The sequence below is a fragment of the Mangifera indica genome, chromosome 13, assembly GCF_011075055.1.
Source record: "Mangifera indica cultivar Alphonso chromosome 13, CATAS_Mindica_2.1, whole genome shotgun sequence".
NCBI classification, from domain to species: Eukaryota; Viridiplantae; Streptophyta; class Magnoliopsida; order Sapindales; family Anacardiaceae; genus Mangifera; species Mangifera indica.
In genome coordinates this window covers 2488716-2560804 of record NC_058149.1, presented here as the reverse complement: position 1 = coordinate 2560804, position 72089 = coordinate 2488716, and the positions used below count along the sequence as shown (strand labels likewise).

The 72089-nt window shown below is 32.1% G+C and overlaps 1 protein-coding gene across 1 annotated transcript; it reads right to left on the bottom strand.

The window, feature by feature from the left end:
- Positions 1-32458: 32458 nt before the first annotated feature.
- LOC123194951 lies at positions 32459-42810 on the bottom strand. Its single transcript, XM_044608461.1, has 12 exons — positions 42728-42810; positions 42486-42606; positions 40987-41046; positions 40851-40910; positions 40196-40284; positions 40027-40129; positions 36953-36978; positions 36591-36783; positions 35942-36142; positions 33652-33888; positions 32904-33346; positions 32459-32780 (listed from the first exon to the last, which is right to left on the bottom strand). Exons 1-11 carry the CDS (start codon positions 42808-42810, stop codon positions 33053-33055), a joined length of 1467 nt encoding a protein of 488 aa, XP_044464396.1. The 3' UTR covers positions 32459-32780; positions 32904-33052.
- Positions 42811-72089: the final 29279 nt, after the last annotated feature.

The window sequence follows — 72089 nt, the reverse complement described above, 5'->3', positions numbered from 1 at the left end:
AACATATGACTAGCTAATTGCCCATGACATGATTAGTCTTGTACTTATACACCATATGAGAAATATACATTTGTATCGGATCCAACCGTGACATTTTAAGTTTAAGGATTAATAATATATTAGTATGATCTACAAAAAATCATTGATCACATATTAAATGCCCATGTGACTCATTGTAATTTGTCATGTTTGAAAAATAGTTTTCTAACTATTAATCTATACTAAACTCTAATGATATTACTTTCATATCACTCACACTAGTATCATCTTATAATATTGAATAGAAAATATTTAGTTTGTTTACTATGCAATCTCATTAATTAATTGACATCACGTATGTAAGAGACACTTCGATGATTTAATATTCTAAAGATCTATATCATTCAGACATTTCACATATGCATAATTTATTTAATAAGAAAATAAATTAACAAATGAAAATTGAAGCAACATATGAATGTGAAAAAATTAGAACTCTTTCTTTTATTATTTCATATATATTATTACAAGATTAAATACCTTGAAACCAACATGATTGGTTTCTAGGGTATATATTAACAAAACTCCTATTTGCACTAGGGCTAATCGCTATGATATCTTATACTCATCTTCTTAAGATGATGGTCTAATTGCTTATAGGTCATTGCCTTAGTAAGTGGGTCAGTTGCATTCTCTAATGAAGACATCTTCTAAATCATTATCTCTCCAACTCTAACAAACTCTTTAAGAATATGATAGTTTTGTTTAATATGTTTAGACCTTTGATGCATCCTTGGTTGTGCAATGACACCAATATTATCACAAAACATACTTATTGAATAAACCATATTTAAAACCACACCAAGTTCAGTTACAAAATTGTGTGTCCATACTATTTCTTTTGCTGTTTTTGAAATAATTTGTTTAGAGTGCAATTAGTAATAGTAGTTTGTGTAGAACTTTTTCAACTTAGTGCTCTTCTATTATATATGAAAATGAACCAGGAAATAGACAATCTATTATCTATATCTGATTAGAAATCAAAATCTATGTATTGTTGAATTTTTAACTCCAAACATCCATTACTCAACATTAAATCTTTAGTTCTTTTAAACTATTTAGGGATTGTCTTTATTACCAACTAGTGCTTTACCCTTGGATTGGACTTAATATCTACTTGAAACACTTACAACATAGGTTATATTAGACCTTATACATAGTATAAAATATATCAAACATCTCACAACTAAAATGTTAGACCCCTAGGTGTTTTGATGATGATAAAAACATAAGTTAAAAGTGCTAACATATCTAAAAAATATGTAAAACATTAAAAAATGTGTGAAACAATACAAAATAGACAAAGTGTGAAAATTATAGGATAAAACCTCGAGAATGACTAGCTTAACAAGCAGCACACCTAACTTATAAAGAAAATTAAATCGGTCATGAAGTTGTGCTTATGTCGTTCTTTAGCCATGCATGTTTCTAGCATTTGAGCTAAGTTGAACATGGTTATATCCTGTTGTTCCACTCAAGCAACTGCTTGTGCCATACCATTTACAAGTCATGCATGAATGAGGTGTCCTAGAACCAAGTAAGGCTTAGTCATTCAAAGAATGGTCAAAATGGAAAAGTCAACATAATACACGTTTAGCTGTTCTAGATTACTCATGTTGCCTATGCTTGATCCTTCATAAAAGGAACTAAGGAAGAAGACCATGTAAGCAAGTTAGAGATGGTCAAGATCAAAGGTCAAAAGACTAAAAGTCAAGAATTTATATACCAACCATGCTGAAGAATGGCTCCAAATACAAAAATAAGGTGTTGACTTATTAGTCGTACTTGCTTTTAGAATTTTCAGAATTTGAAGTCTTGAAGAGGAAGTTGATCGTTATTGAGCCATGTCGTTTGTTCCTTCTATGACATGAGTATTTAAAGCCGACCATTAGGAACTTTGATTGAGGTTAACCTTTAGTCATAAAATTAGTACTAGTCATTCAATTTGAATAAGTTATCTGTTTTGACATAGTTTCAAAAGTAAAATATCATTTTGAAAAGTCAAATGACTAGTTTTCTAATTCTAATGGTACTACTGCAATTTCAACCACACTAAACCTATAAATAAAGCAAGTTTGAAGTGGATAAGGGTTAGAAAACATATTTATACAATCCTAAGCAAAAACGTTTCTTTTCTCTTTTACTCTTTTTATTTAACTAAATTAAAATCACATATTTGAGAGAACCATTATGCTTAACTTGTATTTTCAACCTTTGTGAGGCATTCAATACTCAATATTTATATTCTTAAACATTTGTGAGCGAAATCACATTCAACTGTTATATTGGGTGCATTCCCAAACAAACCAAGTGTAAAAAAGGTTTACCAGTGATAATGGAACTCTAAAGCGATTTGCTTAGAGAAGTGTACTAAGAGACTTGTAAAAGAAAGCTTTGAACCATTCTAAACTGTGCTTTTCTAATCTATACTTTTTATATTTGTGTCTTTATTCTTTGTTGGTTGATTAATTGATAACTTGTGCATTAAAATTTTTTAAAGAACTTGTTCACCGCCTTCTAGATTCCTTTTATCCATTCAAAGGGTTTTTGATAAAGCATAGGGCATACTACATATTCATTGATGCTCTTAATTAGTTTGTGGATTCATATCTTTAGAAAGATATAGTCTATGTCTATAGGGTAAAAAACCTTTCTCCGAATAATCAATGTTGAAGTGCTTCAATATCTTCTCTTTGTACATCTATTGGGAAGGAACTATTATTCCTTTTGCTCTATCTTTATAATGCAAATTCTTAAGATATAGGCCGCTTCTCCTAAATCTTTCATAGAGAAGGTTATGGATAACCAAATCTTGACCTCAGTTATCGTGCCTATGTCATTTCCCATTGTTAATATGACATATATATACAATATGAAAAATATAATGCCATGATCTCTTTTCCATTTATAAAAAAGGGGCTCATCTAGATTCTTTATGAAACTACACTTTTTGATTTTTTCATCAAATCTAATATTCTGACTCCTAGAGCCCTGCTTCAATCCATATATGGATTAACACAACTTGCATACTTTATTTTATTTGGTGTTGGACACAAACCCAGTATGTTGTTGCATATAGATATTTTCCTTAATAAACTCACTAAGGAAAACGGTTTTGATGTCTATATGTCGAATCTCATAATCTTGATAGATTTAAGTATAATGACTAGTGAGAAGGTTTCCTTATAAGCTAACCCTTGTTTTTGAGTATATCATTTTGCCACTGGTCTAGCTTTGTAGGTCTGTACTTGTCTATCTTTGTTGATCTTTCTCTTGAAAATCAATTTGCATCCTATTGGAACTATTCCTTCTAAAGGGTCAACAAGTGTTCATACTTTATTAACATGTATGAAGTCAATCTTGATTTTCATTGCTTCTAGCCATTTTCTAGAATCAACATCTAATATTGTTTTTTCATAACTTTTAGGATCATTGCCATTATCAACTTCTCCAACCATTAAGAATTCAAAATCTTGTTTGTAGAGAAATCCATATCTTTCTAGAATTTTAGATACCTTAGTAGATCTATGAACTATAATAAGTGTATCATTTAAATAGGTTTACTGAAAGGATTCTCTTCGCTCAACTTGTTCGATTTTAGGCTTTTTGAACTTTTCTTTGATCATTACTCTTCTTTTTGTACTACCTTCTTGCAAGAATTTTTTCTCTAAACTAATCGAGATTTTTTGATCTATTGGAAAGTATAAGTAATATCCTAAACAATCTTTATGATATCGTACAAATTGACATTTTTCAAATTTGGCATCCAACTTATTAGTCTTAACTATCTTGATATATGTTGACCATCCCTAAACTTTTAGATAATTAAGACTGGGAGGCTTGCCATACCACATCTCATAGAGTGTCTTCTAGACAAACTTAAATGATGCTTTATTCAAAATATGTGTAGTAGAAAATAAGACATATTCCTATAATGACGTCGATAAATTAGTAAAACTTGCCATAGACCGTATCATATCCAATAGAGTACAATTCCTTGTTTCTAATACATCGTTGTCTTATGGTGTATATGAAAGAGTTATCTAGAATATTATTCCATTCTCCTTCAAATAATCTTCAAATTTTGTACTTAAATATTTGTCCCCACAATCGAATTGTAAGACCTTAATATTCTTTATAGATTGTTTCTCTATTTCATTCTTGAATTCTCTGAATTTTTCAAATGATTTAGATTTATATTTCATTAAATACACATACCCATTCCTTGAATAATCATTGATAAAGGTGAAGTATTGGAAAACTCCTATTGCCATTTCATTAAATGGTTTGCATATATCTAAATGTATGAATTCCAATTATTCTTTGGATCTTTCGCCTTTATTTTTAACTTGTAGAACCAACAAAATAGTTTTGTAATGTCTAAAAATGAAGTTATTTTGAAGGTGACCAAAGAAAAACCACCTATTTGTGTTTCATTGCGAGATCTACAAAATAACTCTATAATGTCCAAAAATAAAGTTATTTTAAAGATGGTAAATGGAGCAAAGGTTGCAGTCAAGTTACTAATACTTTAAGAACAACCACCTAATGTGCATATAGAGTTTTTATGAATTTTGCCACTACTGACTTAGTGGAGAGCCTATGGGTCATACATAAAAAAGAGTTGATGAACTATGGAGGCATAGAATTATTTTAAGCCAAATTTAGTCTAGATTCTAGATAAAGGATTTAAAGTCTTAGAATGGAATTTGGGCTCGAAAGCACACTTTATGGTACTTTAAGACTTAAGTGAAATAATCATGATAGTTGAGGTTGTATGTGAGAAAACATGGGATTAGTTTTATCCAATTAGAAAAAACCCAAGGCAAGTTAGCTTGATTGCATGTGATAAGATAAAGATTTAATTTACTTTTATCTAGCCTATGATTTTGGTTGATGCCAAAAATCATAGGATATAGAATCAAGGAAGACTACTTAGTCTAGGTACCAAAGACAGAGTGGGACAAGGTTGCCTAGGCATGACTAAAATTATGGCCCAGATATGAACATGAAAGAAAAGAAGAGGTACACTTAGTCTTGGTGCATAGATTAGGTGTACAAGGAAAGTATACCTAATCTTTACACTTGGATCGAACATACATGCATAAATACACCCAGTCTTTACACATAGACTGAGAGTACATGTGAAAGATCATTCGATCTTTGTATTAAAACCAAGCGGGCTTATATGTATTTTATACATACGTGTCTTTTCTCTTGATTTCTCACGATTCATTGTAAAGACATAACCATAGCTGCACACAGAGTAGTCTTTATATTCTTCTCACCTAAACACAAATGTCCTAAAGTTCTAACAAGCCCTAAACATGATTTTGACCTCCATTCAATTTGCTGCTTCATGCAAATACCATGGAGCATACATATTCTTGATTTTGAGAGTGACTTTACAACCTCTCGCCTTTAATGAAAGATGAATGAGCTGCCTAAGTAGGTATAACTAATAAATAATCTATGTATGTATTATTAACATGTTGTGAATTAATCATCCTATGTCTGAAGTAGGATTTGTGCATGATTAAACATTTTTGTTGTTAATTTCATTGCTTAAGGCTAAAAATCCCTATAGTTGTAACCGCACAACACTCACACTCAAGTTTTGGGATATGTAAGGATGTAATAATTGTAATGACCCAATTTTTTGGTGATAACATGACTTATAAGATTTTCAAACTACAACCAAATACACGAGTGTGCACTCTCGCATGCATGGTCATGCATTTCTCTAATAACACATACATGGTATGTTAACCATTTATTTAATGTGACATCAGATGAAAGAGTGTGCATCCTTCATGTGTTGTCGTTAGGGTTAGACTCAAACCGAGCCTGTTCTTTAGCTCGGCTTGATCTAGCCCAAAATAAGCCAGCCTTATACAAGCTCGGTCGAGCTCGAGCTACTTGCCAAATTTTTCAATTAAAAATTTTGATATAAAACGACGTCATTTTGACCAATATGTATTTAAATGACGTTGTTTTAATAACGAAAAATGAGCCAAATTAAATTCAAACCGAGTTTGAGCTTAGCTTTTATGATCTCGATGAGCTCAAACTCGAACTCGAGCTCAGCTATATGTAAACCTAGCTGAGCTCTTGAGCTTGGTTCGGTTTGAATCCAACCCTAATTGTCGTTCATTAACTTAAAAGTTCAACTTTAATACTTAAAACCAACTCTTAATTTATCTCATATTCAATCATAACCATAATAATTATGTAATGACAAAAATGTCATTAAGATGTACATATTAGTGTTACAAAGCTGCTAACTAATAGTATAACATACTAACTGATAGTTATTCACTATATGGTATTGACCATATTGCAATTTAGCGAACATTATAATGCATATTACAAGCTGTAACTAATTACATATCACAAATTGCAACTACTACTAAGTTCTTCAACTATTCTGTATTTAAGATTAACTATGCATTATGAATTGTGATTGCAACTAACTTCTTTCTTTTTTTTTTTGTTTGTTCAAGATTAACTTCACATTACAAATTGCAACTACAACCTTACAAACTACAACAATGACTAACTTCTTCAACTCATCTTTGTTCAAGTGTGACAATGACTAGCTACTTTTAACTCTTTTATGATTTTTTTTTCAATAGTTTGAGATTACAACAAAAGTTAGGGGGTATCCAAGTTAGGGAGGCTATCCGATACCCGTATTTTTCATATTAATTACTTTATTTGGAAAACAGTATATGCTTTAATTAAAAACTTGAATGCTTTGTGATTCGTCAGGAGTCGGTGTATATATCCTCTATGATTAGTTATTTATTTAATACCTTCTCTATACAAGTAATTTTATTTAATATATTAAACAATGTTTTGGTAACTATCATCATTACAGTTATAGAATCAAATATTTAACTTAAAAAGGCGCAAAACTAATAAATTTTTTCTTTTTTCTGTTTATTTAAAATAATTGTAAAAATATATATGAAAGAAACTATACAAGTACTTTAAAAAGGAGAAATAAAACTACGGGAGACTATCAAGGAAAAAAGAAGGGAAAAGAAACGAAAGATATCCTACTTAACTCTGAACAAGGTATGATGCTCCTTTAATTACATATTTCATTAATTAAAACTTGTGGAAGAGATCTATGTGAAGGAAAAATGAAATGGATCTTGCTAGATTTTTCCAAACAAAAGTTTGGTGTCCCATCAAGAGATGCATGTATGCTCGTTCTCTCCTCTCTTATACTTCTCTATTTTTTTTTTTTTTGATGTTCTTCAAAAGTTGACACAATTTTAATGCAAGATCTTGCTTTGAATAAAAAATTTCTTTCCACTACCTATTGGTTTATAATCAGCTTTATTTAAATAATAACATTAGATAACAACTAGGTACAATAATAGTTTTTTTTTTTTTAAATGTGAAATCATGATCTTGATATCATTATTTCCTTAGATTATACAAAGTTTTCCATTCATCTTCCCTCTTCTCCCATATGAGAAAAGCAATTAAGTGAATAATAGATTACAGTTAGATCCCTCAAGGTCTATCTTTACTTTAATTCCCCATATGGTTTTTTAAATTCCACAAATACTCTTTGATGGTAGAAATGATAATTCGGTTCACAAAATCGGATCCCTAACCCACCCTTTCCCAAACAGGGAAGGAAATCCTCGATAGAAATGAAGATGAGGATATGGTTACGAATGGCTAAAATTCCTGCAATCGAAGATGGGGTGGGACAAAGATAGATATATTCCTGATCCATTCCCTCTCTAATTTTTCCCCTTGTATATCTAAAAATTTGAGTATTGAAATACCCTTAGAGTGCGTTTGGTTTGAGGAAATTAAAAGATTACTTTAAAGACATATTACCTTGAGGATTACTAGACATAAATTATTATTATATTTGATAAATTTTGATAAATTGGGTAGGTATAAATAATTATTATATTTAGTTAAAGGTAATAAAAAATACTAATATATTATTTTACTTAATTATTCTAAAATATTTTTTTATATTATTTGTTATATTAATTGAAAATGTGATTATTTTTGCCCAAAAAAAATTAATAAATAAGAATATATTTATAATAAAATGAAAATTATCTTAGTAATTTTTTAATATCTAAAGTGGAGATGATAATCATAGTATTCCTTATATTGCCTATCACATCATCATTGGTAATAAAATATTATTAAAATATTTTATTACTTATAAACTAAACAAAGTAATATAAGTACCAGAGTAATCTTTAATGTCTTCTAACCAATCGACCCCTAAAAGTTTTAAATAAATGAGCCCATTTTTCTATGCATTTGGGCACTAAGTTTTCAATTTTATTTTGGATACTTTAGAATTAAAATGATAAATGATTTGTGACGGAATTAGTTAACATGTTCTTATTTTTCCTCTCATTCTGCAGGAAGAACTTAGATTCAAAAAGAAGAAAAGAAGGATTTAGTTGATTAAATATCTTCCCATTCTTAAAGCTGAAACATAGGTAAGTCATCTCCTTTGCTTTATATTTCTTTTAATTTCAATAAGAAGGTCTGTGTACTTGAAAACTTAACCGATAATGAATTTGTTTAGGATCAACAACTGCATGTTCTATACAATTAGCTATGTATTTAATACTTGTGTCTGCCAAATAATCTTATTTAGATTACTAAATTTACTTCACTGGAATGAAATTGTTAATGCTGACAGATTTACATATTAACTTAAGAAGACTCAAATCTCATAATTTTTTTTTTATTTTTCTGCATAGAAAGTGATTAGTTAATTATAAGTGAAATAAAATGTCTATTTATCTTTTCAATAAAACTATATATATTCAGTTTTAAATACTCAATTGAATATCTATATGATATGTTATTGTATGATTAGATGATTTTGAATTAAGAATAAAGTAACACCAATTATTTGATGATATATTATCTGAGTACTAAATTAGATTTTCAAAAGTGAGCATTGCTCATGAGAAATAATACTAAAGGAAATGATTAGTTGATGAATATCATCTCAATTCTTAAGCTGCTACGGGTAATCAGGTAAGTCATATTCCCTTGCAATTTTTTTACAATTACAAGAAAATTTTCCAACAGATTATTTGGGTGACACTTCAACTTACAAGCTTAATTGTTCAATTTTTTTTTTGGTAGGTTTCTAATTTTACCCCGAAAAAATCAGTCATTTATTTCTTATTTATCACAATGTGGAGAAATGACATAGCTCGCCAATATTGCTCCATGATCAACAACCAACCGAATTATCTTCTTTGCAACTTTTGCCTACACTCAATGTGGGGCATTACTCGTTTCAAAGAACACCTTGCTCAAAAGAAAGGAGATGTTATTCCATGTCCAAATTGCCCTGTTGAAGTCTCTAAAGCCATGAAGGAAGAACTCATCCACCTCTCTCTCAAAAGAGAGGAAAGAGAAAGGCGCAATAGAGAAGCCTTGCTAAGCTCAATGACTCCTCAACCACCTCCACCATCTCCATCTCCATCTCCATCTCCATCTCCAACTCCACCGTCACCACTGCCACCTCTTGAAGAATACCAACCGCTGCCTATGGCGGGTGATATAGAGGAGGAGGAGCAAGCAATGCTTGAGTTTGCTCTGCAAGAGAGTTTGAAATCTTTTGAGATGGAAAGCAAAATTAGGGCTACACAGGAGGCTGATATGGATGAGTTTGAAGCTGCTTGTCGGGATAGCAGGCGCCGTTACAAAGTGGAACTTCGGAGACGTGGAGAGGGACCATCCAATGGAATTTACTATGAATCTACTGATGATGAGACTGAGTATGATAGTGATACTAGCTCTTAGTAAAGTTGATGTGTGCTTAATTTAATTTCTTCAAATAAGGTAGTAATCTAGACTGGTTTATGTTAAATAATGTCAATAATATTCGACATGCACTGATCACATCGTCATAGTTTCACCATCTTAAGGGTACTTATCTTAGCATATATATGCACTTACTGATAATGACAGCCACAAGGTGTTGCAAATAGGATTTAATAATGACATTTGTCGTTAAGAGGATTCACTCCTAAACACCAACTCCCACACAAATAATGTTACAATTGCGGCTTATATGTGTAATGAACTAAGCAGCAAACTAATAGTATGCCAAACTAACTTATTCACTTGATTGCATTAACTGCATCACAATTTAACGAACATTATAATGCAGATTAAAAACTACGGCTAACTACGCATCTCAAATTGCAACTACGACTAACTTCTTCAACTCTTCTCTTCTCAAGATTAATTGTGCATTCTAAATTGCTATTGCAACTAACTTCTTTCACTCATTTTTGTTCGAGATTACCTTCACATTACAAATTGCAATTACAACATTACAAACTGTGCTACGACTAACTTCTTCAACTCATCTTTTTTCAAGTTTAACAACAACTAGCTACTCTAACTCTTCCAGATTTTCATCTCAACAGTTTGAGATTACAAATAGTGTTGAAGGGTATTCAATACCCATATTTTTCATATTAATTACTTTCTTTGGAAAAGGGTGTATTCTTTAATTGGAAACTTGAATGCTTAGCAATTTGTCTAGAGTCAGCGAGTAAAACCTCCATAATTAGTTATGAATTTAATTGCTACTCTAAACAAATAATTTTATTTAGATTATTATTTTTTGAGTAATTATTATCATTGTAGTGATAGAATCAAATGTTTAACTTAAAAAGGCTCAAAAATTAATAAATTTTTCCCTTTTTTAAAAATATAAAATGACTACATTAATATATGTGAAACAAATTATCCAAATGCTTTTTAAAGGAGAAATAATACTACCGGAGACAATCAGAGGAAAAAGAAATAAAACATATAAGGGATCTATGCATGCCCACGAACCTTAAGGTGTATGCTCGTCCACTCGACAAGGAATGAGTATATTACTTGAATGTGATTCAATCGTTTTTAGAGATGTCTGAATGATATTTGGGAATGTTTATGGTACGATGAATTACAAAAAGTGCCTGAAAGAGAATAAGCTTGGCACATGTAAATAGAATTCTTGTAGTAGTCATAACTTCCTGAGAGATGAAATAGTCATGACTTGTTGAAGGGAGGGCATAGATTATTTGTGGGACCCATAGATTTCATGAACGCATGTATGAGACATAAAAATCTTGAGGTAAAGATAGATTGATATCACCTATGATAGTCATAACTAACTCTTTATGCTTTATAAAAGGCAATCACAAGGGAGCACCTGTGACATAGGCAATGCATCCACACAAAGGTGTTGTACATATAAAGATAACACATCGTTCGCTGTATACACCCACAGAGAAGTGACACCAGTGAAGAGGTGTTATGTGAGAGAGATAAAGTCCGTAGATTAATGTCCACAAAGATATGTTGGGACAATATCATACATATCATTAACTACACTAAACTGAGAGAGTAGTCATGTGGCCAAAGTGCTAAATCTCTATTTCTACTTAGATAGATCAATATAAAGATGACATAAGATAAAATGGAGGATGATTGCTTTCACCATAAAGAATGAATGAAATTCATGCAAAACATTCAATATCATCCGAGGAAGGGAAGAGATAAACCCTCAATGATGAGAGAATCAATAGATGTGAGATTAGTATAAATAAGGGGACAATTGAAATTGATGTTATGTAGTATAAATGCTCCTATTTATCGAGTGTTTTATCACTCACCCATTTCTATGTATTTTGCAAGTGACTGTTGAAATGACAACGTCAAGACAATTGGTCAATCGAGTGGTTGCATGAGAGGGACCCTAGATGATGATTTAGTTTATAATTCGTTGTTTAGTTGTTTTATTTGTACACACATTTATCGATGATGTTTTATGATATGTACAATATTTGGTTTTTATATTATGACATTTGGGATTTGCTCCATATTATTATTTTAGAAGGGTATTTCAATAATTTGTCATGTATATTGAGCATTTGTTTATTTGGTATACTGCATGTTTGACCTAAGTAATATTTCCAAAATAGTAAGTAGGACCTCCGTTGTGAGGTGTTACATATTCGCTTGCATAGTATTGATTGCACTACATTTTAACAAATATTAATGCACATTACAAATTGCAAATAACCACACATCACAAATTGTGACTGCGATTAACTTCTTCAGCTCGTCTCTATTCAAGATTAATTGCACATTATAAATTGTGATTGCAACTAACTTCCTTCACTCTTTTATATTCAAGATTAACTTTACATTACAAATTTGAACTACGACATTACAAATTGCACTACAACTAACTTCTTTAACTCATCTTTGTTCAAGTTTAAAAACAATTGGCTACTTTATCTCTTTTCTAGATTTTCTTCTCAATAGTTTGAGATCACAACAAGTGTTAGGGAAGGTATTCAATACACATATTTTTCATATTAATTACTTCCTTTGGAAAATGATGCAAACTTGAATGCTCTTGTGAAGAGTCAATGGTTAAATCCTTTATAATTAGTTATGTATTTAATACTTACTCTATGCATATAATTTTATTTAAATATTATTTTTTTGGTGCCTATCATCATTATTGTGATAGAAGCAAAGGCTTAACTTAAAAAGGCATTTTTTCAATTTTGTTTTTATATTAAATGATTATATACATATATGTGAAATAGATTATCTAAGTGCTTTATAAAGGGGAAATAATACTATTAGAGACTATTAAGGGAAAAAGAAGGAAAAAGAAATGAAAGATATCCTACTTAAGTCTTTTGAACAAGGTATCATGCTCATTTAATTATTTATTTCATTAATTATAGTCTATGGAAAATATCTATGTAAAAGAAAGAAATAGGAAAAATGAAGCAAATCTTGCTAGATTTTTTTAAACAAAGGTCTACTATCTAATCAAGAATGAATTTAAGAGAGTTCTGAGTGATTAGGTATCGATAGGGATTCAAGTATTCTGATGAGATATAAGATTTGATGATACTTATGGGATATAGATGATGAGATTATAAGCTAAATAAAGAAGTACCTGTGACTTAGGCAAACCTAAAGAAAAGGTATAGTTTGTGGATTGGTATCCTTAGATAAAGAGATGACTATCAAGACCATGTGTTTGTCAATTGGCTAAGATTTACTAGGATAAAGAGAGTTTGACAATAGATTGATATGTAAGGACCATGAGTTTTTCGATTGGCAAAGAGATAGGATAACCAGGACTAGAAAACCTTCAAGATTAGTCATTAGAATAGGTACCTTGATCCCCTTTACTCAACTAAGATGCAAGCAACCTAAGATTGAAATAGAGATAACCTGGGTTAAAAAAGGAAATTAGATAGATTTGATAGATTGAGTGTCAAATAGATCATTCCTATTTATTAAGTTTTTTTTTCCACTCACCATTTCTTTTTATTTTGTAGGTAATAAAGTTAGAGGTGATGACAGTGAAATGGCTAATCAGTGATGGAGTGACATGCAGTAGATCGACTTATAGGCTAGATAGATAGCCTTTTATGATTTTAATTGGTAAACTTTGATTTACGATTATTCTAGTATGCTTTGATGTTGATTATTGATTAGATTCTTGTATAAATGCTTGGGGACTATTTGGATTTTGTTTTTATTATTATTAATAAGGTCATTGAGATTTATTCAGGCTATTAGATTATGTGCATGTTGATTTTGATTACTTGAGATTTATCAATAGTATCATACATCATGATATTGACTTAATAGCACTTTACCCTAAGAAATAAAACCTTTAAGGTGGGGTTTTAACCTTTTATAGTTGGATGTGATTTATAGCTAATATGAGTTAGGTGTGACATGATTTGTTGTACTTAAATCAATGTATCAAGAGTTGTCTTGAAGAGTAGTAGGAATGGATGTATGAGTTGCAATGCTTGGCTTATTGTTGTTATAAGTAAAATAAACTAGATTGATTATTGTGTTCTTTTATTGTTGAGAAACTTGCAATTGTAGATGTAGTATATCCATATCCTAATATTGTTGGTCACATTCATTGAAAGTTGTGTCATTAAAAAGTGACTTATATGTGGATTGTTTGAGAAGCTTGAATTTGAAGAGCAAGAGAAGACATTATCTAACCTTTGGGAGGCAGCACTTTAATATCCACTCAAAGCACAAACTTGATTAGAGGCATATTCAATCACAAGAGACTGCTAGCGCTTTATGATTGAATTCGTGTATGTTTTGGATGAAGAGTAAGCGATTAGCGTTTTTGCCAAAACAACTTTGATTATTTTTCTCACGAATACACATTTATTTATATAATTTTGACATTTGAAGCGATTGACACTTTAACATGGAATGGTCGTTCTTTTCTTACAGTAGCATACAACTGACACTTACCATGCATGACATTCTTAATCAAGAAAAAAGTCAAACTAAACTATTTAAATCTTATTGAACAAGCCTAATCCATTTGTGGTCTCATCCTTATTTCCAAACACCAAGATTATCATCAAACATTTGAGTTCGGACTAACTTCTATATGCATGTGACCCAAAAGTTTTTATTGAGCCATTAGTGTTTGGATTCGGGTTAAATTTAGGCCTAAATCAAGATTAGCCTTCAGTAAGATATCATGACCACTCAATCAATAGAGTGTCAGCAAATATTTTGTAAGCCTTTATAACATTACGGTTTCATGTAATTTAATCTTTTTGTCACCCAATATCTCTCAAGGCTAAGACATAGAAATATGTCTATCTTAATAGCTCTTTAGTATAAACTGATACATATCAATAACTAACATGAATCAAGTTGCGACCTAATCCCACTGTGACTATAGATTCAAGTGGTCATGAATATCTTATAGTATTTTCATGTGAGATATCTTCTTATGTACTTAGGAGTGATGAATTTTTTAATAATCAATTATAGCCTCCATGTATCTTACAATATAACCAATCATTACCTTTATGGTTACCCTAATTACGATGATATGTTGGATAATGTCAAACTATACTGATCCTTACACGAGATAGTTTAGTGACCTTAAGTTAAAAGATCACATTTACCTATGGTGTTTAGAAGATTTATTCCATAGATAATGGAATAACCATCCATATGAAAATTCTTTGGTTAGGTTAGTCCAATGAACATGTCTATAATGTGCATTCATGTGTTACACTAAACTATTTACAAACAACTTTGATATTCGAGAATTGTCATCACATTTCGGTAAAGTCACTCAATACTATGATAATTTTATCACCATTATAAGTGCCTTTGGTTATAGTAATGTCAGGATTATGAAAATTTTTAAAATGGTCACTTAATATATGCATAAGATTTTCACAACTAGTCGTCTGATCTCCTCGTCAAAATTCTATCATCCTAAGGGCATATTATTTGTACAATCATATAATTAAAATGTATATGAATTGAATAATAATAAATCTTTTTATTAACAAATAACATAAAATTATAATTACAAATGTCAAATATGATTGGCTCTAGGACACCTACCCTAATAGTAGTTTATGTTGAACTTAAGATAACATTGAACAGTCATATGTCTAGGCTAACCATGAACTTGACAAATCACTTTTCCTCTTCTAATACCTTTGCCTCTTCCTCTACTTATGCTAAATTGTGGTTGATAACTAACTTTTTGATTCACATGTAGAGTATTGAGAATATATGCAATCATAACTAACATTGACCATATATTCATGTAAATCAATGCATGATATTTGGCCATAATCTCTAAGTCTTTTGATTATTATTAGTACCTAATAACAAATTTATCTCTTGTAACTACTTATAGTATAGATTTCATAGCAAATTTATCTCCTGTAATTATTCATTCATTGTGTTTATTTTTGGACAATTTCATTGTACAAATACCTGTCATAGAATGAACTATTCAGAGCCATTTTTGCTTCACAATATATTATTACTTCAATATGGTATTAGAGCTTTAACTGCTCCAACGAGAAATAGTAAATCTTAAAACCCTCGCAATGGTAGAAAACTTATCCATAACCTCTCAAAATGATTTACACCATCTTTCTCAAGTCAATACTTAAATACTCACACACACACACACACACACTAATACTCAACCCCTTGTTATCCTTCAACGTTGCCTCTCAAATACCTCTTAAAGTCATAGGTAGCAGTATTTTTTCCCATTTGAAGGGTTTAAATCATAATTCAACTTCATGAGTATAATCTAATAGGATATATAAATGAATCATATCCTTGCCTAACAATCGCAATTACACAAGATGGTAATCAAGTAACAAATATTGAATATGAATTATGGACAAGGCAAGATAACCTTTTTTGAAATGAGATTATAGCCTTAGTTGAAGGCATGATAGTACCTGTTGTCACTATTGCCACTACGACCAAGCAAATGTGGGACAACTTTAACATTGCACATGCCAATAAATCTCAAACTAGGATTCATGGTTTTAGAGGAATTTTGGCCAAATTAGTAAAGGATAACAACCAATAATTGACTGTCTTAGAGAGGTTAAAGCCATTGTTAATGAACTTATGATTGTTGGAGCACCCTCAACAATGGTGAAATGGTGATTAAGATTCTCAATGGTCATGGTCATGAATATAAAGAAATTAGTGTTGCCATTCATGCTAGAGATACACCAATCTCTTATAAAGAGTTGTTTGACAAGCTTACAAATCGTGATATGTTCTTTAAGCATGATGAATCAAAGAAAGAAATGACCAACATTACTACATAGTTTGGACAACACAGTGGCATCTACAATAGATCCTTAAGAAACAACAACAACAATTATAACTAGACATGACAATGGGTTGGGTCGGGCCCTAGGTCCATATAATAATAGGCCTTCATGTTGAGTCAACCTATACATTTTTAAAGGCCTAAAGCCTGACCCTATATATATAGGGTCAAGCTGGACCTTAAATAGGCCAGGTCGGCCCATTTAAGTAATTTTTTTAAAAAAATTTAATTAAAAATTTTAAATACAAAATATTTTTCAATTATTAAAATCGAAGACAATATCTTGAACATTTTATCTATAATCTCTCACTTGTGGTAGAGGAATACTGTGGTTACATGATGCAAAATATTATAAGTTTATAATATAGTATAAATAAATTAATTTACATATTGTATAAATTACAAACATAAATAAAATATATATATTATACTATTTATCTACTCATCTTCAACATCCGAATCTTCAATAATATCATTAGCGCTAGCATGATAATATTCAAATAGATTGAACTCAATTGACATTGATTTATTTGTAATATTTTGTAATGATAAAATTGAAATAATAAACACAAAGAATTACTTTTTTCAAATTCAAATAGTGTTTAAAAGAGAGTTGATGAGAGAAAATGAGATTGAAAATATAATAAAAGAAATAAGATTGACAGATTAAGAGAAATTGAAATTGAAGAAGAGTTATTGGTTTATATAGAAAAAAATAAATAAATAAATAAATTTAAAAAAAAGGGAAATTTGAAGGCTTCTTCTTCGGTAGAAGGGTAGAGTTCTGATTTTTTTTTTAATTTTTACTTTTTAAAATAGTAATAAACGAGTCAGACCAGCTAATAGGCTTAATATTAAAGCCTATGGCCCAGCCTAAAAGGCCCATAGGCTAGACTTAATATGCTACAGTGTTAGGCCAAGGGCCTTATTAGACTTGGCTTCAAATTCTTGTTTTGGGTCTGGCCTCCATTTGACCTGACCCTATTGACATGTCTAATTATAACTGAATAAACATTGTGCTTGGTAGATCTTAGCAATTCAATGCTTAACAATGACAACATACTCAAAATAATTGTATCAACAATTTTAACTTGAATAAATCAATACCAAACTACAATAGAACCAAAGTACAATGCCAAATCTATGACAAATTTGGTCAAATTGTAAAAGTTTGCATGTAACACCAACAGGTAAGCTTAAAGGCATTTTAGCCTTTTCCTAGTTTCAAGATTTGTAATTAATAATTTTTTAGGGGTATATGCTTGTGTATGAAGGCATACACGGTTGTGTATGGTAAGTAGAAAATCAAACTTTTGGATTAGAATACGATCGCAATGAAATAGAAAGTTGCTTTAGTTATGTAACTTGATGCACAACCATGTATGACCTATACACGTCTGTGTATTACATCCTCAAATTAAAATAAAATGCAATCAACCCTAATTCTCTTTATTCTTTGCAACACTAGTTGTATAGATTGAAAGAGCTATTAGGGGAGAGTCTTGTAGGCTGATGTGTGTATGAAATACACACAAATAGGGTTATAATAGTATAGTTTTAAAGTGAATTTTGGTCCATTTTGTTAAATTCTTTAAGTTTTATTTAATCTTGATGGCTTGATCTTATTTTGTTCTTTGAATTATATTTGTAAATGATTTGGAGTCATTCAAGCCCCTTTTAGAGTGAAAATGGAAGCTTAAAGAAGCAAATGAGAAGGATTTACATCAAGAGGCAGAGAGTAATTATGGGCAGTCTTATGGTCATAATTGGTGCCTATAATTACTAGGCGTAAATAAATAAAAAAAGAAAACAGAAAATAGGGTTAAATGACAAGTATAAAAAGAAAATTACATCTTCTCCAAAGGGGAACCAAATAATCAACAGCTAAAAGGATTTTTAGAGAGAGAAAGCTTCAAGAAACAAGTAGAAGAGGGAAGATCCAAGCTTAAAAATAGAAGACCCAAGAGAATCAAGATTGGAAGACCTTAGAGTTTTTCTTATCTCTCTTATTATCTTCTTTTATTAATTCAAAATGTCTCTCTCTCTAACTTTATCTTGTAGTTTGAACTTTACAACCATGAATAGCTAATTTCCTTTGCTAGGGTTTATGATGGATCTATAAATTCTCAAAGATTATGTAATGGGTTTTGATTTTTAATTAATGATGATGAATGTTTGATTTAGCAATTGTGATTTTAACTTCTTGCTTGGTGTTAGGGCCCAATGCCATGCTTGTTTGTAGATTGGAGTGTGATATTGAAAAATACATACCTAATTAGTTCATACCTTTGCTAAACCTAGGGTTTTATTTAGAGATAAATATAAATCTTTTGTGGGCAAATTGATTGTCATAGAAATTAATGGGTTTTGATTAACAACATACCACAAAAGTAGGTAAGCTCTTAATCTTAACACTCCTAATTAACCTTGAGAGAGGAATTGGGTAAAATAGGATAATCAACCATCAACAATTCATCTTATCATTGATTTTAATTGGATTCGTTACTGATTTTTGAGTAATTGATAGTGAAATCATAAACCCTAGGCTTCTCTATAATTGGTATTTAGCTTTTAATTTGCTAGGTAATTATTTTCCTTTGTTAATTTCAATTTAGTTAGTTGCTTTATTTTATTATTTTTAATTCAGTCCCAATCCATAGCATTTCTATTTCTCTAGCTAATTTAAACTACAAAACAAGCTAGTATTCAACAACCAATCTCTATGGGACCAACATCTTTCTATATTACTTGATTGACTCGCATACTTGTGAGTCATTGGCAACATGGACATCGAAGAAACTATCGTTAATTGTCGAAAATGTCACAATTGGTTAAGTAGGAAGCAAATCACTAAAGGCCAAGTTTGTTGCATGACACCCTCTTATTTGACACGAAATCTTTAGATTCTTATTTGTAAGTGCATGGTTTAGGGTTGTCAAGACATGATAGTGCTATCAAATCTCTTATTCTTGATTATATATGAGATTGTGGTGATTTATATGCGTGTGTATTGCCTTGAAAACATAGAATTGAAAAGGCAAAGGTTTCATAGCATAATTTGTGATATGTGCATATATTTTTTATGTGGTTGAAGAATTTCAATTACTGAGTGTTAAATAGACTTGATGATTGATACACATTCATATAAGGATAGAACTAACATGTTTGTGGCATGAATTATGATTGTTTAGGATGTTTGATATAATAATGTTGTAGATGTGTTATGTACATTGGTTATCGATGCATGTTTCTCAGAAAATGAATTGTATAGGGGACTTGGAGACTCTTTGTATCGACCTTTATGTGTGTTTGAATAACCTTATACGTAACTAGAACAATGTAAAAACTTCTAAGGTGTGAATTCTAGATTATGACACACGACTGTATATGGCTCTATACATGGTCATATGTCGTTCCAAAAATTTCAAAAATTTGAGATTCTCATCCTTTTTCTAAGAGAAAACATGAATGATTGTGTGGTATAGGATACATGCTAGTATTTGGCTTTCTAAAAGTGGACAACTTGTATGGTTGAAGACACATGGTTTGTACACGTGGATCATTGTGCATGGGAGTGTGTCCAAGTTATCTCCTCGTGTGCACCTACTATATGTATGATCATGTATTGAGTGACACAAATTTGTCTATATGGGTTATGAGGCACACGAGTGTGGGTAGAGAGGCACATGATCATGTACCCCTAGACAAGACAAAACATAATTATAGCTCTAGGCTATGTGCATAGAAGAGGAGAGTTAAACAAGAAGAATAATGAGTAACAAAAGAAAAAAGAATTTAAGAAAGACTTAGTGTAGGTGTCTGACTACGCAGATGATGACATAAGCTCAAACTAAGTCAAATTTAGGTTGAAAGCCAATAACCTTAAGGCTAGTGTCACACATTTAGATAGTTACCAGTTATGTGTATAAGTGACGAGAATCGTAAAGGTAATAGGGCTGGATACTTATGAGATGCATCAGGCATTTGATGCCAAGATGCATAGTTCAATTTAGGTATGCATGGTAAAAATGTAATTTTTAGATATTTCTCACATAATCAATAGGATGCACCAGATATGTGCCTAAAGTAGAGGTCATCTTCAAATGGTTAGTCAATAGTTCCAATCAACTTATATAGTAAGGGAATGAGCTACTATAAATAATTCCTTGTGTGATCAAGGTGTCCTAATTATTTAGCCCAATAAGTCATTTGACATGCGTGCAAGGCATAATAGTAGCTTTCATTAGGGCATCAAATATGTTGATTCCATCTTAGGTTTTTACAACTTTCGTGGATGACCCATATCAGGGCACCAAGGTGTCATACTATGACCATTTCAGCTTATGAATAAAATACAAGTTTTATCATTAGTTATTTATAATAGTTTTAGGTGTCAAAAGGCCACCACTTATTGATTTTTACTCGTGCGTTTCCTTTCACATGTTTTGTATGTAAAGGTGAATAGTAAGACAGACGTGAGACTCAACGATCTAGAAAGCAGTTGTGTAAGGGAAATAGGTGCTTGTAGCATTTCAGTTCTATCAAACATACAACTGTCACTATTGTTATTATTATTTTCAGACATAATAATTACTAATAATTTATGTAGTTATTTTATATCAAAAATTTTCATATACTTACTATTTTATGAGTTTTGATTAATAAAACAGTTATTTTTATTACCGTACCTTTTTGTACGTTTTATGATTATGATCATACATTAATAATTTTAAATAGTTTAATTATGCACATATTTTGAGATTGCTTCTCCATTAGGGGTATATATCTGAAAAAGGGTGTTACATTATAAGTCTCAAGTTTTTGAACCATAAGTAAATTTATCCACCAATGCGATTTCTCCTCGCAATGGCAATTGGATCATAGACTCAAACGCCTCATACCACATCGCATCTAATCTTTGGAATTTGTCTGTACACTTTTAATATAATAGAACCAAGGACATTTATGTAGGTGATTGTAATAACATTTGCAGCTCACATAAAAGTTCTACTAAACTTAATGCTTCAAATATTTCCTTTGCATTTAACAATATATTATGTTCACCTCTCATTAAAAGGAACTTATTCTCAATCTCTTAATACTTCAATTCCAATAACATATCAATTGAATTTTTTCCTATTGTTTTCATATGATGAACTTGAGCATAGTGGCAACATAAGTTAGAGGGCCAAGTAATGAACACCTTTATGAATAACCATCATCCCTATCATCTTTCTCACTAGTTTTTGCCTTTAAGACATTGTCACTATGGCATTAATGTTTTGACTATCTCAACAAGTATACTTTTCATCCAATATTATCTAATCACAATTTGCCTTTATTTAAATTATCCACTCTACAATCATATAACTCATGTTTTTGTAATAAAAGTCACAAACTTCCTTTTAGAGTTTCCTCTCTTCAAAGATCTAAACGTTTAAAATTGATTTTTACTGATATTTGAGGCCTTCCTTCAATATTAGCTTATGATCATCATACACGATACACATGGTTGTACCCTTTAAAGAAAAAGTGTGATGTCAATATTGTATTTGAATTCTTTAAGACATTAATGGAAGAATTTTTTCAACAACCCATTATTACCCTCTTGCCAAATAGAAAATCATTAGTGTTGTTTTTCTTATTGTTTGTGTACACATCATGACTTCTATTATTGAACTAAGATCAATTCATTATTTCTAGATAGAATCAAGGGATGATTGATTGAGAATTGTAGTTTGTGTTGAACCTATGATAACTTTGAAGAGTCATATGTCTAAGCTTACCACAAACTTGACAAAATAGTTTTCCTCTTCTAATACCTTTGCCTGTTGCCGTGCTTATGTTAAATTATTGTACATAACTAACTTTTTCATTCACATGTAGAGAACCAAATCTAGATGTATTTATCATAGCCAAATCTAGATGCTCCAAAATTTAAAGTTATCATATTCTATACCTGATGAAATCAGGTTCACTCATCATGTCATTGTGATTAAAATTTATATTTAGCAAGGGATTAATATATCAATAGTATCTTAAGGTTTGACATGATTGACGATATTAGCATAACCATTCTGGAAGTCCATGTAAATTATCAAATTCAATGTTGTAATAACTTTTTCAAGTCTCATTTTATATCTTTGAAGTAAATACTAAACATCTTATAGAATTAGAAAGTCAGTTTCTGTAACACCTATAGGTATGTCTTGAAAGTAAAATAGTCTTTGTGTTTGATGAAATTGGGTTCACTCATTCTGTCATTGTTGACCTGGCTATCGTATGACAGTTTTTGGTGATGTTATCCAGCAAAAGAAGAGGTAGCAATCCTAGAGAGAATGAGACTTGCTTGTCATCTTAAAGTTGCTAGAAAATAGAGGTAAATATGACTCTTCTTGCCTTATTTTATGTTGGAGCAATAGTGGACTATGGCTTTTTGCCTTTGCCAATTAGTATATATGTATGGTGAAGTAAAGTTTGATCGTGGCAAAAAGAATAGTAGACAAGTAAAGGGTGTGAATTTCATATTAATGACTTTATGATAAGGATTTGTATTCTACTATGCATGATATTCTTGATTGTGATTTATGTTTAAGTGAATGCATATTTTAGTTTATATGTGATAGCTTCAATGAATACAATGTTTTGATTATTGACGAGAGAGTGGTGATTAAGACATGAGGTAGCATGTGTTGTTGATTTTTTATAGAATCGTGTATTGATGGTGTGTAACCTAACTTGATTATGTAGTCTAGGCCTCTAAATCATTACTACAATTTTTGTTTCATAGGGATCAAACCTCGGGTAGGAAATTAGGTCAATTCATTTTTCTTTTGGGTTCAACGCACAACTATAATGTATGGGACATACGCTTATGTGCATAAATCCTAGATTATATATATATAATTTCGACGATCTAAGCATCATTAGATGTCGTTGACCATTGAACGATAAACTAGGGTATAATGTTCACCTGTGTATGACTTTGACATGACTATATATAGGGCAAAATAACTATAATACCTTTGAAAAGTAGTGAATTCGAAGATGAATGAAAAAGAATGGAAAGTGTATTAATTACTAAAAGGGCACATGCCTATGTTAGCGAGACATACCTCCATGTACAAAAGAATATGTTACATATGAAGAGGCCATAAGGAAACAAGTCATGTATGTTTAAAAGAGGATACACCTTGTGTATCCTAACAGACACACTCATGTAAGAAGGGTAAAAGAAAGAAATAAGAAAAAAAACTAGGTAAGAGATCGGGGGGTTGTATTGAGAAATTGTATAGAGATCTTGAGTACATAATATTACCCTATATACCTAAAAGATGAAATTTCAAAAGGACACAAGATGTGTTTTAGGTGAAAACGAGAACAAGTTTGGGTTAAGTTAAGTTAAGGCTTGAGATGCATGCATGCTAAATATCATAGGATTGTTATGAGAGGTACCATGAGTACACATTCCCTACATTGCTCATAGTAGGGCACACCCATAGGATGACACTATACCATCAATAGGATACTAGCTTGTAGTAGAACCCAGTTGAGATTATGTTTTGGTGTAGTTGAGCAAAGAAAGAACTCACATGGCCAAGGTGTCAAATCTCTGTATTTGATCCAGTCTGATTAGCCTAGTATACAGTTACATATATAGTTTTCAAATAATGATGCTTTCACTGATCGATTATATGATCACATTAGTTAAGAATTCAAGGAGTGGTTCCTTAGTGATCAAGTGAGGAATAGTTAACCCTAAAACTTTTAAGGTCACACCAATTAGAAATATAGGGAATAGTTCCTTGGTGATCAAGTAGGTCATAGTTTGATTCGAGAGTTTGAACATATGGCCTAGACATTCTTGAGTTCAATATGAGTACACAAATGAGACATAAGACATACCATAATCCTAATAAGAGTTTGATATCTGGTTGTGGATGATAGAGGTAGTATAGGTTGAGACCAAAGGTATTTTAGGGACTATAAAAAAGTTAGTAATACAGTCTCTTACTTGTTGAGTGATTTATCACTCATTCCCCTACTTTCATATATGTAGGTATAAGTGATTGTGATGGTTATGGGACAAGTGGTGGTCTGTGGGTATAGAGATAAAAAGGGTATTTTCTCTATTTTTAGATGTTTTCAGTTTATGTACTAAATGTTTTATCACTCATTCTCTTACTTTCATATGTCTAGGTACAAGTCATCATGATGGCTACTAGACAAGTGACGGTCTATAGATATAGAGATGAGGAGGGCATTTTTGCCATTTTCAGATGTTTTCAGTTTATGTTCTTTTGTTTGCTTTTATGAATTTGGCTACACATGTTCATAACTTTTTTGTTTATTTTTCATATTTAGGACATCTTTTGTGTGTTTCCGATGTATGTGTTCAAAGGGTATTTTCATAATTTTCATAGATTAATAAAAGAGGTTTTGTTTAAATAATTTTATAAAATACAATAATGTGTTTTTAAAATAAATGCATGTTCAAATGACATAATTAATAACATTTTCCTTTGAAGAGTAGTACTTTTGGTAGTTATGGACTCAATTTGTGAAAGTAAGCTTACTACCACTACATACTACCACTACATCACTGTTCAATTCTAATCGATCCAATATACAATTAATATGTTCCCCATCATAAATAATTTATCCTTCAGTAATCAACATTTTAGCATAACCTTTCATCTTAAGCATGTAACTACTTTTACTATGATCAATCTTCTTAGTTTTATGAAGTAAATTTAGTATGCACTACAATTGTGACTTAGGTTCAGTTAAAAATTTAGTTTCTGAAGGTATGGTGATGGGACAGCAGTGTTGGAATTAATTAACCTTGTATGACATGTTCATAGTAAAGGATATAAGCAAGCCTTAGATTGGAATGTACATAACCTTGCAACTCATTTTCTCTTGGTGAAGTAATTTCATATGTATAACAATTTTATATGTGCAAGGTATGGTGATTGAAAATAGGGAGTGAGTGAAAACTAGCCTAGCAAAGTAGGTGCTCGTGATGGCTGTAATGTTGCGTGGTCAGTTGGCATGGCTTTCTTAAGGGCCTTATTGTCATTTCTTAGATTAATTGTGTCTGAAGACTTGTCTTATTGGATATTTGTAACACCTATAGGTACATCTTATCAAAGGTAATTTAGTCTTTTGTATGAGTTGGCATGAGAGGAAAAGTCAAAAGTTGAATTTAATACGACACACAATCGTGCATAGGGAAGGCCATGCTTGTGTGTCCCTACCACATCAACCGAACAAGTTGATTCAACATATATTAATTTATAAGTGATAGACAATGATATGTGTCTTGACACATGCTCGTGTGTCTGGTTGCAAAATTGGTTTATAAATTGGTGAATCGTGGTGATTTAGGAGACATATTTCATAACCTTAAATCACACGAAACCTTATAAAAGTGAGAGTGCAAGAGAGTTTGATATCCTGACTATCATGCAATGTCTTTGAAGAGCTCTCTCTGGTGACATGGTAATAAGGAAACTAGAGAGAATGAGGCTTGGTTATGCATAACAATCTTGTTAAAACAACATAAGTAGGCTTTGTTCTTCTCCTCCGATTGTGAATTTGTGTTATTCTTGTGAGGGGGGTCTCTTTCCACTCAAATATGTTATAGCAAAGTTGTAGGATTGATTAGGATGCATGAGTTTCATTTTTTTGATAAGTTTATGCTAAGAAAGTATATGTTTATGCATGTTAGTGTGATATAATGAAATATCGGTTATGGCGCAAACATGGATAGAAAAGAGAGATTATATATACCCATAATGCTTCCAAGAATAGGTTTAATTCATGAAAATAGCAAATACATGTATTTTGCACTGTTTGTATAGAAAATTATGATTCAAGATAGCATAAAGAACTAATTGATTGTTGAATGACCTTTTAATTACCATAGTATGATTCTTGAATGGTTAGACAAGTTTTCTTGATGATTGCATACTTTTGGATGTGAAAATATTTGTAGAACTTAATTAGGGCGCATATTTAGACTTGTTCCCAAAACTTGGAAGTCGACACACGATCATGTAGTATAGGACACACACTCGTGTGCACGACCCTCAAACTTTGGGGTAGGTTCTCATAATGTCTCGATGATCCCTAGATGTTATTGATTGGCCAACGATCATCTAGGGCAAATAGTTAAATTGTAAGTATCTTTAGCACGACTAAATAAAGAGTGAAATTACCAAATTACCCTTGCAAAGATGTATGGTCGAGTTGGGATTAGAAAGAAAGACTTAGAGTATTTTATATGAAGGAAACACAGACGTGTAGATGAGGGTACATGCTTGTGTTACCATGAATAGCGTTTATAGGTTATGGCCTCGAGGGAAGAAACAGTGAGTGTGAACATTAACTAGACACATGATCTTGTGTGGGTAGCATACACACTTGTGTATAAAGAGCAAAAAATTAATTTGACTTATAAACTAGGATAAAAAGAGAAGGGTCATCCTTAGAGATAAACTAAGTCTTAGGGTACATAGTAGTACCTCACATGCCAACCACAAAAGTATTTAGAGGCACAAACCAATAGTAGGGTGGAAGCTAAAGCATGTTATCCATTCTAGGATCACTACAAGGGGACACCATAAGAAATTATTCCCAAGGTCAAACCAACAGTAGGGTAATGCTTGTAATAGAGCCTAATTAAAGTACAGTTGAGTTGGGAAGTAATAACTTGCATGCCTAAGGTTTCGAATCCCTGTATTCGATTTAAACTGATTAGCTCAGTTATAATTAGCTTCAGATTCAGATGCTTCCACCATAATCAATAATGTCACACCAAATAGAAATCCGGGGGAATGGTTCCTTAGTGACCATGCAGGGACACAATTTGACCCGAAAATAAAGTATATAACCTAGTAACCCAACGTAAAGTATGAGCACCAGTTTAATAATCAAGACCTGTCATCATTCAGTAGGGAGTTTGATGCCATCTCCAGATGATAGAGTTTAGGGTCAAGGGCATTTGTGGGGAATTTAGAAGTTACCTAAGTTAGAGTCTCCTACTTATTGGGTGTTTAGCACTCATCCCCTTATTTTTTTGTGTACAGGTACATGTAATCGTAATAGTTGTGAGATGAGTGGCGATTAGAGGGCATAGAAAGCTGGAGGGCAATTTTGTTATTTCGCAAATTCTATTTCTTATTAAGTTTTATTCTAGTTTTATGATAGACTCCTTATTTTAGTAGTTTCGAGTTAATAAACATCTTCTATTATGCTTTTGGATATGGGTTTTTTTATAAGGATATTTTTAGTATTTCAATAAAAAGTTTATTTAGTTAATTATTATTATATTTTATGTTTTTGTTAACGTGTTATAGTGATCAATTTAGTAACACTTTCCTTTTGAGGGTAGTATTTATGGAGGGGGATGTTACCATATTATGTATTTAGGTTATAGACTATACTTGCTTTATTACATTGGGCATCTTTTGCACTTTTCTATGGTTCCTTTTAATACGGGTATTTTAGTTATTTCATATTTTTATGGTTTGTTGGTTAAATTTTGAGTTATTGTATGCTCTCATAGTCAATGTATGTGGTGTTTTCCTTCGAAGAGTAGTATTTTCAAAAGGGGGTGTTACAACAATTAAGACTAGAGAGTTTTAGATATTAGTCATTAGAGTGGATACTGAGAGTTTCCTTTATTCGGTTGAGATCCAATGAACCTTAAAATTGAATAGAGAATAAACCTGGGTTACAAAAGAGAAATGATTGATTTGATTGATTTACAGTAAGATAGATCATTCCTATTTATAGAGTATTTTCACTCATTCATTTCCTTTTGATTTTATTAGTGAGAGACATAGAAGTGGTGTTATTGTTGCAGGTGAGAGACATAAAAGTGATGTCAATGAAGCAGCTGGTTAATGATGGAGCGCCATGCGGCAAATGAACTCATTAAGATTTCTATAGTTGTGATTATGATCTATATTTATTGTGGATTTTTGTTATGAATTGTTAGTAGTGCAGACATTGAGGATAATGATTTTTTTTTTTTATTATGGTGTTTGGAATTGGATATTGGATGTGGATATATTATTATTATTATTATTATTGATGTTATTCAGAGCTGAAAGATTTGAGCATGTTATGAATGCTTGAGCAAGCATGATATTGATTTAGTAGCACTTACCTGAAGGAATATGAAGTGTTACAGGGCTACCATATTGTGTCTATATAAATTGACACAGCAGAGCTGCCTTAAACTCCTTCCACGTCGTTACAGACGATCGCGTCTCCATCCACGAAAACTAATTCAAAGCGGTCCTTTCCATACAAACCGATGCTGCTGAAATCTTCTCCCATTCTTGAATACGATTCAGTCTAAAATATCTCTCCGCTCGATACACCCACCCCACAGGATGCTCACCGTAAAAAACTGGTAATACTATCTGTCGAATTTCTGTTTAGCCGACTTTTCTAGCATTTCTAGTCAGCTCTCCGCTCATTGACAGCAACTCTGGACTCGCCATCTGCCTGTGTACCGATGTCTCTGCTGCTGGAGTTGACCCACCCCTCCGTGTCTGTCATCTTCCCGTGGTTCTCCTTTATCCAAAGGGACTTCACATCCTCTACAAAGGACCTTAACAGATCAATCGACTCCCTTATCTGTGATACATCCCTTTCCATATTCTATCATAACCTCGTTTTGACACCACTCCGATAGATTCCCCGATTGTTCCCAAAAAAATAAGTCCACACTAGAATCTGCACAAAATATTTCTAGCTTCTCAATACAAAATTTACTTCCTATTCGAGGTGACGTTACCTCCTCAATACAAAATTTACTTCTATTTAAAAAGCACACTCAATCATCACTTCTTTGCTTATTTCTTCTTCTCCTGCTACATGGTCTCCTTTTGTAACCGTTTTGCCTTTCTGCTCTTTTCCCTTCTCACGTGCTCTCTTCCTTTTTCTTGTACATGCTTTTAGCGGTCTAACACTTTCATTCCCTCAACTGAATAGTTGCTAACTTATGATTTGATTAGTGACTCTACTTTGACATAATAAAATAGTAAAATTAGTAAAACTTTCTCCATTTTTTTTCAGGGGTAAATAATTGTTAAGTTTTATAGAGGAAAAATAATTCTGGTTTTGTGGGAAGTAACTATTCTGAGTTGTAGAGATTATAACTCTTGCATCTCAAGCGTTATTTTCTGACCTCATGAGGTTTTTCATGGTAGACATTACTTTCATTTTGGTACCAGAAGCCTTAGCAGACATCACTTTGAGAATGTGTTAGGATAAAGAGACACTTATCCCAATCTTATAGGTTTGATTTTATTATAAAAAGGTAGTTAGGATTATCAAGAGATGGGAAGGAAGAAGAGTTAGGAATTTTGGATACCTTCGGACTGATTGTGGTAGGTCTCCGACATCTTCAATTGCAAGAAATAAGAGGCTCCAAACTTTTTGAATTGTCCAATTTGTTTGTTTGTATTCCCGTTATCAATAAAATTAGTGTGTTTTGAGTGAATAATGAGTTGGGATACTAATAAAATGAAACCACGTCGAGAAGATAGGAAGGCACGGCGGCATTGCAAATGGAACACAAATTAATGGCCAAGGAGGCTGGTAGATCCTTGACAAAAGGTCCAAAGTCACTAAAAAGTTGAATAGTCACAAATGGAGGTAAGATCGGTGCGGCTAGAGGTAAGATCAATGACTGAAAATGATGGTGGAAGGTTAATCAGCACCAATAAGATGAAAGGTACTTATAAAAAAAAAGTTGAAAGAGCACAATGATTGTAACAAGAAAGGTGAAGAGTTGCTGAAAAATGGCAAAGAAGTCGAAAAGTCACGGCGGAGGTTGATGGAAAGGTGAATTATCACCGGGAGAAGATAAGTTGACAAGGTATGGTGATGGGAGAGCAATAATTGACACCGCGAGAGTGGCGAAAAAATAAAAAGAATAAGAAAGGAGAAGGATAGGTCATCGTATGTAGAGACTAATGTTTTTAAAAAAAGATTAACAATCGAATCAATTATCTTATTGGTTCATAATTTGATCAATTCAATTGACTAGTTCAACTTTTAAACAAATTATAATAAATTTTTTAGAAATAATAGTAGAATAACTGAAAAATTTGTATCTTGATAGAAGAATCAGAATAAAGAGTTTCAATTGCTTAAAAATTTGCGAAAAGAAAAAATTAATCAGGATACCTAGACTTATGGTAGTTGAAACATATTATTTCCAACGAGTGACTATTATATATCTAATTTTAATGAAGCAATTAGATGAAAAAAAGTTATCATCTCATGATACCGAGCAAAAAAACATAATTCTATAAGTTATTGTCTCCAGCAATTATTTCACTTGATATGAAAAGTCATTCTATAGATTATTTAATGTCACTGTCATATGATGTTTCAAAACTTTTAAAGTTGGTCCATTATGTTATGAAAGGTTAAAACAAAAGTTCTTTCAAATTTCATGAAACAGTTATTTTATTTTATTTTTGGTTTTATATTTTTCTTATATATCTTTAAAAATTGATTTAATTTAATCTAAAATAATCAAACTTTGGTTAAACCTGGTTCTATTGATTTTAATCAATTTTAATCAAGTCAAAACCTAAACCAATTTTTAATGTGAATTAGATTACACTTGGAGCCAGTTTCTAGTTTGGCTTCCAGAACTTGGTGGTGACAGACGAAGTTGGACTGTGGAAGAAAAAGAAAAAGGAAAAAAATGTGTTGGACAACTAAACAAGTGGGGAAATAAAAAAAAAAACACAAAAAACAATATTATATTAAAAAAATCCAGCCAAAAAAAGAAACATGTGAACGCGTGACTCACTTTTTCTAGGTAAGGGGGAAGAGAATCAAAACATACCACTAAAAGACTTTACTAAAACAAAGATAGGTTATAAAAAAAGTAGAAGAGGTAGGATGGACAGTTGGTCAAATTTAGTATGGATGTACATGAACAATAGTTGAATTGAAGTCAGTAACTCTCTTAGGGTTCCCTCATCTAAAATCCGTAGGGAAGAAGATCAAGTTGGCCTTTATGAATAACTCGATGTGTTACCTTTCTTCAATCCTTTGAACGGGCAAAATGCAACAAAAGAAAAAAGAAAATCTATGGACTGACCTTACCATCTCTGTCTTATAGCAACTATGAGATCACCCCAAACACGCCTTTGTGAAAAAACCAAAATTTTCCATGTAAGAGGAGATTAGTATTAGGGTAGAGTGTCACTTGTCCCTACCTTATAAATTAAATTTTATTATAAAATGGCTGTTAGGATTTTCAAGAGAGGGGAGGGAAGCAGATTTAGGAATTTTGGTGAACCTTACGGCTGACTTAATATAAAATATGAAACAATAAAAATAAATACAAAAGATAAATTATCATATAACTAAATATTATTTTATTTTTAATTCAAATTTAAAATCAATTAATTAAATAATGATATATCATCTATATATTTAATTGCACATTTAGAAGTGTGTAAATTTTATATTACTCAAAATGAAAATTGTTAGATTCTTATCGCTGATATCTCGTGATTCCCGGTAATGGGTTAGGACAGATCGCACCCACTCATATGCAGATCAGTTTCTCATGTTTTTTCTCGATTAAAAGAGTATACCATAGCAATGACAAAGATCAGCTGATGTCATTTGCTTTGCAGGGCAAGTAGCTTTCAAACAAGGTGAAACAAATTGAGGAGGAATCTATGATAACACACTGCTGATGACATCTAGATAAGGTAAAGCTACACATCTTTTATTTTCTAATACTATTGTAAGCTTTTACCTATTTTTAAACAAGTTCTGCTTCTACAACAGCACCAATCCTTACGAACACGTACATAAGTGGCACCAAATAGATTTCCTAATGTTTATATTTGCATCAGTTGCCCTTCCCCTACACTCTTAATTGTACACAATAACACACCTACACTAGGAGATCAATCTAATGTAAGCTTTAATTACAAGATCCGGCCATCACCTGATCTCTGGGCACGCCTGATACCTGTAAAATTGAGTAGAGAAAAAACCAGTTATAATGTTTTGTTTTGCTATTGCATAAACATAAAATAATTCATCATTGTCTTGCTTCCCTAGGGCTGTAGCACATAAAGTTAGAAAGACAAACCTATATTTCTTCCTTAATTTCATCATGATTCTTTCTGGCGTTCCAACTATTGAATTCCTTCCCCTTCCCTGCCTTTGTTATCATGCTGAAGTAAGACATCTTTCAGGTCATTGGCCATAAGAGCAAAGGCTTCAACATTTGTATGTGCTTTAATAGATATTTTTGATAAGGGGATACTTGTTGATAAATCCATAGAAGTCACAATCAACCAGATCATCCTTTTTGCTTATGTTATTATCATCATCTCTGCTATGATCAGTGCTCACAAAACCAGTTATACCCTTGGAAGTGTAGGAAGAGAGTTTGCCACACACCACAAAGAGCATTTGACCGATCGGATATCCTTCTTGAAAAATGCAAGTGTGCTGAGAGTACAAAACTGGCTTTACATTATCGCATAATGCATCCAACCTTTCTTTATTTAACATTTTAAACTCTTGTACCTTGACATACATTCAAAGAATAATAATAAGATTGTAGCAAATATCCAGTGACTTAAGGAGAAATTAAAGATTGACAATTACAACTGGTAATTACCTCCAATCTGATGTGTTAAATTCTAAGAATGTAGTTCCATTATTATATCCTTAATATAGGTACTTATTTCATTTTCTTCAACTTCATCACTAAATATAGGTACTTCTTTCTCTCTTAAATTTAATAAAACAGAGAGTAATCCAATGACAAGAAGATTTGAACTCCAAGCAGGCAGATAGATGAGCGATTATATAGAGACAAAGGAACTCACTTTCTTGAGTAGCTCCAAGCATAGCTCTCGTTTGATGTTCCTTAAAAGAGTATTGGGGAGATTACTAAACAAAAATTCTACTCCATCATCTTTGTTTTTTTGCCATATGCTTTGCTGATATTTCCTAACTTGTTGTTGGAGATTCTTAGGGAGCTTTTGTAAGAGCACCAAATCCCTCATCTTTAGTGTCTCAAGTCTCATCTCCTTTGATATTCCAACGTTAGACATCAAATATAACTGTTTCAGAAGAAAGATTCAAAGAAGTTAATTTGTGCTTCAGCTTAACCATATATGTGTAACTGGGAGACTAGAAACAATTATAAAAATAGAAAAAGAAAAGAAGGCAACCTGAAAGTTTCCTATGAAAAAGACAACCAACACTAAGCTAGTGATGGTAATTAAAATAACAAATAAGTTTTCCCAGACATTGGTACTTGTATGAAGTTTCTGACCAAAAAAACTGCAATACAAATTAAATCCAACAGTAATATATCAGAAATTAATCATAGAATTGTAAGATACATATTTGTGAAACTGATAAATTGCAGGATACATAACACATTTCTGTAAATGTTAGAAAACAGATGATCAGACTCATACAGAGACTAAGAATAACTGCATTAAAAAAATGTAAGTTTCAGCCTCCCGAAATAAAAAACATGAGCCATTATAAATACATAAAGTTCTACAAGTCCGTTGCCTCAATTTGCTAATCTATCAGAGAAGCCAAAAGTTAGCAGTGTCATTCACAATGGTCACACAGTCATGAGAATACAATGATGAGTACCAACCAATTAACTAGAATATGGCATCTATTACATTTTCCCTTTCCACTTCTTTCCCTTTCTATAATTGAATGACCAATTTTTAAATTTCCGTTCTCTCATTGCAATCATTTTAAGTGTAAACAGGAAGTAGGTTGATCACCAGGGCAGTGCACTGTAATCATTAACATCAGTCTCACCTGAGCAGTGTACTGAGAATTGCCAAACAGTGTTTATATGTTATGTAACAGCTAAATGTGCTAACACAATGGACCTCGTACACTGACCATATTCTCAAATTAGTACAAAACAAGGTTTGAGTCACCTGGGCAGTGCACTGAGAATTGCCAAATGGTGTTTATATGTACTTCAACAGATAAATATGCTGATAAAATGGACCTCATACACTGAGCATATTCTCAAATTATGCTCCCACCAACAAGAAAAGTACCTAGTATTCACAAACCTGAGATTTTGCAGGCCCCATAGAAAACAATGCAAAAAACTTCTGCGGAAAATTAGTCACTTCCACTATACCGGACTGAAGAGCATCATGAAAAATTCCAAAATCATAGATTGTATTATTTAGTGTTTTCGTTGGGCAAGTTTCATCTAGAAATGTATAGTCTCTTAATTTGCCAGTGCAGAAGAAAGAGTCATCACTGCATTCAGTAAGATTTCTGCAGGCTTTCTTCCAGCATTCAGTTTCTCTTTCAATGGCCATTAAATACCATAAGGCTCCAAATACCTAAACTTGCAATTGTATTTGATCAAACAGATATGAACAGAGGATAAATATTTATGTGAGTGTATGTATATATAAGTAACAGTACTTGAATGCATGTAAACAAGCTAATATTAAGTGTAAGTATATGTGAGTAAGCATTTGAGTTTGGTTCAGTCACACTATTAACTTGTGTTGATTAAACATGCCACTGCAGTAGAATAACTCATCACTGCATTCAGTATGATTTTTTGCATGCTTTCTTCCAGCATTCAGTTTCTCATTCGATGGCCATTATATATCATAAGGCTCCACCTAAACTCACCAGCAATTCAATGTTTGATCAAACAGATATGAACAGAGGACAAATACATGTGTGAGTGTATGTATATGCCGGTAAGCAAGCTAATATAAGTGTTTGTATATGTGAGTAAGCATTTGTGTTTGATTCAATCACACTGTTAACTTAAGTTGAGCAAATATGCTTTCAGATCAAATTCAGAGAAGGTGTGGTTCCAAAGAAATTTAAGGAGAACGTTTAGTTGTAGCACAAACCACAGCTTCAAAAAAAAAAAAAAAAGTCATATATTCACACACAGCAAATTATGTACCACCAGTAAAACCTTGGTAAAGCATTTAAACACACAAAAATGACAACTTCACAAAAAATTAGTCAAATATTGATAATCAGAAACTAAGCTCTGCCCAGATTAAAAACTTAGTAAAGCAATTTAATCCAATGTAAAAACAGAAGAGTAAAAAGGAAAATATTTAACCACATAAAAACACTTGTTCAACTTACATGAGCAGCAAGCATGTAAATGTAAAGAAGAAAAATGGATATAGCCTTGTGCCATGTAGATTCTGTAAGTTCGCTCAAAATCACTGTAGCTTTTTTATAGATTCTGCTAGCCCTTGTCAGGCATCGTAGAAACACAAAAGCTTTCACCAACTTTATCAAACACCAAAATTTCAGGTCTCTCATTGAAGTCCTGACCACCAGCTGGACAGAGCACATTAAATTTGTCAGTTTATAAAGGATAATTATACATGGCAGAAGTCTTTATATGATATAAAACAAATGGATTAATAATAATTATAATAATGTTTAAATTCTCCTTGCCAGTATTTGAATAACACTAAATGGTGAAATATATGTTAACCATGAATCGCAACATCACTTCAGAATATAAAAACTTGGGGAACATATCATCAGTATTTTGTATGTGTGATTCCCCAAACATGAAATATTCTTTTAATAATGCTATGTGTATACACTTTTAAGTACATAATTAAGTACACAAATCATATGTCATTGAATTAAAGATAAAGTAACTGTCAATCATATGATGACACATCATTTGTGTATTAGTGAATGCCAATATTCTTTTTATCAATTCATTCCATCCATTTGTTTAAAAAAGATTGTTCAAAGAGTCGGTCTGGCTTACCAGTGGAAGCGGAATGGGCAGGTCAAGGTATAAAGACAACCCAATTTTTTTTATTCCCCATTTGGAGGCGTCAACTCTTCCGTGTGGATGTTGTATGAAAGTTATAATGATGGTGTAAAAGAAATACCAAAGGAGATGGAGAACAGGAGCCCAAATACCCAATTTCACGTCCAATGCCAGACACTTGTTATCACTATCAACCACAACAATATAGAGAAATAAAAAATCCAAGGGGATCGCAGCCATATCAAATATAATACAAATCCAGTTCTCCAAGGGCTTTATTGATGGGTAAACCATTTCCATCTGATTAAATTTAATTCGACTTTTAGACTGTTTAAAACCAACACCAGATTGTGTACCTTCCTCTGATTTCAACTCCTGAGACCTGGAAAAAACATGACTAATAAAATACCTAAACCTAACTTTTGTTCCAGGCATAAATTAACATAATTTCAAGAATAATTTTACAGCAAAACAGTAGCGAACTTACATCAGAAAAAACGCAGAAGAAGAACGGTGGAATTCGGTTCACCGCCTTACTCGTAAAGCGAATTTAAGATTCAGAGAAGTTTGGTAGTGGTGATTAAAATGAACTGCAGGCGTAGACTTGTGAACCAGTCTTTTGGTCAAACGAATCAGATAGCGAGGTAAATTACAAGTTTAAAAAAAGGGTAATTTTAAAAAATGGCCAAAATGCCCTCCCATTAAGCAAAAAAGTCCAAAATCACTATTTCCAAGCCAAAATACCCAAATTCACTATTTTTAAGTAAAAATACCCATGACTTTTTTTAGAATACCAAAATTACCCTTCCCCTCATATTTATATAACTCTCTTCACTCACTATGGGGGTTAAATGTAATTTTAGATAAATATAGAAGATTTTTGGATATTTTACATTGTAAAAACATTTTGATATATATTTATTTATTTCAAACTTTTTCTAAAATATCAAAATTACCCTTCCCCTCATTTATAGAACTCTCCTCACTCACTATGGGGTTAAATGTAATTTTAGATAAATATGGAGGGTTTTTAGATATTTTACATTGTAAAGGCATTTTGATATTTATTTATTTATTTCAAACTTTTTCTAAAATTTCAAAATTACCCCTCCCCTCATTTATATAAACCCTCTTCACTCACTTTATTTACACACACTTCTCATATCACTCAAACACTTACTCTCACTTTCATTTTTATTCAAGATCAATTAGTAGGGATTCATTCGGACGGAAGAAGTTCGTATTTTTGAATTCGACTTGAAAAAAAACTATTCATCAAAAAAAGGTATTTATGTCAATCTTAACCTAAAACTTAATTTTATTTATTAAGTCTAGTTTTTATGTCATAATATGGAGGTTAAATGTAATGTTTGACAAGTATGGGGGTTAAATGAATTTAGGATAAATATGGGGGGTTTTTAGATATTTTACATTGTAAAGGCATTTTGATATTTATTTATTTATTTCAAACTTTTTCTAAAATGTCAAAATTACCCTTCTCCTCATCTATATAAACTCTCCTCACTCACTTTATTTACACACACTTCTCATATCACTCAAACACTCACTCTCACTTTCATTTTTATTCAACATCAATTAGTAAGGATTCGTTCGGACGAAAGAAGTTTGTATTTCTAAATTTGACTCAAAAAAATACTATTCATCAAAAAAATGTATTTATGTCAATCTTAGCCTAAAACTTAATTTTATTTATTAAGTCTAGTTTTTATGTCATAATATGGAGGTTAAATGAATGTTTGACAAGTATTAGGGTTAAAGTAATTTAGGATAAATATGGGGGGTTTTTGGATATTTTACATTGTAAAGGCATTTTGATATTTATTTATTTATTTCATTAATTTTTCTAAAATGTCAAAATTACCCTTCCTCTCATCTATATAAACCCTCCTTACTCATTTTATTTACACACACTTCTCATATCACTCAAACACTCACTTTCATTTTCATTTTTACTCAACATCAATTAGTAGGGATTCGTTCAGATGAAAGAAGTTCGTATTTCTGAATTCAATTTGAAAAAATATTATTCATCAAAAAAAGTATTTATGTTAATCTTAACCTAAAACTTAATTTTATTTGTTAAGTCTAGTTTTTATGTCATAATATGAGGGTTAAATGCAATGTTTGACAAGAATTTGCAGTCGTTGCCATGAACCGGGGCATACACGAACCCAATGTAAATCCCCAGCACTGGTCCCGAGCTCTACCCCGCAGCGTTCATTTACAAAAGGCAAAAGAACGAGATCTTGACATGCTTATACTCAATTTTGTTTGTTATATGATTCTTCATTGTTGTACTTCAGTTTTATGTAATCGATGTATTTTTATTATTGTTTCAAACGTATAATTGTATTGTCATTTGATGTAATAAATTTAGTGTTTCGTATGAGTTATTTCAGTATTACTTTACTTCTTCTAATTGTTTCAAGTGTGTAAACGTTTGAGTAATCGTACGTTTTTATTGTTTTTTCATGACAAGATTATTTAAAAAATGAAATCAAATACGATGCATATCCATATATAACCACAAATAAAGTATATCATACACATATGCACATACAATAAATATATACATCTAAACATAGGAATAACGATAAATATACATCCGTGAGCTACTCGATACAGTGAAAATACAATTGCGTCGCTAATCGTCGACGCATAGCGGTAGACGACTCTCGGGGAAAAACGTAGCTCCGTGACAACGCCAGATACTCAAAAAATCATAACATAAACACGCCACAGTTATCGGAGCCCAATCCCTACTGAGGGACATCTGACGCTCGATGTAAAGTGAGGGGATCACGTCATGAAGTCCTCCTAAAAACTGTCCAAAAACTCGTCGCCTCTAATAACGCAGGAATAAAGGTCATGTATGGTCGCATGCGCTACTCTAGAGTCCCTATATTTCCTAAATATGAAACCTCTGAATCGTATACCGTAATCGACCACTCACAGAAATCTATAACTTCGGCGACCCAATGTGCATTCTCGAAGTTTATAGGGATGAAAACCTATAAACAGGAAGACATTTTAGTTACTTATCATTATCGTTAACCAATTAAATGTAATAGAAATATATATAAACTCTACTTGATCGACCATCCCCCATGGTTTGTACAATAATCCCGGGGTGTACGCTGCATCAACCATCCTCGTAAAGAGTCCCGAAAACTCAAACTCGTCAATCGGTGTGGTCTGCCAACTCTTTCAGGCCATCTCAATATGGCCTCCAAAGAATGTGTGGGCAGTCGTCCAACGCTATGAGATAGTCGACTGGTGATCATCCTACTGCCGACGTAATAAAGCCAAAAAGGAATCCACATGCTAAAATGGTATAAACAAGTTCACGTGTTAGTTATTAATAAATATATCTAGCTTTTTATCAAATTATATAGTATGGACAACTCACATCGTCAGTCAACCACTCGTGCAACTCTACAACAAGCCTCCAGAAGCTGTCTTTCGACTTCGATCCTATGAAGTACACATCATGTGTGTCAAAAGCCGTAACTCTGGTATACCATTTGAGGAAAGATTCCTCACAGTCTGACGTAGAGGATGGAATCGTCGTGAGTTACCGTTTTGCCCTCCCTCTGAATGGATTTATATATGGGGTGCGAACCAGTGGACCCTTTCGAACGATTCGACCACGTGCTGTACGAACCAACTGCATGTTATAAAAAACTATTAATTGATTATTTCATTCAACAAAAACATACATATTATTCGATTTATGTTACCTTCTCTATGTATGCAGGAGGAGGTTTAACTGGAGAATCCTAAATCACGGTCAAGTCAACAGCTCATGCTCCGTTGACAGACTGCATAATTATATATTAAAACATTTTAGTGACATATATTTATCAATTATATTTATTTAGTAATTATAATTGACAAACCTCAATGTGAACGGTCTCAGAAACATCCTCCTGGAAGTCCTCCTCCTGTGAACTAATATCCACAAGCTTTTCGATCAAGCTCAGGATATCAACAAGTAACCATAGTCGCTCGTCTTGAAAAAGAGACAAAACATCATTTAAAAAAATATATAATATTTTTGACAAATTGATCAATGATATTTCTTAAATCCCCATAACCTGGACTTCTGGGGAAGGTGTTCGGAGATAACCCTCGATTGATGATATATCAATGTTGAGTCCTTATATGCATCAAAAGAAAAAAATGGTTAAAGATATTTAATATAAAATATCATATGAACAATAATTTTTATACCTCTAGTGGACGATCTAAAGCGATAGGAGATCCGATCGGTTGGCCTTCATGATGAAGACCCTATACAAATATATACCATGAATTAATCGATAACAAAATAGTATTAAAAATTAAGTTATAATGATAAGTGACATACCTCAGATCGGATTGGTGAAGTCACCGAAGGGTCAACCGGTGCCCCATCCTGTCGACTACCCTAAGATAATAGTAATATTAAATCTATTCAGTGACATTTTATATATAACGATATTGTAATATAATAACAACATTGGGGCATTAAATATAAATTTGAAATTACATACGTACCTCATGTGACTGATGGGATGGTATTGCAGTATCAATGGGGGAGGTCGTCCCAATAACGTCATCCCTCTCCTGTACGAATGTAATAATAGTTATCAGAATAATAACACTATAGACATTTTATTAAGTAATAAATTAGAAGTAGTTTTACAACCTCAGCGACAGGGGTTGGATATGTACGCGTGATAATATCCTCCAAATGAGTCATACGTTTCTCTAATCGAGTCATCTGAGAAGAGATATCATCACATAATCGAGACATCTGAGAAGAGATATCATCGTGAAAACTCGATATCTCACGTAAAATCGTAGCACCCTAGTGCGCTAATGTAGCATCTGATGTAGAAATATTGGGTGATACGAATGGGGAACACTGCTCGCGGGCATGATAGGTAGTGCAGTCCTTCACTCCAGGGTGCTCCTCCATGCTAGGGTGGTCCTCCACTCCAGGATGGTCTGTCGTCTGTGGGCTCTGAACAACAGGGGAACATATAGGCTGTTCTATAACAGGAGGCTGAATAGGCTCCTCATGTGTCTCAGAAATCTCGATGGGTACATCTGAAGGTCCTGAGGATGGATAAGCCCTGTCTCTAGTCACAGTCAGAACCAAAGAAAATGAGGAGGAATCAGCATCGAGTAAACTGGTGTATTCACGAATCTCAGCGTACCACGGCAAACCCTCCTCGATCAATGATGGACGAAGAGGGAATGTGACATCTTCCTAATGATGAAGATATATAAGTTAAAATAATTGTAACATATAATGAATTAATCGACTTATTAATTAATTAGTACATACCGGATCACCAGTGAAAATACGACCTATATGAGTCCAACTAGGGACGTCTCGTGTACGCCACCTCAACATCCGTGGGGACGAATAGGGATGGACAAGGTTAATCCAATCGTGTAACGTCTCTAGAGTCTCATATATCCAGTACTGTAATATAATCATTTACGATGTAAATAAATCAATTTATATTTTTGCCAATTAATAAATATAAATAACAATATAAAACTTACCTAAAATACGAAAGGAAATCCGTAAAGGTCGTATTTACGGATTTCAGGCATTCATCTGGAACAGACTCTCTCACTCGCCTGTGACATAGAATCGTATGTCATCTGCCACACAACAACGCCCCAAGGGTAGGAATTAAACCTGTCCAAATGATCAACTAATTGTAAGTAATTCATAGACACTTTCTTTCGTCGATCATTCCCTAACAAAACCATGTGAAAAATATACAACAAGGCCATCTTGACAGCGTCAATATCGTCATCCCCTCATGGCCTCGACAAGAAGACACGCTCTATGTAGTGATACTGCACCTTCGGACAATCGTGAAAGTATGTATCCTTGATCCTATGTCCAGAGGAGCGAGGAATATATGAAGAAACATCAGTCTGTTGGCTAAACGAAAGCCCGCTAACCTTAAACCAAAACTCGTCTCTGGCAAAGGGTAGATGTAGCTATCGTAGTAGAAATGCATGAATCAATATCCCGATGAATTTAGTTTCGAGTAAATGAAGGAGAGACCCGAAACATGTCCTCTCAAATAGTCGCAGCTGACCCGGAGTCAATGTAGAGAAAATCTGAGATAATGCGGTACGCTGTCACAAGATATCGCATCTGCCTGGAAGTGTCTGGACTCATCGAGAATGCGTAGCTCACTGTCAACCCGTCTTCTTTTGCGAGAAATATCCTGTAACAATTTTAAAAATTTGTTAGACATTCATAAAAATAAATATGTAAACAAATGTATTAGTGGAAAAAACATAAAAATATGAGAAATACCAAATAATCAAAAAGGAAATGACAAAACTTAACAAATAAAAACTGAAATTTGAGTTCTATACGTTCAAATAGCCTAGAATGTTAACAATCGAAAAATTGATCGAAAATAACAAAATATGAATCAAGTTATCCTGAAATGACGAAAAATAGAAAAAACGAAACTGAAATTCGAAATTTATATGTTGAAATACCTTAAAGTGATGATACTCAAAAAATCATTCGGAAATCTTGAAAATACGAATCGATATATCCTAAAATGGTGAAATTTGAAAAAACAGAACTGAAATTCGAATTCTATATGTTGAAATACCTTAAAGTGACGATAATCAGAAAATCCCTTATAGAAATCTTGAAAATACGAATCGATATATCCTAAAATGGTGAAATTCAGAAAAACGAAACTGAAATTTGAATTCTATACTTTGAAACACCTTAAAGTGACGATAATCGAAAAATCAAATGGAAATCTTGAAAATACGAATTGATATATCTTGAAATGGTGAAATTTAGAAAAACTGAACTGAAATTTGAATTCTATATGTTGAAATACCTTAAAGTGATGATAATCGAAAAATCGAATGGAAATCTTGAAAATACGAATTGATATATCCTAAAATGGTGAAATTTAGAAAAATTGAACTGAAATTTGAATTCTATATGTTGAAATACCTTAAAGTGACGATAATCAAAAAATCATTTAGAAATCTTGAAAATACGAATCGATATATCCTAAAATGGTGAAATTCAAAAAAAGGGAACTGAAATTCGAATTCTATATGTTGAAATACCTTAAAATCATGATAATTGAAAAATTATTCAGAAATCTTGAAAATACGAATCGATATATCCTGAAATGGTGAAATTCAGAAAAACGAAATTGAAATTCGAATTCTATACGTTGAAATACCTTAAAGTCACGATAATCAAAAAATCGTTCGAAAATCTTGAAAATACGAATGGATATATCTTAAAATGGTAAAATTCGAAAAAACGAAACTGAAATTCGAATTCTATACGTTGAAATACCTTAAAGTGACGATAATTGAAAAATCGTTAGGAGATCTTGAAAATACGAATCGATATATCCTGAAATGGTGAAATTTGAAAAAACGGAATTGAAATTCGAATTTTATATATTGAAATACCTTAAAGTCATGATAATTGAAAAATCATTCAAAAATCTTGAAAATACGAATCGATATACCCTAAAATGGTGAAATTCGAAAAAACGAAACTGAAATTCGAATTCTATACGTTGAAATACTTTAAAGTCACGATAATTGAAAAATCGTTCGAAAATCTTAAAAATACGAATCGATATATCCTAAAATGGTGAAATTCGGAAAAACGGAACGGAAATTCGAATTCTATACGTTGAAATACCTTAAAGTGACAATAATCGAAAAATCAATCAGAACTCTTGAAAATACGAATCAATATATCCTGAAATTGTGAAATTCAAAAAAACGGAACTAAAATTCGAATTCTAGAAGTTGAAACGGTGAAATTTGATAAAACGAAAATGAAATTCGAAATCTATACGATATAATAACATAGAATGTGAACAATCGAAAAATCGTTAGATAATTTGAAAAGAAGACTCAATTTATCCTAACACGGGGAAAATCGAAAAAACGGATTTGAAATTCGAACTCTATCAGTTGAAATACCTATGATGTCGCTAACCAAAAAATCATTTGAAAATTTGAAAAAAACAAATCGATATATCATCAAAAGACAAAATATGGAAAAACGCAACTGAAATTCAAAAACACGAATGAATATATCTTATAAAAGAAAAAATTGAAATATTAAGTTGAAATTACGTCTTATATCGTAAATTGTGTCAAGAAGCACCAAAATTCGAAAACTCGAATTTCAAATTTGAAAAATACATATGGAGAAACCCTAAAACAGAAAAAACGGATATAAAATTCGAAAACTACACGATCAGAAACCCCAGATAAGAAAATTCTCAATTTACCCCCTTATGAATATTCCTTAATTGAAAAGGTCCACTGCTATATGACAAATTTCCAAAAAAACCGTTGTGTTCTAACGAATCTCATCTGACTCCCCAACATTTTAAAAAAGCCACTTTACGCCCCCACTAACCCATGCTTAATACGCTGCCGTGGGATAAATCGTTTGCTGTGGGAAACGCTGTTCCTACGGCAAGACTACCGATCCATTCGGCAGCCATTTTCGGCCAAATTTTGGTCGTTTCGACCTCCGATTTTCACATAAATCAAATCTACACGTTGTATAACATAAAACCCCTCAATCAATTCAACGAAAACAACCAAAAATCGAAACATTTTAAGCATTGTTCAAACCATAAACCCTAAAATTTCAAACCCAAAAATCTCAACCAAATCTCAATAGTATGAGCAATAACTTGATCCAAACAAGATTACGAGAGATATACTAACCTTCTTTGCCATTTGCAGTTGTCGGAAAGCAAGAAAATCGACGGAAATGGCGTTCGCCGTGGGATTGACGTGGGAGGTGGGAAGCTTTGGAATTTTCTTTGAAATGCACAGTGGAAACGAAAGATTGTCGTGGAAAGAAATGAAATTTTTGTTGTGCTTATAAAGAGGGGCAGTTTCGTCATTTCGCCTTTCCCACGACCACGTGGGAAATTTCATAAAAACCCGACGTGGGCTAATGATTTCCCCGACACCCCAATATTTTAAAAAAGCCACTTTACCCCCCCCCCCCCAACTCATGGTCAATGCAGCTGCCGTGGGATAAATGGTTTGCCGTGGGAAACGTTGTTCCCATGGCAAGACTGTCGATCCTTTCGGTAGCCATTTTTGGCCAAATTTTGGTCGTTTCGACCTCCGATTTTCACAAAAATCAAATTTACACGTTGTATAACACAAAACCCCTCAAACAATTCAACGAAAACAATCAAGAATCAAAACATTTTAAGCATTATTCAAACCGTAAACCCTAAAATTTCAAACCCAAAAATCTCAATCAAATCTCAATAATATGAGCAATAACTTGATCCAAATAAGATTACAGGAGATATACTAACCTTCTTTGCCATTTTCAGTTGTCGGAAAGCAAGAAAATCGGCCAAAATGACGTTTGCCGTGGGATTGCCGTGGGAGGTGGGTTTTTCTTTGAATTACACAGTGAAAATTTGTTGTGTTTATTTATGGGGGCAGTTTCGTCATTTCACAAAACCTGGGCATTTTTGCTGAAACCTGAATTTTTTGGGCAATTTCGCTTAGACCCCTTTAATTTTGTCTATTTTTAATAATTTCCCTTAAAAAAATGAACTGCCGAGGGTAAAATAGAGAAACCCTATTTGCATACAGGTTTAAAAAACATAGATAAGTAGAATATATCCAAAATAGAAATCCAGTCCAATGCCGTCAGCCAACGGTTGAGTACGATTTTGAATTTGACTAAACATGGAGAGCCATAGTGTTCGGTTTTTATCAAGTTGATTGTAAGCAGGTTCAATTTAACATATAATAATAAATGTAAGTACAAATAAACATGAATAATAGTTAAAAATGATTGTTCTTAGCAGCTGTGGAATTACCATTTCAATTTATCTTATTAAATTAAGAATAATATTATATATGTACCTTTGAATATATAAATATATAATATATTATTATATTATTAAATATATTTAATTTTGAATTTAAAAATTATTTAATTATATAATAATTTATCATAAAAACACTTAAAAAATATATATATACGTACCTAATTTTATTATTAAATTAATAAAACTTGATTTGTTAGGAAAATAAAACTTCCCTCGTTTTTCTAAACTTATTTTTTAATAAGGCCAAAGATGTTTCCCACCTTAGAAAAAAGACAATTTTAACTTATTAATTTTCAAAAACTTAAATATTTATCTATCTGTTAATATTTACAATTAAGATGAATGATAAAATTATTATTTAGCTAAAAATAGAAAGATAAATATTTCCCCCTATAAGTTTAAAAATATAATAATTTTCCTCTTCCAAGGTTTGAAAATTCGTCATTCCCTGTTAGGGTTTGGAATTTTTTTTCTAGATTTTTTGGTAAGCTTCTCTATTGCAATTTTCGTCAATCTCTTCCTCTCAACTCTTTCTCCTTTACTATTGCTCCCTTTCCCTCTAAATGTCATCGATTTCTGACATTAACAACAAACAACTTTAAAACCCATTGTGCATTTCAACCCTAACGACGATCGATGATTGACGAAGCTAAGAAAACCAAGCATGTGACAGAAGAGACACTGGGGAGATAAATCGCACAATGATAACCCCGAAGAGACACTTCGACTTGTGGTTGAAATCCGTCGACCTTCTTCTTTGGTTGCTGACTGCAGATGAATGGGGACCGCTGACTCTGGTCATTGGAATAAACTAGAAAAAAATTTCAAACCCTAGGGGGGAATGATAATTTTCAATCTTTGAGTGGTTGAAATTGTTAGATTTTTAAATATAAGAGGTGAAATTTAATAAATTTTAGTTTTAAATATTTTTATTTAAATAAAAATTTTACCCCTAATTCTAATAATAAATTTTAACAAATAGATAGGTATTTAAATTTTTAAAAATTAATAAGTAAGATTCTATCTTTTTACTAAACTTTGACTGAAAAATAATTTTTTAACCTTTTAATACTATAAGACTTTATTTAAATTAAGTTATTCAACCTTATTAAACAAATAAAATTTTAAATTTAATAATTTATCTCATAAATATTGTTAAAAAAAGTTTAAAATTTTATTCTTTTATATTTAAAACCCCTTCTATTACCGCGCACAAAATGCCACGTGTAAGCTTTAGAAATTCCTTTACTTAGGGGCGAAGAAAGTGCTCAAAACTTCATAATGTGGACAGCATCTTCATCTCCAGATTCTAGAGCCTGTGAGTTGACTTTGGCAACATAGATTAGATTGAAAGCAAAGTAGACATTGTTTAATAAATTTGCAATATAGATATATAGAGCCAATAATTATAGGATATTAATTAAAATAAGCATCAATTTTTTTGTATAAGTTTTTTTAACAAATTTATAGCAATTTTGCTTTTTTAAATAAATTTAATTTAATTTTTAATAATACCTCTTTTGACTAATTATGTCATCCTCTTAATTAATTACATCGGATTTAGTATAGTTTTTTTCAGCAATCTTTGAATATATTATTTTTGATAAGTTTTGATTCGAATATTCAAAAATTTATTTGAAAATTGATTAATTTTTGTTTAATACAATTCAAAACAAAAAAAATAAACATAAATGCGAAGAATGATGAGAGTGCGAGAGGGGGTGTGCGGGTGCATGTGAGTGTGAGTGCACGCTCAAGTGCGTGAGTGTGTTTTTAACCTCTTTTACCCGCACGCACCAGCCGCATGCACCTGCAAGCACCCACGCATCTATGCGCACTTGCACGCACCCATGCACTCGTGTGCATCCAAACGCACCCACACGTAATGCACATACCTGTTTGCACTCGCACCATTTTTCACACTTATATTCATCATTTCATTTCGATTTGTATTAGAATAAAAATTGTTCAGTTTTCGAATAAGTTTTTGAATCTTTGAATCATAACTTATCAAAAATAGTATGCTCAAAGTTTATCGAAAAAAACTATACCGAATCTAACATAATTAACGGAGAGAGTGACGTAATTAGCTAAAAAGGGTATTATTGAAAATAAAATAAAAATTGTTTAGAAAAGTAAAATTACTGTGAGTTTACCTAAAAAAGTTTATGCGAAAAAATTGATGCATATTTTAATTAATATCCCCCATATTATTATAAAAAAATAATTTAATCAAAATTTTAACTTTAAAATTATATGTTGTTTTCATTTCAACAATTATCTTCAACAATTTTTTATATTTTGAAGATGTTAATTAGTTATTTTTTTAAGAAGGCCAAAAGACTTACTCTCACCTAAGGTTGGGTAAGTTTAAAAAATTCAAAGTCTCACTCATAATTCAACTTTATTAATAGATTTTGTTAATGAAAGGTTGCAATAACAGTTTTATCCTTTCTCAAGTAAACTATCAAAAAGACCCTTAAGCGTAAATTGTAAATTGTTAATTCAATATTTTAATTAATTAAATTGGCAAATTACCCCTTATCATGCAATAAACAAATAACTGCTCCTAAATTTGTAAAAGTAAATGTGATTATGTCATATGAATTAAATTGAATTGAATTTTATGTTTTTATCAATCTGTTAATTTTTATTAATTTTAGTATTGTTGGATTTGAAAATTTTGATGAACTTTGTAATTTCGCAGTTTCAATATATATTTCTATAACTTGTTTGATGGGTTGCTTGCACAATGAATGAAATCTGTTACATAGCTTCAAGTTGGAATTCATGGAGAACCATTATACAAAATGTGTGAAGACTTCAACCTGGAAGTGCATGCAAATGTTGATTCAAAATTGATAGAAAACTACATAGCAAAAGTGAAAATAAGTCTTGGAAAGAATTAAATTTGTGATTCAAACAGATTCCACCATGAAATGTAAGAATTCTAGTAGATCTAGGATTCAATGTAATTGAATATGTAATCATTGATAGAAAACATACATACAACAAATGAATCTTGAGATTATTTCATTCCAGAAAATCTCAATCAAATTCCAGACATGCAACGAACACAAAACAAAAATGAAATCTCAGAACTCCAGTAAATCTGGATATCTATCAAATTGCACAAGCAGAACTAGATAAAAGCCATACATGTAGCAAATGAAATTTGTTTAGGTCTTTAATCCATTCTAGTGAATTTCAAGACCAATCAATGGAAAGACAATGAAATTATGCAGACTAAGTACATACAATGAAACATACATGAAATCCAAAAATTCCAATAAATTGCAGAATTAAAATAGTCAATGAATAGACAATGAAATCATGTTGAGTTAGAACAGATGATGCAAAAATCAATTTACGCAAACTTAAATTATAGAAAATAAACAAACTCTAGCAATGAAATTTAACAACGAAATTATAGAAAGTACATCAGAAAACAAGAAAATATTTATTGCAAAAGATATAAGACCATAAAGGCTGAAATTGGTTTATATTCAATTGAAACTTTAAATGTTTAGAATAATATTTTTATAAAGAAAAAAAACCAGCCTACTCCATTAGAATAATAACTTAGCAGTAATTAAAAAAGACAACAATTACACAAGCATGCAATCATACAAGCAAAGCTAACATTCAGTTAATTGGGCAAATTCACTGCTTGAAATATACTTCCTCTACTCTTCAACTGCCTCGTACAGAAACAAGCATCAAATAATTACTGGTTTTGGATACCTATGAAGGAAGAAATAAAAATTTTAACCTACTGGTAGTGCATTTCAAAATCATAAGCTTAAAAAAAAAAAAAAAAGAGGACGAAGATGTCTTTTCCTACATAAATACCTAATTCATTTATGTTTGCAGCTAGAGGTTGTTTAGAAGAAGAAGATTATGCATACTATGACCTGGCAGAATGAGTTGTCATTGTGGGAATTCTCCTTCTCTGTTTACAAAAAATTAGAGCAAATTATTAAAGGAAAAAAGAAACCACAAAATATATTCAATGAAAAAAACAGTTTGAAAATTACCTTTTCTCTTCCTCTATTAGTCGTGTCAGGATTTTTTGTGCTTGACCTCTTGTTGGGTCCTATTTCTTGGCATAGACTGCATTGTAGTATGGACAAGTGTTTTCTCCTTCCCTCTTCATCAGAATCTTTCCTCCCCACTTTTCTTGGCCTACTAGGTTTAGCATATCTAGATGGTGGATTCAAATTTGGCCAAGATACATGCCCGTGTAAGTGGGGTACACGATCATGTCTAGTTAGTAAATTTTGAATTCTAGGATAAGGATATGTTCCGTAGGAATCTTGGGACGTGGTTTTAATATTTTATAACTAGCATAAACGTTTGTGTACGTTTGTTTAATCTGAAAATAAAAATGGTCACAACAGATACATCACTCACTTTTTCTCTAAAATCCTTTCAGCCAAATAGGAGAAAAGCTTTGGAGAGTCGTTCAAGCCACAAGAAGACTAGTGTCATCATTTTATCAAGGCAAGTAGCATGATTTCTTGTGATGTTCCAAATTGAATGTAAACATGATATTTGATTGCTTAGGTAGTCATATATTCATATATATTGATAATGGAAGTAGAGACTAATTAAGTTTTTCCATGAATGTGGCTCTAGTTATAGTTTAAAATTATTTGATTCCGGTTTAGTAATAATTCCATTTATGTGTAGTTGTTTAATTTAATGTTTATGGACTGTTTGGAGTAGAAGGATGAAAAATTCATTGAAATTTGTATGTAGATTAATGAACCTTTGATATGTAGTGTAGAATAGGATAAACATATTGGGTGTGTGTTGTACCATATTAATGATATGTAACTCATTGATTCATGTGTGTAGTGCAAAATAAGACTACATGGTAAGGTGTGGTTATGAAATATGTCTCTCTTGGAAGTGTTTTGGTAGTATTTGGAAGTATGAAAGCGTAAGAGACTTAGAATCAAAATTTTGGAATTTTAGCGACACATGCCCATGTGTATTTAAGAATATTCACTTGTGTAAGATTGGGTACACAAAGTGTGGAATTAGGAAAGGACAGACACTCATATGGTATGACACATACAGTTGTGTAGCGTACACCAAGGATATACTCCTATGTGTTTTTGTCGCATGTCGTGTAGATTGGGTAATACACACTCGTGTCTAAAGAATACACATTTGTGTAGTTTTAGGGAAACTTGAAAGTATAATCCTTTGAAATGGATTCAAAATGTGTGAAGCTTTGTTATGAATATATGAATTAGAGAAATGATAAACTTACCCCTATAAGGGATATTGATGGAAGAAAGTTAATGATAAGACCCTAATGAGAGTTGTTAATAATGAAAATTCATAAGGGTGCGCCTAATTATGAAAACGATGAAATATATTTGACTAAATCCCGTTCAAGTCAAAAAAATTGAGATGGTGTATAATAATGTTACAGGCCACCAAACTATATGTAAAATGGTAATGAAAGCGACAGGGCTAATAAATCTATATGATTCTACATTGATAATGGGTGTCGTAGCATTTGGGATGCATGTGCGAAGACAGAAAAGGTCTAAAGTTTTCTCAACAACCCAAGTCCAGTCGGTATATGTATGAATTACATATAAAAATGACATTCAGGATGTCATAAGCTTTCACATGATGTTTAGGACATTAATGTACACTATAAAGGTTAGTCATTTGGGATGACACCCTGTTATATGAATATGGGAGATAAGTGCTAAGATAATCTAGATAAACATCTGGGATGTTGGAGAATACATCCGTGGATTTTCTTAGGAAGGAAGTAACACCATTACATATATTACTTTTGTTATTTATTGAGTGTAAATTTACTCACGTGTTTTTTGTATGGTTTTGCAGGTAGGGTTTCATAGTAGTGGGATAGTGATGGGGAGACTTGTGGTATGGTTTGTTATGATGCATAAAGGTAGAGCAACTTGGATGTTTTTCATTATCATTCACAAATCATTCATTGCACTCTTATGGATTCTTTTATATGTATTAATGCATTTGGATTTGATTGTCATTGGTTTAGATTGATTTGTATGAACTCCTGCTTATGTTTATGTGTTTTCATTTATATTATCCAAATAATGTTTGAATTATAGTGCTACATTTTAGTACACTTTTAGAATAGTGGGTCTAATTTGAATGTTTTGCATTTAATGATTGTAATAGCATACTATAAAAGTTTGATAGATCATGATTCCTAGGTGCATATTTCGAATAGTTGTAAGTTCCCAGAGAAAGGTGTTATAAATCATTCCAACATATGTTTTCATATAAGTTGGAATACTTATTTTCTCATCAACAAAATCTTCAAAAGAGGAATAATTCATATGAAGAATAAAACATATTGCATGCTAACATAGGACTTCAGAGAGCTACCACATCTTACAATCTCACAATATTTTCTATAGATTCAATATGTAGCTTCTACATGATATAACAATCATGTCAATTACTTCAAACTTTAGCAAACCAACATGCAAAATGCTTTTGATAAACCAGGAGAGATAAAGGGGTTACCCACTCAGTTTTAACTTTTAACCTACTTTAGAGTCTCATCATTATCCTTTTCCTATATAGCTTTAATAGACTAAGGATTGATAGCTCTCTATCTTTACTTAGCCATCTATTAAAGGTCTCATTCATAGTTTTTGTCAAGTGATCTAATTTTGCATCTATATCAAAGTCAAATCTAGAACATTAGTCAGGCTCATTTCAATAATCCATTTATGTGCCCTTTCATCCACCTTAACTTGACCCAAGGCATTTTAGAAATCAATTTTATTTGTTATCCTACACATTGCCCAAAAAAAGTTTCTAAAGTGTACATTACGAAAAACTTTTTATGAAATTAGCACAAACATGCCTAACACAAAATCTACTTTTTACACTAGGCCATTGACTATCTAAGACATTTATTAAACCTTTCTGCCTATCACTTATGAAAGTGACAGGCTTAAAATCCCCTAAAAAATCATGTAATAGCTTGATAAAATGCCCTTACATGTCACTGTTTTCCATTTCACAAACAAAAATTACCAGTGGGAAGATGCCATTATTGACATCTATAGCTATAATAGATAAAAGTACTTTCCTAAAATGTCCTTTAAGATGATACCGATCCACCCCAACAAAAGGCCTGCATCCTTCTAGAAATCCTTTCTTTTGTGTAGCAAAATTGAGTGGTTGGGACTTCTTCTCTTATAAGTTTAAGAATAATCATCGATCTTAGATTACTAATTAAAAGGATATCACAATACTTGAATAGTTAGTTGAAGGAGCCTGCATGCTCCTTTAATGTCATCCCAATAGCAATTTTTCTTGCTTTATAGAGTTTTTTGTAATGAATTTTCAAATAATGGTTCCTATCTAATTGGTCAGCTAATGGCTCAATGCTTGACCTTCTTTATGCCCTCATAAAACTACCCATTTTTTTAGCCACCCAAGAAGAACTTGTATCAAAGTTGTTCTAAACCCTTAAACAAGTGTGCATGCTCATATTTTTTAACTTGGTAAGACTACTTATCCACTATCATTGCTGCATAAAGATAGAATGGGCAACCTATTGTTGTGTAAGCCACTTTGATGTTTCTCCTTTTATTGTAAATTTTCATTACACTAAAACCTCTTTATATGTTGTACTCCTTTAACAACTTCCTATAGTGATGTACACTTTCAAAAACTTAACCTATCTCAAAATAGATCTTTTCATTAGCATCATATTTGAAAGCTTTACCTTTCATATATCTCGCTTGCCTACTTACAACATCATACTTATAGATGTATTAAAGTTTTCTTCATCATTATCATCTTCACAATTTGATAGAACCCTTGCATCATTGTTTATCCATTCAACCATGACAACATTATTATTGTCCTTTTTCATCCATATTGATATTGATATTTATATGATCACCACATCATCATTGCTCTAGTGATAGACATCATCACGACACATAATATAGGATAACTGTGGCTAATCTTTATTAGAATCATCACTAAAGACATATGTTTGGGATGGTTAAGCAGATTGTTGTGATGCTTTAACACCTTCCTATGATGGGTGGGCATAGGATTCAATAATTATAGGTGGTAGAGGTAGTTTACAATTCATTGTGTCTACTAGAATGAATTCAACAAACATATCACTATTTTTAACCCTAACTTTACTATATTGTTCAAACATATGAGACATGTCCTTATCACTATCAATTACATATTTACCCACCCTATTAGGCATTTTAGGCGTCACCATAATCTGCTCATTAAGGCACAATTAGATTTTCAAATTTTCATAGGCAATACATTTTTTCATTTTCTTAATAAAGACAATAAAACTATACTTGTCTGGATCCATATTCTTTATTTTACACTTAGTATCACATACTTCAAACCTTAAATTAAATTGCATTGAAGGCAACATCCTATATATATCATATCATAAATCAAATGACAATGAATTAGATATCCAATGCATTAAGTGTAACACCCATAGGTAAACTCAAAGGCATTTTAGTCTTTTTCTAGTTTCAAGATTTATAATTAATGATTTTTAGATGTACACGATCGTGTATGGAAACATACATAGCTATATGCAGTCAACAAAAAGTCAAACTTTTGGATCAGATTATGATCATGACGAAATAAGAAATTGCTTTAGTTATGTAACTTGATACATGCCTACGTATTGCGTGCTAAAATTAAAATAAAAATGCAATCAACCCTAATTCTTTTCATTCTTTGCATTGACCAACCACGTAGATTAAAAGAGTAGTGAGGGGAAAGTCTCGTAGATGCTAGAAAAGTCATCATTGATCACCATTGGGTGAAAGGGAAGCAAATTATTATAAACCAAGTAACTGGCATGACCTCTTATTTGTCAAGAAATCTTCAGATTCTTATGTATAGACTCATGGTTTAAGGTTGTCAAGGTATGATAATCCTATCAAATCTCTTATTCTTGATTATATATGAGATTATGGTGATTTATATGTGTATGTATTGCCTTAAAAATATGGAACTAAAAAGGCTAGGGTTTTATAGCAGAATCCATGATATATGCATATATTTTTTTATGTATGCTTGAAGAATTTCAGTTATAGTTTGTTTAAAAGACTTGATGATTGATATACATTTATATGAGGATAAAACTAGCATGTTTGTGGTATGAATTATGATTGTTTGGATTGTTGATATAATAATTCCATAGATATGTTATTTATATTAGTTATGATGCATGTTTGTCAGAAAATAAACATTATAGGAGACTTAGAGACTTTTTGTAATGACCTATATATGTGTTTGAATGACCTCATACATGACTAGAACAATGTAAAAACCTCTAAGATGTGAATTCTAGATCATGACATATAGTTTTGTGTATGACTTCATACATGCCTACGTGTCATTCCAAAAATTTTGAAAGTTTGAGATTCTTGTGTGCATTTTGAAGAAAGACATGCATAGTCGTATGGTATAGGATACATGCCTGTGTATGGCTTTTCAAAAGTGGGTGACATGTGTGGTTGAAGACACATGGTTTGTACACGTAGATCATTATGCATGGAGTGTGTCAAAGTCATCTTCTCATATGCATTTGCTTTATACACGATCGTGTGCTGAGTGACACATATCGATGCATATGGGTTAGAAGCCACACAGGTGTGGGTACAAAAGCCCGTGTACCCCTAGACAAAAACAAAAGATGATTATACCCTTAGGTTATGTGCATAGAAGGGGAAAATTAAATAAAAAGAATAATAAGTAACCAAAGAAAAAAGAATTAAAAAAAGACTTAGTATAGGTGCCCCACTACGTGAATGATAACATAAGCTTAGACTAAGTTGAATATGGGTCAAAAGTCAACAACCTTAAGGCTAGTGTCATATATTTAGATAGTTACCAACTATATGCCTAAGTGGCGAGAATCGTGAAGGCAATCGTGTTAGATACCCATGAGATGTATTATGCACTTAGCACTAAGACATACAACCACCCAATTCAGTTCAGGTGTGCAAGGAAAGATATAGCTTTTAGATATTCCTTACATGATTGGTGGGATGCACCATGTATGTAGTAGAGGCTATCTTTAGATAATTGGTCAAAAGTTTTAATCAAACTTATATGGTAGGGGAAAAAGCTATTATCAGAGATTTTTCCCATGTGATTAGGGTGTCCCAGTTAGTTAGTTTAATAGACTGTTAAACATGTGCACAAGGCATAATAGTACCTTTCACAAGGGTATTAGATATACCAATTCTAGCTTAGGTCATCATAACTTTCATGGATGATCCATGACAAGGCACCAAGGTATCATAGTTTGACCACATTCAACATAAGAATAGAATACAAGTTTTATCACCAATTATTTATAATAGTTTTAGATGTCAAAAGGTTATCACTTACTAAATTTTACTCATACGTTTTCTTTCATATGTTTTATAGGTGGAGGTGGGCAACGGGGCACATAGGGGATCTAGCAGTCAAACGAGTAGTTGCATGAGAGATAGGGGTACTTGTAGCATTTCAGTTTTATCAAACATATAACTATCATTATTATTATTATTTTCATACATAGTGATTACTCATGATTTATATAGTTATTTTATATTAGAAATTTTCAGATACTTATTATTTTATGAGTTTCAACTAATAAAGTAGTGATTTTTATTACATAACTTTGTTGCACGCTTTATGATTATGATCATGCGTTAACAGTTTTAAATAGTTTAGTCGTGTATGTCTTCTTACATCACATTCCTATCAGGGGCATGTATTTGAAGAGAAGTGCTACATTTATGGTATCAGAGCATGATCTTAGTGTCCAAAAAGTGAAAAAGTTTTATGTGTTTGAAAAATATATATAAAGTTAAGTAAGAAAACATCCCCTCATATAGCGTCAACTGCCCTCACATGCCTACCATTGTAGGTATAATATACTTGCATCCAGATTAAAGTAATGTATGCATAAATGTTGTTGTAATTTCAAGATAAAGAGATCTAAAAGGTTAATCAAATATGCCTCAGAGGTCTCTAGCCAAGGAAGGAGTTAAGTAGAGGCTTAGAGACAGGCATCTGATACATCAGTTGTGTCATCCATCGATAGTGTTGTTATCCACCAGGTCATAAATAAGGTCCTAAGATAGAACAGAAAAGCATCAACTAGTGTTGGGCACCCAATTCAGGCCCTATTGATATTAGAGTAGTATTTCGATATAGAGATTCCCTCCTAATAAAATAGGGGGAGTACAAGAGCACCTCAAGTAAAAGTTAGTGGTAACAACAAAAGATATGTGCATCCTATTTACAATAAGTGTCTGGATATAATAGAGGATGTCATAAAGATCTACTTTATGACATATGTTGATAAGACACAATATGCCAACCTCCTATTGAAAGATGACACTAAGGTCTGATAGTAGATGTTATATTGGTCCCACTGAGTTTCAAATATACCTTAAGGTCAGTATGTTTAAGCTAATATCATGTATGTGAAGGTATAAGAGTTTGTCTATCTTAGGCAAAAAAACATGTTGATCCGGGAGTTCTCAACTAAGTTAAACTCATTAGCTAATTATGCGTTTAGCATGACTAATTTAAAAAGAGGCAAGCTAGATGTGTTTATGAGATGGCTGAGACCAAACATAGCCAAAGATATGATGATGAGAGATAATTCTTCCAAGACTTATTCATAGGACCTTAATAATTAGAGGAGGACAAACTCGAATATTCGTAGCTACTTATACACATGTGGATGCTAACCCTACATTTGTAATGGTTCAGCTATTGTTTCACACTTGTCCTTTATATACTTTAATTGAATTTGGTGCCACGCATTGTTTTATTGTTGAGGTATAGTTGAGAGATTAGAACTAGAGCCTTTAATTATCTTCCATATTAGAATAGAGATACTAGATAGGGACCGAGTTCATAGTAGTTTAATATTGATAGATGAGACAATTTTTTTGAGAGATCATAGACCTGATAATCATAGACATACCAAACTTCAATGTGATACTTGGCATGAACTTTCTAAGCAGATATGAAGCAGAAATAGATTATAGGAAGAAGAAAGTTAGATTTAATATGGATAATGGTGAATAGTTCATATTCAAAGAGGTTGAATCTTGAGCATAATGATCAGTGGCATCAAGGCTAAAAAGATGTTAAGTAAAAGGTATATGGTGTATTTGATGCATATAGTTCAAAAATCAATAGAGGTAGTTCCGAGCATAAAAGATACTCTAGTGGTGTAAGAATTTCTAGATGTATTCTCCGATAGCCTTTTAGGGTTAACACCAAAGAGAGAGTTAAAGTTTAGTATCGAGTTGGCTTCAGGCATACTGCCAATCTCTAAAGCCCTATATAAACCTCACGAATAGGGTGTTCCAAGATTGACCAATGCCCAAGTAGTATTTATAAACCTCACGAACAGGGTGTTTCAAGATTGTTTGGATAAATTCTTGGTCATATTCATCAACAACACCTTGGTTTACTTCATAACTCAGGAGAAGCATGAGTAGTATTTAAAATTTATGCTCTAGAGGTTGAAAAAGAAGCGATTGCTTGTAAAGTTCTATAAGGATAAGTTTTGGATAGACTAAATGAAATCTGGATCAAAATCAACGACCTTAAGGTTAGTATCACACATTTAGATGATCATCAGCTATGTGTGTAAGTGACAAGAATCAATGAAACAATAGAGTTGGATACCCATGAGATACATCATGTACTCGACGCTAAGACATATAGCCGCCCAATTTAATTCAGGTGTGTATAGTAAGAATGTGGCTTTTAGATATTCCTTACATGATCAGTGGGATACACCTCATATGTAATTGAGGTAGAAACCATCTCTAGATGTTTAGTCAACAGTTTTAACTAGTTTATATGGTAAGGGAAGGAACTACTATCAGAGATTTTCCCATGTAATCAGGGTATCCAAATTAGTTAGCCTAATAGAGGGTTTGACATGTATGCAAGGCACAACAGTAGCTTTCACCAAAGTATTATATATGCTGATTCTAGGTTAGGTTTTCATAGCTTTTATGGATGATCCATGAAAGCGTACTAACGTGCCATAGTGTGACCATATTCAACTTATGAATAGAATATGAGTTTTATCACTAGTTATTTATAATAGTTTTACATGTTGAAAGGTCACCATTTACTGAGTTGTACTCATGTGTTTCCTTTCATATGTTTTGTATATAAAGGTGAGTAGCAGGGTAGGTAGGGGATCCAACAATCTAGCGAGCAGTTATGTGAAAGAGAGTAGTGCTTATGGCATTTTAGTTTCATCAAACACACAACTATCATTATTATTATTATTATTATTTTCAGACACAGTAATCCTTATGATTTATACAGTTATTTTATATAAAAAATGTTCAAATACTTATTATTTTATGAGTTTTGATAAATAAAGCAGTTATTTTTATTACATCACCTTTTTGCATGCTTTATGATTATGATAATCTATTAATGGTTTTAAATAGTTCAGTTATGCATGTCTTTTTACATCACATTTCCATTAGGGTATGTATCTAAAAAGGTGTGTTACATTAAGTTTATTTAAACATGTAACATAACTAGCTTGTAACATATGTTATATATAGTCTACATGTAATTATATAAGATTATTGGTACAAGGCATTGTTAATCCAAGAGAATGAAGGTGTTTCCCTTTCTGTCATACTAGTAGTACTGCATTCCTAGATGACTAGCCAATATACCAAATAATGTTGCCAAACAATCACCCAAATACATAAATTCATAATGCATTTATATGAAACAGTAATTAAACTACAATTAGTCATCTATTGTGCATGTAAGGAAATTAGCATTTAAGTCATGTAAACATGTAACTTAAATGAAATAATGAATAGTGATATTATCTAATGCATTATTATGCAATCTAAACATAAGCATGTAAGCAACTAATCATGTAAATAGTATGCAAGCAAGTAACTAATACAAGCTAATAGTAAGCATGTAAGTAGTCAAACATGTCATTCATGTAAATAGTAAACAATTAAGCGTGTGAACAGTAAACATTTAAGCAATTCAGCATGTAATTCATATAACATTACGGTAAGGGGTGTTGTTAAACTAGGAAAATGAAGGTATTTCCCTTTCTATCACACCAGCGGCATAATACTCTTAGATGTCCAACCAGTATATCAAATAATGTTGCAAAACAATCATCCAAGAATATAAATTCATGTAAGCATTTATATGAAATAATAATCATGCAAACATCCATTATGCATGTAAACACGTAAGGAAACTAGCATTTAAATGAAATAGTTAATAATGATCCAATACAGATAGTATACAATCAGTCATTTATTATGAAATAATAATCAAGCATGTAAACATGTAAGGAAATTTGCATTTAAATCATGTAAACATGTAACTTAAATGAATCAATAAATAGTGATGTTATTTAGTTCATCATTATGTAAGTAACTCAATATGTAATCTAAATGTAAGCATGTATACAACTAATCATGTAAGCAGTATGCTAGCAAGTAACTCATTTTGTAGGATAACAGTAAGCATGTAAGCATTCAAACATGTCATTCATGTAACCAGTAAGCAATTAAGCATGTAAATAGTAAGCAAGTAATTAAACAGTAATCATTATAATTAAGTATGTGAATAGTAAACAATTAAACATATAAATAGTAAGCAAGTAATTAAGCAATAACCACTATAATTAAGCATGTGTAAATAATAACTAATTAAACATGTGAACAGTACACAATTAAGTTAGTAACCGGTAAATAATTAAACATGTATAAGGTAAGAACTGTAATTAAACATTCGACAATATACATTAAGTAGTATACATTAATCTAGTGCAAATAGTAAGCACTATAATTAAACACAAAAGCCCATCTGAAGTCAGCCCAAGTCATCTCTGAAACTTAATAACTTTCATATAGTGTCTGCCACCAAACCTTTGTATTATCCTTCAATAAAAGGCTAACATATTGGATCTTATCTGTTTACATCATGGTGAAAATTCTCATTACGTCTTCTACTACTTCTAACCATTCCTCACCTGGTAATTCATCTAAAACTAGACTACCTCTAAAATCAAGGGGTTGGTGTCTACCTACCAAGTTATAAATAGGATGGGTCTGACCTTTACTACCATCTATTATTTGCATACCGGGTGCCTCCATGCCTATTCTATCATACTAGGGCAGTAACTTAGTGATTAAAGGTTGCTATAACAATAATGGGGTATGAACTGGGTGACTAAGCTCTCAAATACCTCTATGTTCTACTTAAGGATATCTTTAACTATTTGTCGAATAGTTTTGTTATTTACTGATAACACAACTAACGTGTCAGATGCCTATCTCTAAGCCTCAACTTGGCTATTACCCTGATTAGGGACCTTTGGGGAATCCTTAATCACCTTTTTGGATCTCCTTATCTTGAAATAAGATCATGATTTAGACAGGCATACCACTTTAACTTGGATGTTAATTGGAAATACCTAATTTAGTAAAACTTCATAAATGAAAGAAATTTGTAAAAACTCAATCTAAATAGTTATTATGCATAAAAAATTATAAATCTATAACTATATGTCAAAATACATAAAGATAAAGAAATCTGAAGAAAATAACTATTATGCCCATCATCCTTATGCAACTGCTTGCTAGACTGTTGATTCCCCTATATGTCTTATTACTCACCTTTACTTGCAAAACAACAAAAAAGGAATGCATAAGTGAAAATGCTCAATAAGTTGGTAACCTTTTAATACCTTGAATAATATATAGAACTGATAAACTTGGTGTTCCATATGAGAATCTAAATGTGGTCACAACCCGACACCCTCATGCCTTGACATAGACCATCCACAAATGACACTAAGGCCTAACTTGAAACCAACATATTTGATGCCCTAATAAAAACGTAAGACACCTTGTGTGTCACTATTTATTATGCCTTGCATACATGTCATATGACCTATTAGGCTAGCTAATTGAGACAACTTGGTCACACAGGAAAATCTGATTGTAGTCCTTCATTTATTATATATATTAGTAATGGAACTACTATCTAACCATCTTAGGATGACCCTTACCACAGGTACGTATGTGATGTATCCCACTAATCATGTAAGAAAATATCTAAAAACCACAATCCCTTACCATACACATCTGAGCTAAACTGAACTAAATGGTTATATGTCTTGACATTGAGTACATGATATATATCATAGATATCCATCCCTATTGCTTCCATACATATCGCCATTTTCATACATATTTAGTGGTTATCTAGATATGCACTATTTTCTTTAACTTTTCCAATTTTTGACCCAGATTAGACTTGGTCAGGGTCATGTGTTATCTTCTATATAATTAGACACTTCTTCTATCTTTAACTACCTTGTATTTCTTGCTAAGGTTTCTCATTCTTTTCTTTTCTTCTTTTTTCCTTTCCTTATGTTTAGTCTATAAGTAAAATGGTCATTTAACTATCCACATGGATGTGTGCCTATGGTGTACCCTATGTTCCTCTATTTAAGCACGACGTCCACTTTTGGAAAGTTACACATGGGTGTGTGTTACATACCACATGATCATGTGTGCCCTTCCTCAAATCGAATGTGCAAAAATTACTAAGTTTCCAATTTTGCATTAAAGATACATGAGCATGTATAAGGTTATACATGGTTGTCTATCACAATCTAGAATCCTAACTTGCCATTTTCTACACTATTTTAGTTATCTTTCAATGATCTAACAGATGTACAAACATGCAAAATAAGTTTCTAACCACCCTAGATCAACTTTTCACATTCTTAAACACATAAACACAATCAAACATTACTTCATAATCATCAACATCATTTATCCCCTATGTTCAATCTCAGTTTCCATGCTGCATAGTTCATACATGATTCAACCATATTTCTAGACAATTATAAACATTTATCTTCCAGCTAATAACTCATATACAAACATACAAATTCAATTCACATGATTATCACCATTAACATACAACTTTACTCTACTTAGAATGCTTAGAAGATTCATGGTTTCAAGTTAACAAAAGTTAGACATAACATTAACATACAACAATCATCAAAACTCTGTTAAAATTATCAGAGAATTGCCATTCAATATCACAACACATATATCTCTCTTAATCAATTCCTTAACAACCAAAAGGAGGACCAACTTACTTGTCTTTTAGCTTACAAGTAAATTCTTTGTATGGTTATCAATTTGCTGGTGATCTAAGCTCCTTTTCAGCGACCAAAAATCTCTCATTTCTTTCCTTTCTTTATGAGTATGCAATTGGAGGTGTAAAATAATAAGGAAAATTAGGTTAAAAGCTATTTTATTTTTACATCCTAAATGCAACACAAGGACATGTAGTCACTATACATGGGTGTATGTCTTGTCATGCAATTATGGAATTCATCCAATTTTGTCACGATCTTGATGTTATCTAAAATTCAAATCTTGCTGATGATGCATAGCCATGTGTGCTTCCACACACAAGCGTGCATGCCTTTAAAAAACATCTATTTACTTAACAAAATAGCAAAAAAGACTAGAATGCTCTTAGGCTTACATGTGGTTGTTACACACCCTTCATGCAAAACCATTCATTAATTTAAAAACTCAATATAAACATCATTTTAATTCTCAACTCATCTTATAATTACATATAATCATAAATACAAATGAAAAAGATTATTTTGCCCTTGAGACGTAAATTAGGCTATTACACAACGTCTTATGATCGCTAGTGTAATTATGGGCTACAAAAACATATTAACTTAAATATATCAAAAAGGTGAAATTATAAGTTATTCTTCTAATAACAAATGAGTGTAGCATCTCATTCTTCTCAATTTTCTTAAACGGATCAACATCATTGGCAGAATTGTTCTTTTTTTTATTCCTCATATTATTTAACAAAAAGTTATGAATTTCTTTAAAATAAAATTTCTTTCTATTATCATTGTAACACCCATAAGTAAGCCTAAAGACATTTTAGTCTTTTTACTTATTTTAAATTGAGCTAATTAATGTTTTATGGAAGGATACATACTCATGTATGCTGGTATGCACGACTATGTATTATCAACAAATTTGAATTTATTAGATAAGATAAGAATCGCAGCAACAAATTAATGTTTTCTGGAAGGACACATACTCGTGTTGCCTTAGTTATGCAACATGACACATACCTATGTATCACATCCAATAGGTAAAAATAAAAACGTGTTAAACCTAACTTTTCTTTGATTATTCTTACCTATAGTCGCACCCTAAAGAAAAATATATGAGAATAGAGAGGTTTTTGGTTACCGGAGGAAGTTTCCAATCACCAGAATCCTTTTAGCCATATGAAGACTAAGGTATACTTTGAAAGACAAGTCAGTTCCTTTTCAAAGGTTTAAGTTTTTGATTGAAAAGAAATGCGTTTTGTGTTGGTGAAAGATTAATTCTGAATGGGTTGATAACATTGTTATATGTATTAATTTATGTATAAACTCTGGGGTGTTGATTTTATAAACTCTATAAACATGCTTTATTTTTTTTAAATCGTAAAAATTGATTCAAAAGAAATTATAGGTGCATATTAGGTATTATGTGCCATTGTTATGACTGAATTCATGCATTTGGTTAATTGCTTGATTAAAGATACATGTATGGATGTTGAATAGGGCAGATTCTTGTGTGATATTCTAGGTAATAGTATATGTCATGAAATTGAGAAGGTTACAATAGATTGATGTTAATGATGAGTAGATGATAGGCATGAAACTTATTTGGTTTGATTACAACTATGTTAAATGGAATGGTGAGGATTATAACCATGTTTTAAGACTCTTTCATACCTTGTATGGTTGGAAGTTTAATAAAAAACCACAAAAACTGAGATGTTACAATCTTGAGATCATGACACATGGTTGTGTATGGTCTCATACACACCTATATGTCCTTAGTTTAAATTAAGAAGTTTTGCAATTTTCGTGCTTATTTTAAGGGAAGGAAAACATGGTCATGTGGTATAAGACACACACTCGTATGTGACTTTTCAAAATTGAACACCATTTTAAAAAGGCACATAGGGGTTTACCTTAGGTAGACACTCATATAGTCAATAAAACGACTATTTTAACCTTAGTTCAAACACAGTGAAAGGGAAGAAGAATAAAGAGTAAGAATAAGAGATTTTAGTAGAAGAATAAAGAAAAACAAGCTAGATAAAACTAAAAAGAGTACCCAACTATGTGAAAGATAACACGAGACCTTGATCAAGTTAGATCTATGTCAAAAATCAAAAACGTTAAGAAAAGTGGTTTACATCTAGATAACCACTAGTTATATTCATAAGTGACAAGATACGTGAAATCAATAGGGTTGGATACCCATGAGATATATCGTGCACTCGGCACCAAAACACATAGCCACTTAGTTTGTTCAAGTGTGCATCATAAAGATTGTGGTTTTTCAGATATTTTCTCATGTGGTTAGTAGGATGGATCACATATTTACCTACGATAAGGGTTTTCCCAAGATGGTTTAGACAACAGTTCTGATTAGCTTATATAATAAAATAAGGGATCACTAACAGATTATTCACTGTGTGACCAAAGTGTCTCAGATAACTAGCCTAATAGCTCATGTGGCATTTATGCAAGACAACATATAATGACATGTAAGGTGTCTTACAATTTCACTTAAGTATCAGATATGCTAATTTTAGCTTAGGCTTTAGTAGTTTTTGTAGATGGCCTATGTTAGAGCATGAGAATGCCAAGTTGTGACCACACTCAAATTCATAAATAGAATGTCAAGTTTATCAGTTTTATGAGTATTCAGGGTATCAAGAGGTTATTGACTTACTAAGTGTTTTCATTGACACGTTCTATTTAGTTATTTTTGTAGGTAGAGGTGAATAATAGGGCATGTAGGGAATCCAACAGTCTAGTAAGTAACTGCATAAAGACAAGGAGCATATTAGTTATTTTATTTAGATTTATCTATATTCAAGTATTCACACATCCAATTATGATTTTATAGTTATTTATGCACCGATATTATTTCAATTTAGTTTCATACATCTTTATTTATGAATATTAATAAATAAGGTATTTCAATATCTTCTTATCGCATTTTTTTACATGCTTGAGAATTTATGATTATGCATGAAATTATAAAGTTTTAATCTAGCTAGTCTAATTATGCATGCCTCTTTAGCTCATATTTTAGGTAAGGGTATATATTTGGAGAGAGGTGTTACATTTATAGTATTAGAGCATTATCTTTATACCTAAAAGGTTATTAAGTTCATGAGTGTCTGAAGGTGTATAATAGAGTTAAGTAAGGAAAGTAACCCTCATGTAGCTTTGACTTCCCCCGTACACTTACCACTATGAGTATACTAATCCTGCATTCAATTAAAGTATTTTATGTGCCTTAATCATGATTTTATTTTAGGATGAGGAGATCTAGAAGATTGATCAATGATGCCCTAGAGGTCCCCAATTAGGAGAGGAGCTAAGTTAAAGCTTAAGGATAGGCATTTGATGTGTCAATTACGCCCACCATAGATAGTACAACTATTTACCAAATAGTTAAAGATATTCTAAGATAAAACGGAGAGGCGTTTGAAAGTGTTAAACATCCGATTCATTCTCCATAAATGCCTGAGCAACCTTTAGTTATTTAGATTCCACCCTAAAAGGACAAAGTGGAGACAGTAGATGGCAGTAAAGGTCAGGTTCAAACTATTTACAGTTTGACAGATAGACATCAACCTTTTAACTTTATAGGTAATGTAGTACCAGATATGTTACCAACTGAGAAGTAGTTAAAGATGTCATGAGGATTTATAACATGACAAATGCAAATAAGATTTAATATACTAGTTTTTTACTTAAATATGATACAAAGTTATGGTGACAAATGTTATGTAGGACTCGTCAAGTATCAAAAATGACTTGGGTTGACTTCAGATAGGCCTTTGAGGGAGAGTATCTATCTATAGATATCATGTATGTAAAGGCCCAGGAGTTCCTCTATTTGAGACAGGGAATATGTCAATCAGAGAATTTTTTACCAAGCTAAACTTTTTGGCCAAGTATTTACTAGAAATAGCCTATTTTGCTAAACAGTTGAAGAAAAACAAGCTTGAGTGTTTGTAACCAATCAAACTTAGGCTAAGGCCAACTCAATAGTATTTTATGAGTATACTAATCCTGCATTCAATTAAAGTATTTTATATGCCTTAATCATGATTTTATTTTAGGATGAGGAGATCTAGAAGATTGATCAAGGATGCCCTAGAGGTCCCCAATCAGGAAAGGAGCTAAGTTAAAGCTTAAGGATAGGCATTTGATGCGTCAATTATGCCCACCACAGATAGTACAACTATCTACCAAATAGTTAAAGATATTCTCAGATAAAACAGAGAGGTGCTTAAAAGTGTTAAGCATCCGATTCATTCTCCATAAATGTCTGAGCAACCTCTAGTTATTGAGATTCCACCTCAAAAGGACAAAATAGAGACAGTAGATGGCAATAGAGGTCAGGTTCATCCTATCTACAGTTTGACAGGTAGACATCAACCTTTTAACTTTACAGGCAATATAGTACCGGATATGTTACCGACTGAGAAGTAGTTAAAGATGTCATAAGGATTTATAACATGACACATGCAAATAAGATTTAGTATGCTAGTTTTTTACTTAAATATGATACAAAGGTATGGTGACAAATGTTATATAGGACCTGTCAAGTATCAAAGATGACTCAGGTTGATTTCAGATAGGCCTTTGAGGAAGAGTATCTATCTATAGATATCATTTATGTAAAGGCCTAAGAGTTCCTCTATCTGAGACAAGGAATATGTCAGTCAGAGAATTCTCTACCAAGCTAAACTTTTTGGCTAAGTATTTACTAGAAATAGCCCATTTTGCTAAATAGTGCACAACCCCAATAGCAGTAACCCTATTAGAGTAGACAGTTGAAGAAAGACAAGCTTAAGTGTTTGTAACCAATCAAACTTAGGCTAAGGCCAACTCGATAGTAGTAACAGGTTAGTTAATATTTCAGTCTTATCCTTTATATGTTTTAATTGATTTTGATGTCACACATTGTTCTGTTGCCAGAGGCATAGTAAAAAGATTAGGGCTAAAGCCTATAACTATTTTGAAGATCAGTATCAAGATGTCAAATAAGGATAGAATACACAATAGCTATACATTAATTAGAAAGATGGTTTATTTGAGAGGCCAAAAGAAGGTTATAGACCTAATAGTTATGGACATGCTTGATTTTGATGTGATTCTCGACATATATTTCTTGAGTAGATATGGGGCAAAAATCGACTATAGAAATAAAAAGTTTCACTTTAGTTTAGATAATGGAGAGTAGTTTACTTTTGGAGAGGGTTGGGTTCTCAACATGATGATTAGTAATGTCAAAGCTAAAAAATGTTGAGTAGGAGCTGCATAGCATATTCGACAAATATAGTGAATATATCAAATAAAACAGTCTTAGGTATGAAGGATACTCCAATGGTACAAGAATTTTAAGATGTTTTCCCTGATAGTCTTCTAGGGTTAGCACCTAACAGAAAGGTAGAGTTTAATATTGAGCTTGTCCCAAGTACAACATCAATTTCCAAGGCATCATACATAATGATCCTATTTGTAAAGAAGAAAGATGGATTGATGAAGATGTGCATCGATTATATTGAATTAAATAGGGTAATTGTGAAGAATAAGTATCCACTCCCAAAGATTGATAATTTATTTGATCAGTTTAATAGTACAGTAGTATTTTCTAAAATTGACTTGAGATCAGATTATCATCAAGTCAAGGTTGTCAAGTAAGATATACTTAAGATAACATTTAGAATCAAATATGGGCATTATGAGTTTGTAGTTATGTCATTTGGGTTAATTAATGCCCTATCCATATTAATGGACCTTATGAATAAAATGTTCCAAGATTATCAAGCAAGTTTCTAATGGTGTTTATAGATGACATCCTAGTATACTTTAGGACTCGAAAGGAGTATGCACAACATCTAAGATTTATACTCTAGATATTAAGAGAGAGGTAGTTATATGTTAAGTTTTCTGAATATAAGTTCTAGTTAGATAGAGTGGCTTTCTTTAGACACATGGTCTCAGTAAATGACATCTCAATTGACCTTAGTAAAATTAAGGTTGTATTAGAGTGGTAGAGGTATAAGACAACAAAGGAGGTTAGAAGCTTCTTAGGGTTAGTAGGTTATTATAGGCAATTTGTTAAGGGATTCACCAAGTTTGCCCAATTGTTTATAGAGTTAACTCATAGGGACATTCCTTTCAAATGGTTATATGTCTGCGAATAGAGTTTCTAGGAATTAAAGAAGAGGTTAACATCAACCCCCATTTTAGCTTTACCAATAGAGGACAAAGAATATGATTTGTACACAGATGTCTCACATTAGGATTTAGGAGCAGTTTTGATGTCGAGGGGTCAAGTGATAGCATATGCTTCTCATCGATTGAATAATTATTAGACTAGGTACCCTATGCATGACCTTGAATTGACAATTGTCATGTTTGCTCTTAAGATATGGTGACATTATTTATATGGGGTCAAGAATAAAATATACACAAATCATAAGAATCTCAAGTATTTTTTTACTTAGAAGAAGTCAATATAAGGCAAAGGTAGTGGTTAGAGTTAGTGAAGGATTATGAGTGTAGGATCAAGTACCACTAGGGTAAGGCCAACGTAGTCATAAATACATTGAGTAGAAAAGTAGTTCTACAGCAGATTATTGCTCACCAAGAGTTATAGTAGAAGTTGGTGAAAGAGTAGATAAAGGTAATCACAGGCCAATTGGTAGGCCTACAAATTCAATTAACTCTGTGTGGCCTAGCTATAAAATGATTGGTTTGTCTACTTAAGGTAAAGAGTCGTTAAGGGTGTTAAGCCAGATTTCAGTATTGTAGAGGGTATTTTGAGATTAAGGGACAGAGTATATGTTCCTTAATATCAGAGTTTAAAAGATAGTATTCTCATCGAGATGTATAGTTCCCTTTACATTATTTTTCCTAAGAGTGTAAAAATGTATCGAGATCTGAGAATATTTTTTTGATGGTCAGGTATAAAGAAAGATATAGTTCACTTTATGGCTAAGTGTTTAGTGTGTCAAAGGTTAAGGATGAACACCAAAGACTATTATGACTGCTACAGTCTTTTAGTATTCTACAGTGGAAATAGGAACACATCTTAATGAACTTTATGGTCGGATTGCCAAAGGTCAGAGAAAGATACAATGTTTCATGAAGAATAATTGATCGGTTGACCAAGTTGGCATACTTCATTATAGTAAAGGACACCATGAGTATAGATCAATTGGGTTAGATGTATGTTACAAAGATAGTCAAGCTACATAAGATACCCAAGATGATTATTTTAGATTGAGACACCAAGTTCATCTTAGCTTTTTGGTAGAGTATGTAAAGGTCCTTGTGTACAAATTAGCATTCAATATAACTTATCATCCTTAGACAAATGGTTAGATTAAAGGAGTCAACTAGGTAATCAAGGATATGTTGAAAGCTTGTTGCCTAAATCAAAGAGCAAATTGGTTAGATATGTTGTCGTTAATCAATTTTTCATATAATAACAACTATTAAACAACTATCAAGATGACTCTGTATAAGGCTTTATATGATAAGAGATATAGGTCATCATTACACTGGGATGAGATAGGAAAAAAAATACCTTGACTCAAGCCTTGGGATTAGAAATAACCCAAAGGATGATTAAAGATATCAAATTGATAAAAGAGAGAATGAAGCAAGCTCAGGACCTCTAGAAGAGTTATTCAAACTAGAGAAGATGCGATCTTAAATCTAGTGTAAGTGACAAGGTGTTTGCTAGATTAGCCCTTTACATGCATGTTATGAGATTTAGCAAGAAGGACAAGCTAACGTTAAGGTTTGTAAGACTGTTTAAGGTGTTGGAATGTGTTGATAAGGTTACCTACCAATTTGTATTACTAGTAAGCAATGACCGCATTCATAACGTGTTCTATATGTCGTTGTTACGCAAGTATATCAGTGACCCAACTCATGTGCTCAAAGTTAAAAATGTTGAGCTCAACGATAATTTGGCTATGACAAGCACCCAGTTTAGATCCTAGATAAACAAGTTAAGAAACTTAGACATAGACAATTTCTTTTAGTCAAGGTTCTATAAAGGAATCTCTAAGTTGAAGAGGCTACATGAAAGGTCAAACACGATATGAGGCAACAATTGCCAAGGTTCTTTGAATGAATTTTGAAGACAAAATTTATATAAGCAGGAAGGATTGTAACACCCATAAGTAAACTCGTCAATTAGGCTGGGCCAAATGGAGGCCCGACCCGAAGCACAAAAAAAAGCCCAAGCATGATAAAACCTGGTATGATACTATAGAGTGCTAGGTCGGCCCATGGGCCTATTGGGTCAGGCTTAGGGCTTTAATATTATACCCATGC

Coding starts and splice junctions, on each gene's coding strand:
- LOC123194951 (XM_044608461.1), bottom strand. CDS start 42,810: ATGAGTCCAGACACTTCCAGGCAGATGCGATATCTTGTGACAGCGTAC. Junction 40,130..40,195: donor TTCAGAGGGAGGGCAAAACG/GTAACTCACGAC, acceptor ATGGTATACCAG/AGTTACGGCTTTTGACACAC. Junction 33,889..35,941: donor TTTACATGCTTGCTGCTCAT/GTAAGTTGAACA, acceptor CTTCTGAAACAG/TTATATTTGATGTCTAACGT.